Consider the following 72,089-nt stretch of genomic DNA (forward strand, 5'->3'; position numbering starts at 1 on the left):
TGAGTGCCCTTGATGAGTAGGCATTTTTCGTTAAGCCCTTATAAAACTCAACTCCATATCATCTATTGCACCATAGATCAATGAACGATCCATCTTCTTCTATCAAGTTTTCATATCCATATAGCTTCCACTTCCATCAAAGTTTTGAGTCACGGACAGCAATCATTACATCGAAAGAAAGCAATTTTTAAGAAAGCTCTAAATATACTCCAGACTCTGACCATGTGCTTCCAAGTTTAATAACAAGGAAAAAATAAAACTACCCACGTTCGCACTCTCACTTTTTGCTGGACTAGATACATACGGGAACCACTGCAACGGGCCCCATGTCTTACAACCAAGCAAAATGGGACAAAGAGGAGACAAATTTAAGAAACTTTCACTTTTAAGCACCCAAATTCACAGCCTCCACGGCATGGCATGACACCTGGAGACCACTAAGATAAAATTTGTGTTTGCTACGGTAATTGAGTGGATCCAGAAACAAGTAAGAAAGATCAGTAAATACCTTCTATTGCGGGATACTTTGGATATCGGAGAAAGAAGGCATCTTATTTTTTATGAGATATGTTTATCGTAAGACGAATAGAACTGCGTACACCTGATGTCAGTGGATGTTTTGAAATATTTTATTTTAAAAAAAAATTAATGTATTTGTATTAGGAAGATGTGGGAAAAAAAATGAAAATAAAAAGAAAGAAGGGAAGCCCAGGTCACAAGAGTGGCTGCTCACAAGGACAAGGAATAATAGCATAGTGGGACACCAACAGTGTGTGCGGGGTTCTGCCCGTGATCGCTGGCGGGCAGCCAAAACAATGCCTTAAAATTGAGGGCGGTCGGGACACGTGAGTAAGATCCGGTCCGCGTGAGCCGAAAGCAAGAGCTCGGACGTCTGAATGCCAATTACGTTGTTTGGACGGGCTATAATTGGGCTGGGCTCGATGGGGCCCACTTTGTTTAGAATAATGGAGAGGGGACGGAATGGACTGAGGCTTGTCCCATTCATATCTTGCCTTTTTCGCAGCTACGGATTATGTGGGTTCGAGTGTTATATGGTGCAATTCGGAGTACGTGGATAGAAAAATAAAATAACTAATTTAACATATATCTATTTTGAGTTTGCATTGGTGTGGAAAAGTCCACTAGAAGAGAATCTAGCATTGTGTATGAAAACTATACTTGTTGGGGAAGGACCAGCGTAACATATTGCAATGTAAAAATATAGAATCCAGACATGAGTTAAACTATCAAAAAGACTAGCTAGAAAGTACTATTTGATCTTCATGTCCATATATAAATACTTAAAATCTACCAGTTAGATAGTCGATGCATGACTAAATACATATCCGTACGGGTCTTCATAGAAATATTATGACTTAGATAGAAATACAATGCGAGGACTAGCATGGAAGCCAAGGACCCCAATTAACAAAGTTTTTACTAGTCTTATAGTTTTGGGGGACATCTTAGGCTGCTACACCAATTTGCGCTCAACATCTATTTATTTCTGATACACTTATTTCACCATATTAAATGCAAAGATTGAAGTCTATGAAAATCCATAGCACATTACAACTCTATTCATTTCACACCCCTCACATTGCAAATTTAGTTCCATTAGCCACTTGTTTCCACATATCATATTTGATTTATATAGTCTATGAACATTGATGGCTAGACGCTGTGAAACATCCTTTAACATGTATGTTCACCCTCATATATATTTTGATGCGTATCTTGCGTGTTGTTTCTTTTTCCATGTACCCTTTACGTCCGGCAAACTCATTGCCTTGTTGATGGGGAAGGGAAATATTGCATTCAACTCAAGCTGGAAATGGTCATGGCTGCAAAGAGGTATGAAGGATATCTCATCAAAACCTATGTCTATAATATATTCAAATGAAAGAAGAGATGAATACATGCAATCTTGTACAGCTAGTTTTTTTTTTTAGAGTAAGTTATGCCCTTTTTTTGGAAAAAAAATAAGTAATGCCATCGAAACATGCATTTCCTATTAAAAAGGCAAAAAAAAGCATCCTCTCCAACACAATTATGTTACTGTGCAACAATAAAGACATCAAAAAACAAAAAAAAAAAGTTTTCAGCCACCACATTGGCTAGATTGTGGTCCAATTTTTCTGAGCGACCTAGGATTGTCAAAATAGAAGAACCAATAAGAGAATGCTATAGTTGCATGGGGACTCAAACTGTTGGCTAGTTCCCATCAACAATTCACCAGAAACCCAAAAGGTGATGTTGATCTTCCCAGGGTTCCAAAGGGATATGCCACCCTAGCATGGTAATGGAGTGAAGCCACTTCTCCTTGATAGGAAGTCTGAGGGCCTTGCATGTGTGGTAGATTGGCACCATCTTGATGTTGAAGTATTTCAAAATTCTAAGCCTATCTTTTTTTTTTTCTCTCGTATATTTGTTTAGTCCCACATTGGGTTGTTCATTTGTCACTGTATCTGTAAGCGTACGCTGGAAGTGACTCAGTTATTATATTCTGAAGGATAGGCCGCCATTACTTGCTATACCGAAATTTATGGCAAGATCTATTCTTAAGGGCAGTGATAACACGCCTCAACTAATGATAACTTTTCTTACCATCTGTTCTTTTAATAACACTTGAACCAAACTAAGGATGGCAAACTGGACTGTCGAGATATGTTGCCATCAAGATCATATATCTTTAGATTCCTTTAATTGTTATTTTAATATCCCTAGTGCTGCAACTGCCACTAACATCGTGCTTGACATAAGACTTGATAGCTCGGGTGGCGCCTTTTTGCCTCCCTTTACATCAAAAAAAAAAGGAGACTTGATAGCTAACTTGGGGCTCCCTTCATATATATCTATCGAGCAAAATGACATGCAGATAATATTATTCCTTTTCATGGTTGTGATCATGATTTTTGTGCTGCAGATAACCACCTAAGCAACGGAACAATTTGCGTCACCATCCATACAATAAAGATGATACTGATGGATCAACGATCTTAGGTTTAATTGGACGTAGAAATGCTATCCTCCAAATGCACATTTAGACACTGATACACATGCAAGCTCCTAATTCACTGACCCTTTTCTGGTTCTTCTTTTTGTTGAAGGAAAGGTGGCTTCTTTAACGCTGTAGCAAATAAAATGCGATGCATGCATGAGATAAAGAAGTAATACTTGAACTTATGACTCCTTGTTTCCCTTTTTCCTCTCTAATTTGGTGGCTGGGGCATAGCAGTGGTCCAGTATGTAATCAGAAGATGATTGACACAATTGTAAGAACCCAAGATAAATATTAAAAGCCAGGAGGATAGGATTCTCTTTTTCAGAGTTTTGCGTGCTAAGTTAGCAGATGTGCAGAATTATAGTAGCACCAAAGAACTAATATATATTGTGGCATTAGTTCAGAGCGGAGTTGCGAGTGTGGCAGGTCTTCGCATGCGGCAGGTGGCGATCGGTAGTTATTGGGTGGTCTGGGAGGGTGTGAGAGCCAGAATCTGATCGGACATGATGGTGAGGAATGGCGCCTTTGAGCTAGCATGTATCAGAGGCAGGCGGCTGATGAGTGCTGCATACGGCCCACTAGGATGCATGTGGTCAGGAGGGAGCTGCATTAGCACTGGATTGTGTATTTTTTTTTGATGTTTTGGACAGCGTTGTTGAAACCTTAAACAAAAAAAAAAAAAAAATAATATATGTGGGGATGCAAGTGGGTCAAGTGGATCCAGATTCCAGACCTTATACTCATGACGGTGGCAATATACGAGGATGGCTTGAACCTGATAAAATTAAACCATATAGAAGAATCCAGGTCTTGCTTGTGACTGGATCTGAAACTGGACTTGGTTTCATCTGACTCAGTATCATGCCTCTCTCTCTCTCTCTCGCTCGTCTCTCTCTCTCTCACGGGCGCGCGCACATGCACACATTCGCACAGACACACGCACACGCACACGTGCATGCACACAAACAAAACTTCGAGCACTACATATGTTCATCCAAAACTCTTTGTGGGATGCAATGATTAAAGAGCAAAGGGGATCATTTGTGGTTGGTAGTTGTGGAAATGATCATTGGCAAAGCCATCTCACCTCACATGGGTCAAGTACCCACTCACCAACCAATCCACAAGCAACGCCCCATGGCCATTAAATCTCTACAAATGGCCGAAAATAAATGAATAATCATGATAAAAGCTTCCGTATATGCTGAGCTTTACCACCTAGAATTAGTCAATTGGGTGGAAAAGAAGCAGTCATGCGTAGCTCAAAACACATGAATCTCCAATTCTAACGATTTCCTGCAACTTAGGCGCATGGCATATTTATATCCATTGGCCGACTAGCTTTGCATGGTCTTAGGGAGAGAGAGAATCCTACGTAATATTTTTACCCTATTGAAGTCTGCCACGTACCCAAAATTTAGAAAAGCTTGCAGGGCACTTGGAATTAGCCACGTGGTGGTTGTGCATTGGCTTCAAATACTGAAAATTGCTGAGGTCCCAATAGCCAATAAACCTTGCCGTGTATGCTACTTGCGAGGATTATAGCCTTGGAGCAGGGGAAGCTTTAAATAAAAAGAGGAGGAGTAGGAGGAGCAGGTAAAGGTGAAATGGCTAATGGAGTATAGAGTGGAGAGTATGAGAAAAGCTACACAAATGGTAGGTAAGCTACTTTGTTGCCCTGCAAAAAAATAGAAGAAATAAATGGACATTGAGCACCGCAGTCCTCTGAAGAACCACTTGGGTGGGTTCTGTGGAGTGCAATTGAAGCCATTCGTCACCTTTCACATGACCACGCAAGGGAAATGAATGATTGGCTTCACTTAGCTGTTTCCCGAGGTTAGAGCTCAAGACAAGCAAAGAGAAGCACAAGGGGGGAAAAAAATTATAGCAGCAAGATTGTGAAACCGTTTTTTGCCCATATATATATCGACCTTGTTCCTTTATTTTCTCTTCTCTATTTCATTTTTTCTTTTGAAAAAAGGAGGGATGGGGATGGGGGTAAATGAAGTGGAACTGGCGTATAAGCTTGGTTCCCATTCCACACTCAAGTGGGAAGCTACGTTGCGTACGTGTTCCCTGGCTTCTGTGAAGGCAGTCAATGCTCAATACTGCTAGGACTCATGCAGGTGAAGCTTATCATATGCAGTGCTTGGATGGTCTTCCAAAAGGGAGTCAGCAACAGCCTAAGAGGTCAATTTAATTTAACCCATATATAAAGATTATTGCTGACACATGATTTGAAGTTCAGATTGCTGATGATATCTGTTTGAAATATTTTGCAATCATCCAAGATTTCATATGTTGTTTTTTTCTTCCTAATTTTCCTTCCTTATTCTTTGTTGAGAAAGAGTTGGTGAGGTAGCTTAGCATGAGTATAAAAGTATCGTCTAGCTAATGGTGACAAACAACAGCAGTGATGCTCACATGGGATTTCACGAGTCAAGAGGAATCATTTTGTTGGCTTACAAATTCACTTAATTTGTTTCATTTGTTGTCACTCCCTTTTTAAAGCGTGAATCTTTTTTTTTTTTTTTGTTATTAAACTAGCTGTATTGTTCAACTGACCATGCAGCAAAAAGGCAATACGATATTCTTTTGAAGACAACAAAATGTACCTACCAGCCATATATAAATCACAAAAATGCACGTCGTCTAATTCTTCATTATAAGGTATGAATCATGCATGTTGGAAAGGGATTTGGACAGCGATAGGAGCCCTTGGAGCCATGCATGCAATGGCAATAAGTGAATGTTTTGTGTCCGCGTAGAAGGCACTGTTTTCTCCTTTGGGTAGGCCCATATGTGTTTCAATAATTTCTAATGCTATGAATTAGTCTGACCATTGAATTGTTTTTACCTTTTGTTATTCTAATTAGTTTAGAAGTATCACAAACTTAATTCGAATGTTCTTTGACAAACATTAAGGTATGGTCAGTAGGTCCCAGATTGCATAGAGCTCAATCAGACCCCAATAATAGAGTGCTTGTCCATTACAATTTGGATGCCATAAGATAGGACTGCGTTATCCGAATCTTATGAGAACTCGGTACAGCCTAGAAGCTCAGTTTGTGGAGGTCCATGACCTGGAGCCCCTCCTCTAATATCAAGCAACACATTAGAAGACAAACCTTTTTCAATTTGGATGGATTAGGGCAGAATCAAAAAAGGTCATGGAACCTAGAAATACAGTGATAAATAGAGATGCGTAGATTAAAGGTGATGGGAAATTTAGAAACCACAACCACGGTGGTTGTGGTTTTCTAATCTAATAAATATATTCTAAAATTCAGAGAGATATTTCTTTCTGTATCTCTCCTTAAAAACTGAACTAAGTAGAGTTATTTATGTCAGGCTGAAGTAATAAAAGCGATGCGTAGATTGATGTCGACATGACAACAAGTCTCCTCAAGCGCCTACAAAATTTAGGTTTAATACTAAAATAGAAGATGGCAATACTGATGACAGGAAAAGTAGGAGAGACTAGAGGAAAGAAAACATAAAAGCAAACATGAACTAAAATTATGCTATAAGATGCTGGAGAAGAAATACCGTCTCTCAATATATCCTTTTTTGTGTGTGTTAGGAGCCTGATTTACCACCAAATCATTCTCTTCCTGGTGTCATCTTACCTGGCTCTCAACATCAAGTCCTCAAAAACTTTATGGTTGTTCTGGAAATAGAAAAATTTGGCGAGGACCTAGAATAGAATGGCTTTAGCAACAAGGTGGGGCATTTGGAACAATTGTGATTGAATAATTTTCTTAAGAAAACTGCCACTATCAGACTGGTCCTCATTATTGCCCTCGGTCTCTTTTCGGAGTGGTAAATTTTAGAAAATAACAATGCTTGTTCGAGGTTGGCAGAATTTTGCTATGACATAATATGAGAGTCAGCATGAACTTCAAGGAGCTTTATATATATATATATATATATATATATATATATATATATATATATATGCTAGTCCAAGTTAGCTCAAATTGCGCCCTAAGATCCATCATGCTCCAGATCTGAAATATGACATGGACGTACTACCAAGAGATACACCTGACAATCATACGAAGCTAACAATTTAACTTTCAAATCCATTTCAAATATAATAAATAAATAGGAATCTAATTTTATTATCCATTAAATGCAACCAATACTATTTTAAAGCATCTAAATCCAAACATAAATACCAAATCTATAATCCTCAATATTCAGAAAATTATTAACGACAAATTCATAGTCAATTTAAATTACTAAAATTTTTCTACAAGATCGTCAAGCTTGTTAGCGTGAACTCTAAGCCTAGACCATCTTTTGTTTCTATCAATCCTATTCGTCTAGAGAGAGAAAAAATAAAAATAAAGGTATATAAGCGACACAGCTCAGTATATAAACCTTTCACTGCCTTATTGAGTCAGGCATAAGTTTTATATGCATTAATTAATCATTTAGAGAATATAACTTCTATGAAAAAAATTATTTCATAATAACACTATAATCATAAATCAATCATGCTCATATGCATAAATCATACAAATTATATATATATATATATATATATATATATATATATATATATATATATATAGAAATATAAATAACCTCCCCGATCGGTACCTTCATTCCATTTATGCTGAGTGGTTGGGTTGGCTATATAAACACTTCTTTCTTTTTCAGATCCGCCGATGTGGACTAAAGTGAGGTGGTTTTTTGGCTTCGACGACGCTTAAAAGCGTCGTTATTAACAACGCTAAAAAGCGTCGTCAATTACGTATTAACTTTGCCGACCTTTTAAGCGTCGTCATTAGTCGACGCTTTTAATAAGCGTCGTCATTAGCCGACGCTTTTAATAAGCGTCGCAATGTTGACGGAGAAAATTTTGCCGACGCTTGAATAAGCGTCGGCAAATAAGAGTCGGAAATTTTCTTTTTTGTGTATGTGTGTATATATATATATATAGTTCCAGTGCATGAACAAAACCATAAATCGTACTAATTTTACAAAGTCATAAATCATTTATTATTTTGCCATATCATAATTTATAATAATTCTTTCAGATTAAATGCTAAGGTCACTTTATACTCATGATAATGTCGTAATCAATATCATACCAAGCTACTGTAATTCGTTGGCAGGGGTTATACGCCAAGCTACTGTAATCCGTTGGCAGGGTCGTATGCCAAAATACTGTAACCCACTGATGAGGGCCATATGCCAAGTTATTGTAACCCGCTGGCAAGGATCATATGCCAAGCTACTATAACTCATAAGGTATATAGGCATAACAACAATTACTTAGCTACATATCCGGTGAATCAACAAACATTAAAAATGGTCAACGAAAGCAAGGGTTTTGAGGGGTGTTTTTTTTCTTTTGTTTCGCTGCAAGAAACAATAATCCTGAGGACATTAAGATCAAAGATTGGTCTTTTTCTATGTTCAAAGATTTCAAAATCTACAGGGAAGATTAGTCTAATCCTAGCAACAAGAACAACATCAAGATTCCTTCACTCTTCTCAAGGAAGGAAGTATAGCCATGTCATCTCATGATCCACGGCGGAAGCAGCTCGGGATCTCTGGATGATAGAAGAGCCTCGGGATCTTTGGTTGATTGAAGTAGCTCATGATCTTCTTCATAATCTGCAGAACAATTCACCAACCACGAGATAGAGGTTAGGCCTTACACCAATCCCCATTGTTTTCCTAGATTTTCTAGAAAGTAGAAAAAATGTCACTATAACAAATTAACTTGAAGAGTAAGCTCGTCAAATATGTATAAACAAAAAAGAAATAAAAATCTGACACAAGAGATGCCATATGTTAGGCTAGTTTCTCCTATAGATCCATGAAGATTTAGTGTGTGTTTGGATTGGAATGAGCATCAGAAGGGCTATATTCCTCAGCATGGCTGAAATAAAGATAATTGAAATTACTAATTAAGAAAATTTTAGAAAATTAATGAAATAAAAAAATTCAAAGATTTAATTTTTTAAGTAAATTTGGTGGAATAGAATTTGAATACCAGAAAATAAGTTAGGATTGGATTTTTGGAGAATTTGAGCAATTCCTATTCTCCTCTGATATGGGAAATGCAAATGCAACTCCAACCAAGCTGCTGAATGGGAGTCACTCGTTTCTATATCTATTCCGAAGTTTAACTCCCCCAGCCGAACATGTTCTCGGCGCATTTTCTCCCTCTTAGACCTCAGCTAGGTGTGGTATAAAGAGAACAAGTTTATCCGATCATGCCGTAGATAAATCTATAGAACTAGGTCCGGGATATTTTACAGGCGTGCATTTATGCCTAAGCTTCGCGCAAAATAATAGTATGTGAGATAATTGTCAAGTAACAAGTGTCTCCGAGGCACAGGAACCTTGCAATCAAGATACTAGGTAGTTTTTATCCGCTATATAAATCTGATGATGTTCAAATGGTGTAATGTCTATTCCAAGCAAGCAAAAGAATACCTAACCTGAACCTGTCCCATTCAAGGACAAATCTGAACCCTTGAACCCAAACTGAATAACCTGGCTTGGGCTGGATTAACCCAAAGGCCGCCCATCATTTAGTTGGGGCATGGGCAACACCACCAAACTTGAACTCAACCTAATTCTTAATTACAGGACTCATAACCTAGTGCTCCCAGGCCAAATTTGACCCATGATGTATGGAATTTGGGATATGAACTAGGCCCAAACCATACTGCATTTAGAATAAAAACTTTCACATTTAGGGTTGGGCTCAGGTTGAAGTAGTTAGGTTGAGCTATCAACTTGGATTGGATTACAATTTGGATGGCAGAGTTTAAACCATTTTCTTGAACTGGTGTTGCCCTATGACCCAAAATTACCAAAGTTATACAGATAAAAATATTTAACCATGTCAACCGATGCAAATGTATTAGGTCACATATGTTTATGCAGGGATCCAGACAAAAGGTAGGGATGTGGCTTGTGGGCTAAATTTCATCGTTTTATTTGAGTTGGGATCAAGAGCATGTGTTCAAGCTTGGCTGGTTCTAATATGAGCTGACTTTTGAGAGTCTTTTAATTAATTATATGTATACATACACACGCATACATACACACGCATACATACGTACATATATAATTAATATATATATATATATATATATATTAATTGTCTATATATATATGTATGTATGTATGTGTGCGCGCTTGCGTGTGTGCATGTATTTATAAAGGCTTTGCTCATTTTTCTAGCCAAACTAAGTTCAAATGGTCCCACTACCAGGTCAAGCTAGCCCAAATTGTTCATGAGACAACTCGGTTGGGTTGCAGTCCAATGATTTAGTAGGGTTACTATAGAAATTTGAGTTGAAATTGTTCAATAGAAGTCCAATCGAAAGAACATACAAGGTAACTTACGGTGTGCGAGAGTCTGCAACTGCGACGGAGGCGTTGAAGGCGGTAATTGGCATGATGATGATGATCATCATCATCTTTTTTATGGCTGAGATGATATTGTTGCTGATCACCATGGAAGTTATCGCCATTTTCCACGTTGAACCGGGTGAAGCTGGCTTTGTTCCGTCTCCTGGCTTCTCGTACCTGGGAGAACTCGAACGAGTAACGTTGCCGGTTCTCCTTGTGCTCCCACTCCCCAAATGCCGGCACTGATACCCATTCCATGCTCTGACAAATTCAGATCATCACCGTCTATTCTAGATTATCAGATTTCTGAGAGCTCATCCATGCACCGGTTCGGATTGTTGGGGAAAGGATTTTCTAAATTATTAAATAAAGATCTCCAGTTTATATAAAAATTCGAACTGAACAATACATAAATAAATTGCATATAATTTATAGAAAAATTTATGTTGATGAGGTGAAAATTTATAGCAAGGTAGCGATCGGGATGATATCCGAATGGTCATACCTACCAGGGTTCGAGCCTTGAATTAATTACTTTGTCTCTATAAATTTTTGACCCTAATGTAAGAAAATCAAGAACACATGCACGTAAATCTTATCACATACATGCATTAATATGCAGCGGAATAATAAATAATAATGGATTCACTAATCTCCGGCCATTGCTGTTCAAGTACAAAGTGGTCTCACCAGAGAGAGAAGAGAAGAGACCCCACAAGAGAGAGGAGATCCGAATCTTCTAACCTATGCAGGACTTGAGTGCCTTAGGTGATGGATCCACGGGCTTATTTATACTGCTAGGTTAGGAACCCGGATTCTTATCTTTAAAGTTTATCTTTAATTAGTTTCCGTCCATCACGGAAACCACCTAATAAGATAAACTCTAAATAACCTCTAATCATATTGAATTAAATTACCATTTAAACGATGTGTTTATCCTGATGTGGGCAAACTTGATCAAGTGGGCCATATCAAGTCTTCTAAAATTAGAAGACATGCTAACATTCTCCCACTTGGCCCACGTAACATAAAGATGACAAAACTGTATTATAGCCATAAATTAAACCTATCCAATTTTGTAATCTTTATCAACAAATACCATTACATGAATCATAGTAGTTATATCTTATTATAAAGTCATTTCCTTCCATGTATTACAATGTAAGGTATTTATTGATGTGTACTTTATAAGATATATCCTTATTTTACCGAATGACTAAATAATAGTCCTTTAGGGTCCTTTCTTTATGTATCAAAAGATACCATACATGACAAAGATAAACTTTATGTGCACAACCATAGTTATGCATCAAAGCTGTAAGCATTATTTACAAAATGTGAATACAAAAATAAGAAAAGATCATACATGAAATGAGCTAATAAGTCCCATATGATCCATATGATTAGTGTAAATTTTAGCCGGCAATGCTTTAGTCATGGGATCAACAATCATCAGCTCAATACTGATATGTTCAATGAACACATCTTCAGATCTTACTTACTTTATCTCTCACAACAAAATACCTTATATCTATGTGATTATTATGGCTGCCACTTTTGTTATTCTTAAAAAGGAAAACTACAACCATATTATCACAATAGATCTTTATTGGTCTTAATATGGAATCAACGACCCTTAGTCCTGCTATGAAATTTCTTAGCTATACAGCCTGTGAAGTCGCTTCATAGCATGCAATAAATTCTGCTTCTATAATTGATGAAGTAGTTATAGACTTTCTTATATCCGAACATCCAGCAAAATCTAAATCTAGATATTCGACAACCTCCAAGGAATCTGTATATCTATAAGTAAGTTTGAAGTTCTTGGTTCCTTATAAATACCATAGCACTTTCTTGGCAGCTTTCTAATGTTCCTGTCCTGAATTGCTTTGGTTTCTTTCCAAGATTCCTACTGCAAATGCAATGTATGGACGAGTACATACTTGAGCATACATCAAGCTATCAATTGTAGAAGCATAAGGTATGCTTTTCATATGCTCCAGTTCCAAACTATTTTGGGGTGATTGTCTTAAACTGAATTTATCTTCTTTAATCATGGGTGCTATTGAAGGTGAACAAAACTTCATATTAAATCTTTCTAAAACTCTTTCAATGTAGGTCCTTTGAGACAATCCCAATATCCTTGGGGATCTATCTCTATAAATCTCTATGCCAATGATATATGAGGCTTCATCCAAATTCTTCATCTCAAAGTTTTTAGAAAGAAAAACTTTAGTTTCATGTAGCAAACCCAAATCACTGGTTGCAATTAAAATATCATCCACATGTAGGACTAGAAAGATATATTTACTCTCATTGACCTTCAGATATATACACTGATCAACAATGTTCTCCGTAAAACCATATGAAGTAACAATGTTATGAAACTTGATATATCATTGGCGGAAGGCCTGTTTAAGTCCATATATGGATTTTCTTAACTTGCAAACCAGATGACTATCTTTAGATGAAAATTCTTCAGGCAGATCCATGTATACTATTTTCTCAAGATCACTATTCAAGAAAGCCGTTTTCACATTCCCCTGATGTAACTTTAAGTCAAAATGAGCTACTAATGCCTGACTATCCTAAAAGAGTCTTTCTTAGAAACCGGAGAGAAGGTCTCATGGAAGTCAATTTCTTTCTTTTGAGTGAAATCTTTGGCTACAAGTTTAGCCTTATATCGCTCAACATTACCAGAGGAGTCTCTTTTGGTCTTAAGGACCTATTTACAGCCAATGGCCTTTGCTCCTTGTGGTAACTCAACGAGAACCCAGACTTGATTTTTAGCCATTGATTCCATCTTTTTCTTCATGGCATCATGCCATAGAGAGGAATGATCCTATGTCATGGCTTCTAAAAACGAATTAGGATCAACTTGAGATCCAATATCAAAGTCGGATTCTTGAAGGTATACAAGGTAGTCACCAGATATTGCTGGTCTCTTTATTCTTGAGGATCGTCTTGATTCAATGAGAGGTTTCGTATGAGTTTGTTCCTCAAAGCATAGTTGCTCTTGAATTGGTTGTTCTTCAATTATATTTGGAACTGAATTTTGAAAAACAACCATATTACCAATTGATTCCCCACTTGGTTCGCCAATTGGTTCCTTTATTTCCTCAAACGATATGGTTCGAGGAAAACCACTCCCACTAAACTCATGATCCTCAAGAAATTTAGCATTTCTAGCTTCAACGATTCTAGGTGTTTGTACGAGACAATAGAACTTGAATCCCTTGGAGTTTTCAGCATACCCAATAAAAAACCGCTAACAACCCTAGAGTCTAATTTCTTCAGGTGTGGATTATAAATCCTTACTTCAACTGGACAACCCCATATGTGTAAATATCCTAGACTTGGTTTCCATCCTTTCCACGACTCAAAAGAAGTTTTAGGAACAGCCTTAGATGAAACCCTATTTAGTACATATACATCAATTTTTAAAGCTTCACTCCATAGCTTGATAAGGATATTCGAATGACTAAGCATGTTCCTTACCATGTCCATCAGCGTATGATTCCTTCTTTCTGCCACACTATTTTGTTGTGGTGTCCCCGGCATTGAATATTGAGCAATTATGCCCTCTTCTTTAAGGAATCTAGCAAATGGCCCAGGTATCTGTCTAGATTATGTGTACCTTCCATAATCTCTCCATCCTTGTCTGACTTAACCATTTTAATTTCTTCTTGGTTTGTTTCTCTACCTCTGCTTTATATGTTTTGAAAGCATCAAGTGCCTCAGCCTTATCATATAAGAAATAGAGATACATATGCCGAGTATGGTCATCAATGAATGAGATAAAATATCTCTGACCAGTCAGACAAGATGGGATAAATGGTCCACAAAGATTTGTGTGTATTATCTGAAGAGTCTCAGAACTCCTTTTGGCTCCTTAAGTGGTCTTGTTGGTTTGTTTTTTCTTTATGCAATCCACACAAGTACCAAAGTTGGTAAAATCGAGAGTATCTAGTACTCCTTCATTTTACTAGCCTCTTTATTCTTGCTATTGAGATATGTCCCAATCACCTATGCCATAATAACGAGGAGTTCTTCTTAATAATATTCCTTTTTTATGCCAATCTTTAGGGAGAGAAAAGCCCTACATGATATTGGCAATGTGAATTGTAGTACCAGAATTAATCTACCATGTATTATTAGAAACATTAACAAAATTAGACTCATAACACACAAGAGATAGTAGATTACCTTTCTTCTCAAGCTACTTCCTGTTTTTAGTACTTCTTTTTCATGTGTCTCTTTTTCTTGCAAAAGAAGTATGCAACCTTATTGCCTTCATGTTTGAAAGACACTTTAGCATTCTTCCCTTTAAGGGCACCTTTTTCATTTATGAGCCTTTCCTTTACCTTGAGATGCCAAATTAGCAACTTCAAGAGTCTCATATTTTAATTTCTCTTCCTCTTGAACACATATGATCAAGAGTTCAATAATTGACCATTTTTTCTTATGTGTGTTATAGAAAATTTTAAAAGGACCATATTTCTTAAGAAGAGAGTTCAAAATGAAATGTACTAAAAATGACTCTGAAATCTCTATCTCTCAACCTTTAAGTCGAGCAACAATGTCACGCATCTCCATAATGTGCTCAAGCACACTTTTAGAACCGTTATGCCTCATGTCTGAAAGCCTTTTCATCAGGATGCTAGTCAATGCCTTATCAGAGCTGATAAACTGCTCTTCTATGGCCTTCATGAAATCCTTTGCCTTATGGCAATCAGGGATCAAATCCTTGATGCCCGAACTGATATGAGACTTAATGAGCATCAAATTTAAGCAATTAGATCGCTCCTACCGCTCATAAGAAGCACTATCAGTTGGAGAACTTGATTCCGTAGGGACGGATGGATCATCCACACGAAGCGCCAAGTCAAGGTCCACGTACCCCAAGTCCACAAAATTTTATCTTTTCGGTCAGAATAATTATCACCACTCGATAATGAAACTCGAGATGATTTAGTACTCAAAAACGTAATAGAAATAACTATAATAACTAAGAATATATTATGCTATAAAATATTTTCAAAATTAAAGTAAATTCAAACCTCCCTGTGGGCAAAAGTTGCAACATGCATTGAATTTACTTAAACTTTGTTAATAACACAAGTAAATATCACACACTAAAAATAAGAAATTTTCATTATCTGTGGACATAGAAAATTCTCATTTCAGTGATGAATCCACTATCTTATCCCAATTAAGACAATAAAATAATTATTTTTCTATGGGCATAATAATTATTTTATTAACTTAATTGCAATATTAGATACCATTTAATCTCTTAATTTTGTCTTACGACTCTGAATGTGATCCAAAATTATACATCATAATAATTTAAGATGATGTTGCTATTTCCAAATTATCAAGATGTTTTTTTTATAAACGGTATCAAAATAAAGCTTTAATAAGATAAATACTTTATATAAATTATTATAATTCATTTTAATTATCCCAAATAATAACTTTATATGATTTATCCCTTTATGATAAAACTAATGCATTAAGTAGGATAGTTAATAAACTTAGATGTTTAGTTAAAAAATCCAAAGAATAACAGCCAGATTAGCTCCAGTGGTGGTGGAGCATTAGGCTCACTTAAGTACCAATTTTTCTAAAGCGCATAGGCCTTTTTGACAAGCTTTTTTTAGACACCGTTATTTAATGGATAATTTAACTAGATATCGAAGAATGCAAGGCCTTTGGGCAACAAGATTTCATCATAAATATCATACTAATAACATTATTTTATCCCATCATTAACCTTGTATAATGACTTTTCTTTAGGGTCGGGTCATTATGTATGATGCAAGTGTTCAATTTCATGAGATGGTGATAAAAGACCTTTTATTGACTAAATTAAAGCATTCAAAAAATTTATGGGATGCTTTAGTTCATCACTACAAATATACAAAAAATTTAATCATCTTATACATATATCACCCTTGACCATAAAAATATGAACAATTTAAATAATCATGATTCATCATAAGAAATCATATAAATTGATTATTTATGCAATACAATTTATTACAGGGAGCAATACATAATTATCAGAATACTGTTCTGTATAGGGGTGGCAAAATATGATCCGACCCGCCAACCCGATTCGTGTTCGACCCGCCATAAACAGATTTGGGTTTGGCCTAAACAGGTTCGGGTCGTAAACAGGTCGACCCGTTTAACCTGTTTATTAATTGGGTCGGATACGGATTTTAAACCGTCTGACCCGTTTAAACCATTTAACCCGTTTAACTGTTGGGCAGGTTAAACAGGTCTAAACAGGTTAAACGGATTAAACAGGTTAAACAGGTCTAAACAGGTTAAACGGGTCTAAACAGGTCTAAACAGGTCGGGTTGGGCAGGTTAAACAGGTTGGGTTGGACAGGTTAAACAGGTCTAAACAGGTTAAACGGGTCAGGTTGGACAAACAGGTTAAACAGGTCGGGTCGGGTTGGGTAAACAGGTTAAACGGGTCGGGTCGGGTTACCTGTTTAATAAACAGATCAGGTTCAGGTTTGTAATTCCTGACCCGTTTAATAAACAGGTCGGGTTCAGATTTATAGTTTTCTGACCCGACCTGTATTTGACCCGATCTGTTTATGCCTGACCCGACCCAATTGCCACCCCTAGTTCTGTAATGAAACTTGAGTACAGGGACCAAATAAATATATTTAAGCATCTATTCTGTAATAAAACTTTCACCTGGAGATCACATGTAAGTTTCTAAAAACCCTTTTGTAAAATAACATGCTGTCAGAGGTCAATTAAATATATGTAACAGCCTTTATGTAATCCAATTTTCTTCTGGGGCCCATATATAAATTTCTGATGCACCTTTTCAGAAATAACATATAGTGAGGGGGTTAACTGCAAAGGAAACAATACAAGCCAAACGGATTCGGGTTTCGGGTCGCAAACCCAGTAACCCGAAACCTCTTAAACCCCCACCCTTTTTTGTAACCGGATCCGGGTTGCGGGTTGAGGGTTCCAAACCCGACAGCCCAACCCGGACTTCATCTTCTTCCCCAAATCTCCGATCGGAAGGAGGAGAAAAGGGAGCCAAACCGGCGACCTCTTCTCGCCAAACAGTGGAGGCGGCCGCCGGAATCCTCTGGACGGCGTCCCGCCGCCTTCTCCCCTCCTTGCCGACCGCCGCCATCCCGGCGATCGAGGGCAGAACCACCGGTAAGCAGCGGTTCTTCTTCATGGCCGTCGGGAAGAAGCTTCGGTCCCCCTTTTTTTTTTCGTTTTGGCATGGTGGCGCGGCCAGTCGGAGACCCACGGCCGGCGTGGCTCTCAGCCGGCTCACGCATGGCGTGGCCCACGCCGGCTCCAGTGGGTTTCCGGTTGCCATTAGGAAGGAGGAGGAGGGTGCGGCGGCGAGAACTTGAGCGCCGCCGTCCCTCTTCTTCCTTCTCGGGTTGCCACTGCCGGCGGCTCTACCGGATCCGGCGTCGCCGCGAGGCGGCGAGCCGGATGCCGGCGCAGGCAGGCCGGGCGACAGCCGCAGGGGGCGGCGGCGGCGGCGGCGGCCGTGGCTGCCTCCTCAGTTTTTTTTTTTTTTTTTTTTCGCTGCAGTTGTGCGCGATAACCGAATCACACGGTGACCGAAAATCACTTTCCAGTAAAACAATCGATTTTCAACGCAACAGGGGTAAAACCCATGGCAACAAAAGTGATAAGAAGTTTTGATCTTAAGTCTTAAATGAAAACTCAATCTACCAGACTATTCCTTCAAGCGTATTACATGCCGGCAACAATTATTATATAACCAAAACATTAAATGCCACTCAAACCTTAGAATGCAGAGTTTGACCCATTAGGATTCTCATGATTCCAATGCAATAGCAGATCGCAATAAGAAAACTAGAACTTCTGATTGGGTATCTCAGTGACGGCAAAAACTTGATTTCACAGAGAACTCTTGTATTGAATATCAACAGGAAGGTATGGTCGATTTCCAAAATTAAAACCAACTACCATGCATGCAAATCGGTGTTGAATATTTTATTATATTCATAAATACCGAACAACATGAGCCATCAATATAAGAAAATCAAGAACACATGCACGTAAATCTTATCACATACATGCATTCATATGCAGCGGAATAATAAATAATCATAGATTCACTAACCTCCGGCCATCGCTGTTCAAGTACAAAATGGTCTCGCGAGAGAGAGAAGATAAGAGACCCCACGAGAGAGAGGAGATCTGGATCTTCTAACCTATGCAGTACTTGAGTGCCTTAGGTGATGGATCCACAGGTTTATTTATACTGCTAGGTTAGGAATCTGAATCCTTATCTTTAAGGTTTATCTCTAATTAGTTTCCATCCATCACGGAAACCACCTGATAAGATAAACTCTGAATAACATCTAATCAGATTGAATTAAGTCACCATTTAAATGAGGTTGTATTTATCCTGATGCAGATAAACTTGATCGAGTGAGCCACATCAAGTTTTCTAAAATTAGAAGACATGCTAACACCTAATTGATTCAGACTAAAGGTACTTCAGGATTAACTTGGTATTAAAAAAAATAAATTTCAAGATCACACTAACCATATTGCTGGATGTGTTGCATCAGAGCCATAAACTTTTTTAAAAAATAAATGATTATATTAATATACAATTAATTTTATTTATCTTCTACTTAATAATATTTTTGATTATACGATCATAAAGTTTAATCATCCAACTTAAATCTATATTTATATCTATAATTCCACTATTCAATTTGTATATGTATTTATATAAATTAAATATAGATACAAATTTTTAAATCCGACTAATATCATCATCCATATTTATATTCATCAAACAAAAAAAATATAGATATAGATACACTGGTATCGGATCCGCATGCACTCCGATTTCTACCCTAATACTACGAATAAAAAAAATGTTTTTGTAATAAGGCCACTCCCATAGAGCCCACTTTTCATGAAATAAATAAATAAATAAAATAGGTGAGTCTCCTTTTCCTTGAAAGAAATAAACAAAGAAATAAATAAATAATAGGTGGAAATTTAAAAATTAAATCTAAAAATGCACTTCTACAATTCCATCAAAGAAAAAAAATACATAAAATAAATAATGGAAAAACAACAAATCAGAGAACTTCTCGAACAATGTTTAGCTAGCATTTTTCTTTGTCTTCAATAGGATTTAGCTAACATATATTATCTAAACCGAAAGTATGACGGAAATGAAATAAGAATGACAAGGAGCAGCTTGTGATGTGAACGTTGGTCGTTTAGAATATAAGCTCACCTCCTCTTAGATCTTCCATGAATTCCACCAAGTTTCCAAGACTGATCGGAGTTTTTTTTTTGGATCAAAGACTGACTGGAGTTAGAAATGAAGAACAAGCGTTCTATAGAGGGAGATTTGGAAGGGGACATGAAGATAGAAGAAGAGAGAGAGTGTGTGTCAGGATTTATTACGTTTTATTTGGAAGGAAACATCAGCATATCTTAATAGGATTTCTCGCATGAGATAATATTTTTGCGGAGCACGGGGAGCGAAACTTTGTGTCATGCTCTGGCTGCATTAATTATTATTAAATAAGCAAGAACGACTTCAAAGAGCCGAGGCTTTTGAAGCTAAATTTGATAGCCGCAAAAGAGCCCCAAAATTTACCTGCTAAGCATATATATATATATATATATATATATATATATATATATATATAGCCAGTTAGAGGGTTATTTTAGTCATGGGCTGAGAGAGGCTCTTAGATTCATTGAGGGTGTTTTAAGCCATTTCTCTTTTTTTTTTTTCTAGAAATCTATTGTTTTAGGGTTGGTTTGGCTGTCAAATTTATATTAAGGACAACTTAAGTAGTAATTCTGCCTTTTGATTACTATTATATTTTTAGTCCATGGCCTGTCTAGAAGCTTCTAAAAATAAATCATAAGCGTGTGATAGAATAGGGATAAATGTGCAAAGGAGAACAAGATAGAGCGAAAAATGGTGATGGATTAAATGCGAAATTAATAGTTGAATTGATGACCATAAATCAATTTGGCACATATGGTTGTACTTAGTTTGATTATTAAATTTTAGTAGGAGAGAGGCCTGCCATGATTGTGTAGGCAATTCATTAGACGGAAAATCTAGATCTAACATGGATACTGGATGTAATATTCTGCAAGTATTTTATAAAATAGTCGGAAGATGTTTTTGTACTCGACAAATTGTGTAGGCAATTTATATTTATAAAACATGCATATACTTATATATTTTATGTATAAAATACTTTAAAGTACTGTTGTATCCTTGCAATATTTTTAGGTTTGCCTGTATTTAAGAGCACGATGCAAGACATAACTCCTGTTTCTGATCGATGTTATGTAGCTAAAAAGTAGTGGTGCAACTCAAACAAATCAAGTCAGGTTAGAGGTCAATCCAAGACCAACATTAGTCAAAAAAACTCTGACCCTAGAACCCTACTCAGCTAGATCTTTCTTATCCAAAGTCCTCAACATAAGACCAAATTGAGCTCAAGATCAAAATCAAGTTGAATCAAGATTAGTTGAGTTAGATTGGCTTGGTGGTCGAGTTGCTAGGGTCAATAGGAACATTTCTTACTCTTCTCTCCTTGCCTTCCCAAAACCTTGATCCGGTCAGTATTTTGGGGCTTTGTATTCACAAACAAAGAAGAAGTGACATAAAAATATCTAGGATCAGGATAGACATACCTGGAAAGAGGCTTGGTGGCAGTTTGTTTGGTTGCGCAAAGAGGATCCCCAAAAGGAGGCCAGCCATATTTGATCTGCGTTGCTCTCCTCATCTCCCATCTATGTTGTTGTTGTTGTTGTTGTTGTTGTTGTTAACGGTCATGTATGATAACTTAAATCCTTTTCAAAGATAAGAATAATAAAAATAGAAATGAAGAACTGTGATAAATGAGAAGTTGCTTTAGATTCAATTTCATTGATTATATAAAATTAATTATAATATAAATGTTGCTACACATAAGTATTGGTTGGCCTAGGTTGGATAAGGAGTCATCTAGCTAACCTCAATTAATTCAGGATTAAGATTTAATTGAGTTGAGTCATTTAATTTGAGATTGGATTGGCCTCCCCTAGTTGCACACTATGTTGCAGTTAATTTTGAAACTCATGACTATTCCTTCAATACGTAAAATATAGAAAAAAATTAACTTTGGAAACATTGCTCCACACTCGGTTTTTAATGTGGAAGCTAAATATGATGGTGGACTCTTTGGATGACCCAACCTCGTGATGCGGACCCCCTCTCTCTCATACACACACACACTCTCTCTCTCTCTCTCTCTCAGGTGATACACCAAATACCAATGGCCAAATTGTCACATTAGGGCAGGGAATTAAGCAAGGGATTCACATTTAAAGTCAATCCATGGGTTTGCTCTATTGGTTTCATGCAAAGCAGGTTGAGCCAATATTACTATGCATTAGATTAAGCTTAATCTGAAATTTCTAGCCTGACTTAAAATTGGGTTGGACTTAATGCAACAGTCTGCGAGTTTGAGAGCCCGATGTGGCTCGTCCATTTATCCTTGCGCCCGCGCACACCACATGTATTTGTATTCCATAAAGTAGTACTAAATCCTGGCTATAAGATAAACAATATTGGTTATTATTTAAGAAATTATCCCCGCAATCACACCCTACGCATAACGTAACCAAGCAATTTTGGTATTACACTATTGATTGAAGTGGAGCCTGGAGGAAAAGAAGATTTCGAACACATCTTTGATTTAAATAATAAAAAAAAGAACAAGAAAAGATATCTGAAATCCAACTTAGTCCAGCCCACTTTCAAGCCTAATTCAGTGTTGGATTTTGAGTGGGCCAATTTGGGCTTGGGCCGAACATCTAGTTCTGCAGATTTAGCCTAGCCAAGCCTGCCTAACATGTACTCTGTAGAGTTGCAGATGGGTTGAGTCAACCCATGATCTAACTTGATCCTAACCCACATAGACCCAACCGGATCTCTATTAGAAGACCCGTCGGTTGGGTCAGGGTTCCAAAATTGAACCCAATTTAAGTTCTGGGTTTAGACCTTGGTCTTGTATTTTCCAACGCGACCTGGTTTCTATATCATCTGGGTTTAATTTGGCTTATTAAAAAATAGACCTGACTCAACTTGAACTCGATCTGGCTCAACCAGAAATACAAATCATAAAAACTTCCTTCTCCTTGATTCTTAATATCTTTCCCATTTAATTGAATGTACTCCCATTTAAATTAGTTCTTCTTTTTCATCTCAACAGCTACATATTCTCTTGAATATTTTACTTAATTATATTTAAACATTCTTATTGCCATGTTTGTTTTCATGGATTCTTATTTATAATATTCTCAAATACTTATATATATTAAAAATCGAAGTTTATAAACTTTTATTTGGAAAGAAAATTCATGTTGAGTTTACTCTTCTTAGTTTTATTTATTTTTATAATAATTTTATATTTAATTATTAATTATTATATTTTAGCCAGGATACTTAACTCAAACTACAAATCTGATCTAATCCAGTCCAGACCTAAAGCTGACTATTCTGGGTTAGATTTAGATTATGCTTGGTCCTAACCCGACCAAATGATCTATTAGGTCTATAGTCCAACCCAACACAACCCAACCCTATCACTTAATTACTGGGTTGGGTCCAGATCGTAAATCATGCCGGGTCAAGCATGCCCAGCCGAACTCAACTCACTTGATGCCCTAGTATTTTGCCATAGGAAATGGTGCACCAATCAATAGCAGTACTTATTATCAGATTCAATTATAGTCTGTTTTTCTACCTCCTAGTTGACTCGTTTTATCATTGTAGCATCAGATAAGAATCCAAAAGCAAACACGTGCAACTAATTACATTCCATCAAAGTCTCTCGCAAAGAAATGACTATACTGGATAGCAATGGTTGATAACCACATGGAATTAGGTGCTCCATGACACTTCTAAGGCCCTGTTTGGATTAATCCCACACAATGTAGCCGGACAGGCCACAAGGGAGTGCAATGGAAGGAGGTAAAGGAGTGTGGGAAAGAGAGAAAGAGAGGCGATCCTCGGGGTAAGAAAAGAAAATTATCTTCTGAGGGCATATTTAGGTATTCCTGCAAGGACTGGGGAGAGGAAGGCAGCATGGGAGCAAGGCAAAAAGGGGTTTTTTTTTTTTTGCCAGATACGGACCATGCACAAATGGGCTACCTAATCTATCAGGAAGATTTTTTTTTTTATATCCCACAGAATTTGAGCTTAGGGGTGTTAGGTTGATACAGGCTAAATCCTCATGGGCTGCCCAATCGGAATCCAATCAAATCCTTTTAGACTGGTAAACAGGCTTCAAGTTTTCTTTCCTTCTTGTGTGTGTGTGTGTGTTTCCACAAGGATCCGGCCATCCCACCGGACCAAGATCCAGCAACATTATTGCCCTAAGTGGTTTCGATTGGGCCTATCAGAATGTAACGCAGTGTAATTCGATGCGACGACACATGTAAAAGAGGAGGATTAAAAAGAAATTTCAAGAATAAACTTCATTTTTTTCCCTAATTGTCCAAGAAAATATCCACATAGGTCCTTCATCCCAATAACCCTTGCAAAACTGATAATCCATAAGCCTTTCATCGACGGCAGTTTATCTAGTTCTTATTAAACCTGAAAGTCTGAAACCCGGCTGCCAACACCATTAATTCCCGTTGGAACACAACAGACCAAAAATTGGCTGCTGGTTGGAAGTCGAAATTCCCAGAAAGATAGAAGGCAAGTCCCACCAATACCTTTGGCTCCGTTGAGGCTTTTAACAATTCCCTAACGATGACTGAATCTTACAAATCTTAGAACCCTAGACCCCTGAAATTTTCTTGTTTGGCCGCACTTCAGTAAGTTGTCAGTAATGTCGTTGCTCTTTCTTTCTCGAAGCTTGGAGCTGCGAACTGCCATGCTGCCCTCGAATTACCATTTTGCAATCCAAATGATCAGTGATCATTGCATTGACACAACAAACACATGCGCAGAGAGAGAAAGAGAGAGGGAGAGAGGGCGAGGCCTAAGAAATTCAAAGAATAAACCTATTCGTAATGGATATTTAACCGAAGAGAGATAATTACGGATATAGATAATTGTAAGCCCAAAAATTAGGAAAAACAGAGAGGGACTTACATTTTTAGGGAAGGAATCTCCATCTTTACTGTTGTGGAGAGAATAGCCCTACTAAATATTACAAAGATGATTTCACTACGTTAATTACCGAAGCCAAATGGTGATTGTCTCCTGCTACCACCCTCCCCATATTGTTCATTCCATTTTCTTAGCTCGTTCATACTAGTGGCATCATATGCTACAGACGCACCCACCTAATGGGAAAGAAAGGAAAATTAGAAAAAATATTACGGCTTGAACGCCAGCTGAAATAACAAACAAAAACTCAAGCATCACAATTGCTGTTAATAAGAAAGATATAATTGATACCTTTGATTTTGCTTGGATAAAATCATCCAACTTAAGGGGCCTAAGTGAAGCTGCCGTGCCCGTTGCACCTTTCTGATCCACAGAAACATTCTTGCATTAGGAAATTGGAACTCAGCAGGATAGAACTTTGTCATCAAGAAAGATATCTTAAAACTGATACAACCAGCTAAATTTGAGAATGTTCTAGTGACAGCCAAGTCAAATTTAACAGAGAAATTTTTGAAGTATAGATCAGATTACAAAGACCAGAAAGGTCATTACCTTCTTTTCTTCTTCCAGAAGTTCTTGAACAGGCCTATATGCAGCTGCAATACACAGGTTCTGCATGCCAACAGAGTAAGAAATGCAACCATGCAATTCACAGAACTGGAATAATACCAGCACGTATCTTACCTTCAAATCACTTCCTGAATATCCTTCAGTTGCATTGGCGAGTTCATCATGTCTAAAGCCAGGTTCAAGGTTTTCTTGAGAAAGAAATATTCTTAGGATTTTCATCCGATTCTCGGCATCGGGAAGATCCACATATATCCTACAGATTCAAACATACATCAACTTAGGACTTTAAATGACAGAAAATGAAAACGAAAGTAGATTCTTAAAGGTGCTCTCTATGGTCTTACCTTCTTGGCAGGCGGCGTACTACAGCATCATCTAGGTCAAATGGACGATTTGTCGCAGCAAGGATAAGAATCCTTTGACTGTCCTTGGTCCTCAGTCCATCCCAAGCAGCCATAAATTCATTCCGCATTCTTCTTGTTGCTTCATGCTCAAAAGCACCACCTCGAGCACCAAGAAGACTGTCAACCTACCAACATGACAACCAAACACTCACAATCAGAGAATTAATCAGAAACATAACATGCTAATTAAAAGGTAAACTGTCCTTGCCTTGACATTAGCAGCAAAGGGGAAAATATCACATTGTGAAGATAATGCCTACCTCATCAACAAATATAATGACAGGGGATAGCCGGCTAGCAAAGGAGAATAGGGCTTTTGTGAGCTTCTCAGCATCTCCAAACCACTGTTCACAGGAACAGAAAACAAAATTAAGAAATCCATAAAGAAAACTAAACACTTGCAAACTCTCCACACATACAACAGCTCAAATTGGGTAGTTTCTCCATAGCGTCAAGCAAGGTTCGCCGTACCGGTACCGAACCCTGTACCGGTGCCGCACTTGCATAAGCGTACCGCATGTCGGTACGGTACGGTACGCGGTAAGTCAGGCGTACCGATACCGGTATCCATCGGTACGGGTACAGTACGCCCGGTACCGACCTGTACCGATCGGTACAGCATACCATGGCGTCAAGTTCAGTACTATTGGAGCTTCTGATTTCTCCAAGAAAGAGAACACGAACATCCATCAGAATATATTTAGAATTGGGCATAACTCAACACAGCAGCCCACACCAGAAAATACATGCAAAACCTGATCTGTGAGCCATGTTTTCCTAGAACAAATCTGACATTTGATTATTTCCCCCAGCGAGTCTCATGGTAATTGGTAGAAAACATGGGTAACAGGCAAAGTTTGTCGTACCAAATATACAGTACCGTACCGGTACCAAACCGATACGCAGCCTCATACTATACTGATACTCAATATGCCTCGTCGTCGTACCATACCACATACCGACATTGTAATAGGTAGGTCTCTTGCCCATGATAAATATTTCTATACTTGCTAAAAAAGGATGTCCCGAAATACGAGGCTCCCGCCATTACATGCTCTGGGGACAGTCAGATATATGCATCCTAATCTCCCTATGCAAAGAGGCTATTTCCATATTTTGAATCCATAATACCTAGGTCATAATGGTGCAATCTTATCATTGCACCATGGCCTGCCCTCATATTTCTGTACTCACTCCAGTATGTATATTTTATCCTAACCAATTTATGCTATGCACAACACAAAATGCTGATCCTAACATCTGAGGCATATTTAATCTTACCTATGCAGGGGATCAATCTAATCCAGAAAACCTATAGTACTTAAAATATGCTGGAAAGAAAATTTACTATAAACTACCTTTGAGGTAAGTGTTGATCCCGTAATGCTGATAAAATTTGCTCCAGCTTCTGTTGCAAGTGCTTTTGCAAGAAGAGTTTTCCCTGTTCCAGGAGGCCCAAAAAGCAATATCCCTTTGCAAGGCTGATAGAGGTGTAACATAATCACAAGTCAGCTGAAAGTGCTTCTCACATCAATCCAAAAAAAATGCATAAGAATCCAACAGGTACAGATCAAGCACCATAAAAATTTGGCATTCCGTGTCATCATAAGAATTTCTCAATTTAAATAATGTACATAGTCCTATTCAGTGACACCCTTAGTAAACTAATTTCATGAACCGCTCCATCTTCCCACTTGCCTTCTGAAGGCTTGGCAACATTTCAAGTCACACGCTGAGACTTCTGGAACTCATCATTAACTGTATCTCACAATTATTATGAATAGTACTCTTTAAAGTCCAAAAGAGAATACCAAAGAGAAAATTTCTGAAAGAAGGAAAAAAGAAAATACCTAAATTGATTTAGTCATTGTTAAAGAAATGTGAGATAAGGGTGATGCGTTGATTGCCGGCACCAAGAGATAATCAAATCAAAACTATGCTTCTTTTTGAATGATATGAAGTTAAAACACTAGGAGCAAATAGGAGGACCCCCCCTAACAAGAAAAAGTGACAAAGTCCTACTCCTAGCAAAAACATCCACCATTTCTAAGCATACACAAAAAAGTAGGCACACCCACCAATAACACTATCTCCAATCATTATCAATCACAGAAGAAACCATTCAATTTCTGTGACTTGATATCTTTCTGATGAGACAATTTATTGTACCTTTGGCAAAATACTAGTTAATGGTTGGTTGATGGATGTGACCGCGCAATTTCTATAGTGCTTCTTAAAATTGGAAATCAAAATGCTAAAAAGTAAATCTTGAAAGTCGGAATCATTGTTGGTAGCCAAATCACTGTTGATGAATTAAAGAGACAAATTCAGCAGGAGAGTTTACCCTGACCGCTTCTCTGATAAGAAAAAATAGATTTACTACCTAACAGATTCTTATTTAGAAAAAGCGTAGAAACAATATTACCTCAAAAAAATTTGCTCCTCTGGATGCAATTGCTAAAATAATGGTCTTTTCTAAGATATTCATTTACAGTATAAAGCTGTATAAATTTAGGAATGCACGTATATGATCTACCTGAAGAAGGCATGAAACCAAGCATAGGTTTGAACAATGACGAAGGGGAACATTTTGCCAAGCAATAACTTACTCGTAATAGATTTCCATGTGAAAAAAGTTCTGGTCTCCTCATAGGAAGGGAGACAAGCTCATTCAGTGTCCTCTTCACATCTTCAAGAGCACCAATATCATCAAACTTCACTCCAATTTCATCTGGGGGAACCACTGCTGAAATGAAATTGCTCTCATACTCATCCTTGGCAAGACTCTGCAGCAAGAAACATGCATTATGATAACATAAAATAACAGCATTTAAATATGTTGCAAACTAGCAATATAAGGTTTACACATACTTTATCAGTTATCAAACTTTAAAGCTACACAATGGATGAGAAAAGTGCAATGTGCAGACCTTTAGACTTTGCAAGGGTTTCCTGGAAATTGTTTCCTGTTCCCTTAGCCTTGCAATCGCAATATCCAGACTTCACATAAAGAAAACAGTAGTTTTCATTTTCCCAAACTCACTGAAATAGTTTGACAAGCAGAATGCCATTGTTGAGAATCATTACCTTTCACGGGGAATCAGTAGCCTATCACCCTTTATAGAGGGAAGAATGACAGAGGACAGGTAGTGATTTCTAGCCCATCCTACAACTTTCTCAGCTTCTGCATATATGGATCAGAAAACAAAAGCACAAGGTACGCTTATACATCAGAATAAGAAATGAACCATGCAATATTTAATCAAATACTAAAGATAAGTCATAATTACAAAGCAGACACTTTGTACAAATCATAATTGGGGTAATGAAACAAGTCGGGCGCACTTAAGAATCAAACATGAATACAGGAACAACATACCATTTGCATCCATCAAAAATATAATAAATGCTGGAAGGACTTGAACCTTTGATCTTGTGCTTAATAACATGCTCAATTTACCTATCTGGGTTTGATGGGGCATGTCTTCCACTATATAACACCAACTCCTTTAATGTATCCATTCATGAGGCATGTCTGGCCATTTGCATTTCTCATTCTGCCTTTTCCCCACTCCACATCCTTCCGTATCCCCTTTTCAAGTCCTTCCAGCATTTATTATTTATTTAATATTTTTTATTTTATTAAAATTTTAAAAAAACAAGTGGATGCACATGCCACATTCTAGCGACAAATCAGTGGAAACTCATTAAAAAAAATCAGCCTCTTAAGAAGGTACAATCACTGGAAACTAAAGACAAGGGGTTCACAGCAAGGAGAAATTGCCAATTTGACTCAAAAGATAAGAGGAAAAGGAGTAGGAAAAGAATAGAAGAAAATAAAGAATCTTACAAGACATTGGTGCATTAATCTCCTGCATTACAATAAGCCGATAAAATAGGAAATTATGCCACCCTCGTAAGATTGATGTGCAGTCACAGACCATGACTTTCACAACAATAATATAAGAGACTGGGGTCTATACAAAAACTGTTGTCCAAAGTAAGGTTACTTAAGAACAAAAGCATACCAGATACTCCTCCAGAAAGCCCAGTTCTCTCAGTCCAATAAGAGATCATAAAAATATAAAACATAGAATAATTTTACAGGCTCCCACCATGGTATCCATATTTTCACGTCCTCAATTGCACTGCCCAACTTAACCACTTTCAAAAGAAGACAAAAGAGTGCCACAATCTCCCCCTCTCAGTTCTTCGTCAATAATTATTTTAACCCTCTCTTTAACAGAAAGGTATCTGCACCCCATTCCAATCAGCCTAATAGTCAATCACCTTAGTGTCTGGACTTTGAAGAAGCAACAAACAAGGTGAAGATGCTGAAGGAAACCATATTCACCACATAAATTGATTCGTATAGAATACCATCCTAATTATTAGGTCAGAACTTATGCTAATCAGCTGCTCAGCTATATGTCCTCACATAAAGTCTGTGATTGTTTATTAAGTTCAATAATGTAATTTCAAAGAATGTGTTTTCAACTTTCATATTCAATCATGGCACTTCAATTTAAGTCGATCCATCTTGCAAGTTATCAGACTCAGTCATGATAACAATTGACATAACTGATTGAGTTTCATGCTTAAGACCAAAATAAAAAATAACAATTATAACCAGAACATGTTATATAGAAAGATAAAAAAGAACAAACCAAATGTTGGCTCATTATATGACAATCACAAAGTACATCATGAATACAAAGAGAACATCAGCCAACAACTTGTTATTTAAGATGGTTAGGCACCTTGCCTCCTTGTGATATGATTCTCTGTTTGAATCACCCAAATGTAGGGCCGGAACTACGCCCAAGCCAGCTTTGGGCTAGGCCTTGGGCCTAGACCAATTGGGATTGAGCTTGGGTTGTAGGGCCTAAATCGATATCAAGCCCATGAACAAAGCCTGTGTCAGATCCCAAACTAGCTCGGCCCGCTGCCTACCAATTCCACACCCCCCCCCCCCCCTCCACCGGCTCATCCGCATTCCCACATCCTTACTCTCCGCCTTCCATCTCCTCTCTTCCCCCTAGGCCTAGCCAGGAGACTGAAAAGAACCGTTAAGGCTGATCTTTCACTACAATGGGAACCCGATCCAACCCAGCCCAGTTTCAGCCTTACTCAGATGTCACTTTAGAAACTTCCATATGTAATTCCTTGTGGATGTGGGCACATGTCACAAGCTGGAACAAGCCTAAGCAGCATGGATATTATGGCGTGACTTCAATTGGGGAGGAGGTATAGGAAATTAGTTCCTCAGGTATTTCTTTTGGTATCTTTCTAATTAATGTTCTTTCTTCGAATTATCCTTTAATGATCCAATATAAAAATGCGCATCAGAACCAAAATGACAAAAAATAATTTGTCCAGACAGTATTCAAAATAGCGTTAAATATCAAATAAGACACTAATGGGAAAAGATCAAATCTATAAAATTGTTCCTTACTTTGCTTTGTCAAGATCACACCATCAGTCTTTACATGCAAAAGCTCTATGCATGATAGCTCATGCTCTTCTAGCACCTACAATATGAGGAAATAAATATATATGCTGAAGGTGATCCAAATGCATAAAGGAAAAAAAAAAAGTCCCCATAAAAGTCACATATTATTCAGAAAAGTTCCATAAATTAGTCCTTAGAATTAAAATAACAGCTTCCACACCTTATGCAGTTCAATAAGATTGCTCCTTGATATGATAATTTTTCTATCCTCTTCAATTTGTTTATGGAATGTTCTAAGTTGCTCCTCTTCCTGTAAGGAAAAAAAAAACAAGTCACAAAAGTACAAATGGCAAAAGGTCCACATATGAGCTTATTGAGATAGTTAGACACCAAGTCACTCCATCCTCTCTTTTTCATACATGGTTTCCTATATACACATAAGCCTTGAACATCTTAGCATGCTTAAGAAGTAGCACATAGTTTCCTATGTACACACCTCACTTGATGCATTATTTTCTAGTGATTTAGAAAATATATCTAATTTGGATTAAGTTTTCTTATTTGATTGTAATTATGCATCTTCCTAAAGGCATAAACTAAAAGACGCCAACAAGATGTAGGTGAAAACATATTTACAATAAACTTTTGTAACTTGGTTCCTCTCTTTTGATACATTTTTCACTGTTCTGTTGCTTACCGATGATAAATTAAAAAAAAATAAAAAAAAATACCAAATACATGACAATTTGACATCTTCTCCTCCTTTGCGTACAAAAGGAAACATTTTTCAGTTCAAAGAAGTTAAGAATGGTGGCAAACAGCATCAAGGACAGGGATTGCAGACATGGAAGGAGGAAGAGGTGGAAGAAAAGCTTGCTTGAGAGGATGCGCATTGAGCAAAATATTTGTTGGAAATTCAGAATGAAAAAGTTAACGAATTGATAAGAGACAAGACTGTGGGACCTTAATGCATTATATACTTCAAATTTCATATTCTTCCTTGGATGCTGCTTATATGTAGGTACTTTGTTTTTATGGAAACAGGAACTAAGATAGTTTTAAGAAACCATATGAGGAACCAAAAAAAATATGCTCCAATAACTTCAAACTTCTATGCCGTACATCCAGCTTAACATATTTTTGCTCTTTTATTCGTTGTAGCATGTTTGTCCCTATGCGTGTGTTGGAAGAACCAGCTAACAGCTTATTCAGACCGAATTCAGTAAAAACATCGAGTAATCTTCAAAATAAGGTTTCAATGGGCATATGACAGGATAAGGAAGCCACCTTCTCCAAGTTTTCATCAAAATAAGCAGAAAGTCATAGACCTCTCTCAATATTAACGATTGCAACGAGGTATAAGCATGATTGCATCTGATAAATCTATGCTGATTCATCAGATGGCACATCAACAATATGAGATGCATGGTGATAATGTCACATGATCAGGTATTCAAAACCAATCAACGAACTAAATTAAATTACTTACAAAGAAATAGCAGTAAGTTGTATGAAATCATTTTCTAATCATAAGCTCACAAAGCTATTATGATATCAGGCAGTTGTTTCTGGAAGTTATTAATTATTACAAAACTAGTTATTTAAATTACAGAAACCAGCATAATGTGCAACAAGTGTGCATCCTAATTTATCACATACAGCATACTGCATTCAATTTTCTAAGTTATTCCAGGAGTAAATAGAACCATATTACATGTTATACATTAAAAGAATTATAGAATGATATCACATGGTTATATACCTTTGGAGGATGAATAAACAGAGCATTTGGGAAGAGTTTACTTATGCCATCATCTTTTGTAGTTTTAGTTGCTTTCAGTCCCTCAGTTAGTCGCTTCAATGGCACAGGCTGCAAATATAGTTAACATTCCAGGTCAATAATCAATATTATAATTAGAAAAAACATAGAAATGATCATTATAAAGAATATTGTTCCATACAATAGTCATCAACATATCTATACAACATGTCAAATCTAACATTAGAGGTGTCCATGGATGCAATCCAAAGACAAGCCCAAGAAGAACAATTTTACAGAGCTCATGGGCCCAGTCCCATGAACCATACTCGAAAATGACCTTTCGCTTCTCAAGTTTAATAGCATTTGCATTAGATTTTATGTTTTGATGTTATAACTACTCCAAACAATAAGTAGCTGAAGCAAGGCCCGTTGTACTGATCATACCGACGTACCGGTGAGCACCGGTACCATACCGAACCGAACCGGTATACCATACCGGTTCAGCTAGTTCGGGCCAAAAGCCAAAAAAAATTTGAGGTCGGTACGGGGCCGGTACGGGACAGTACGGGCCAATACGGGTTGCAAATAGTCGGAACCGAAAAATATAGCTGTACCGTACCGGTTCCGTCCGGTACCGGTACGTACCAGCCCATACTGATCCGTACCGATCGGTACGGCAGACCATGAGCTGAAGTTTATAAGTATATTGTAGTCATTATGTTGGAAAGATGGATAAAGTCAACTAAAATGGACAGAAAGACTGTTATCTATACTTTTGCATTCATATATTGTAGGAGGATCTTTCCACAATATGCCTAGTTTCCTATACATGGCTTAACAATGTAAGAAAAAAGGTGTTTGGAGTTTTGACGGGAAACATGGTTCCACAAAGATCTCATCTGTGACTTCTTGCTCCATCCTTGGTGGATTCCAATAAAGCTGTGAGTTACTTACACCAGTATGTCCACTTGTACTTTATTATCCCTTCTCCCACTCTGACATCAAAATCAAACTGGTACGTCATGTAATATAGCTTATTCAGCAGTATAGCAAACAAACACTTTAGGTCTAGCAAAGTTACAATGAGTAAGGCAAAATAACTCCAGTACTTATTCAATTAGAACAAAGAATCACAAATACGAGAAAATTACTGATGAATATGTATGAAGACTGCTGTCAATTAGAACAAAGAATACCAAGCAAAAAAGGGAAATATACTATGAAGATGTACAAACTCTATTCTCAATAAATAATTTAAAGGACTAATCAAGAAGCAGGTCTTAGGGAAGCCCAGTAACCAAAAAATAATAAAGAAATCAATCCCCATGGCAATATGAACATGAGCTAGATTTGCCCTCAGATCTGGCTTAAGGCAGTTTATACAATGTCCACTGTTGAACACCCATATTCACAGAGTTTTCTCCAAAACTAACTTTGAGCATGCAGGCATATGCAGCCAGTCTCCCCAGCTTCTTTGATGTGCTATATGTTCTCTGCAGGAACCATATTCCATTTCGATTTATTATTCTTTAAAAACAAGCTTTGAATACCTACACATTGAATTTCCCAACCTATCCCTGCTATTTCTATGAGTTTTACATTAAGAATCCATGCCAATAAAAGAGATATTTCAAGATCAAGAAAGTAAAGATAGATTTGTGAGAAGTCTAGGAAGGATAGCTGTCATAAACTACATCAATGGATGAATTTTACAACTTGCACGGTTACTACTGACTGGAAACAGATTAAAATGGCAAAGGCACATCCTAAATAGGAGGTCATGCTAAGCATTTTGCTTCCATTTGGGAAATAAACAAGGAGACAGAAATTTAGTCTCCAATAGAAAGGATCACAGTACATGGAGACTTGCCGGTTATGGCTTTATTGTTTAACAGTGCTGAGAAAGAAATTGGCAATTAACAAAGTATTAACTACAAGAAAAGAAAGAAGAAAAAAAGGTACCAGCCGAGCCAGGCGACCAAGCCGAGGAAGCACCATAGTCTGCAACACTCCATAGATCAGAAAAAATCTACTTGAAAATTGCATAAGTTTATGGAAAGACAAATATCTACAAGTATCGCTATAAAGAACAAATCTTTTCAATATGCATCTTAAAAATAAAGTGAATCTTACATATTTCTCTTTCTCCTTGGACCCTGTCTCTATTATGTTTTGTCCACATATCAAAACAACAGGTCCAGGAAGTTGGTCGAACATTTCCTCCACCTTATGGATGAACTCCCTACGATTTGACTTGGGAACTGCCCTTAACAACCACCGGGCAGAGTCAGGCAAATACACAATAACGGGTTGTAAAGATGGTAAAATCTGCGATCCATCAGAAACCAGAAAAAATAATGTAAGAAAAGGTACAAAAGAAATCAATAGAAAACCACAGTGGTAATATAAAAAGGAGAACAAAAAACTATAAAAATGGATCATTTCCTGAAAGTCACACTAAAATAGAATATAAAGGTATCCTAAGTAAACATATATGATGAGAAATAATCTCTTGGAATGTAAAGTGAGTAAAAAATCGATTAATATAATCACCTCACAAAGTGCCTCCATTGCTATGCACCAATCTTCTGCCTGAGTATCAGAATCATGCACGATATCCTGAACTAGAAAGGAACAGAAAATAAGATTTGCATTCCTTGTCTGCCACTTACATAATTAAGATGTTGCGATAAACTGGATGTCATGTATATTGAGTCAAGATGAAAAATGGAAGCATTATAATAGATTTCCTTGAAGAATACTAAACATAGCTACACCATCAATAGATCTTTCATATGATATGTCCACAAGCAATTATGTCCTGACTCATCTTCTTATCTTCTACAATAATATAATGGAAACTCTTGTAGCAGGCCACGTGAATCCAGAGTCCAAGAGCGAAGTCTCTATTGTGAACAAATAATTAAGGGCTCACGTCATTATGAGGAGTCCTGCAACAACTATGCCCTTTTTCTTTCCTTTTCCATTACTCTCACCTAGCCTCTCCCACCCCTCACCCCCCCAAACCCCAAAGCACCCCTTTTTCTTAATAAAAAAACATATGAATACTAGTGAAACATAATTTCAGAACCACTAAGTGCCTTGCTTGTCAACCATTTTATCATGTTCACCACTATTATGGGGGTCATGATACATCATACATGAAATCATTCTAAAGCTTGAACAGCTCAACAAGCAGGGATAATAGGAAATAATAGCAGACAAAAAAATTACCTCTGACACCAGCTCTTGCAGATATCATACTTGGCCCGAAGGCAAGTAGAGAAAAAATATTTTTTTTATTTTTTTTACAAAAAACACAATTCAGGGGAAAATTGCCCTATGTTTATATGTATGACAAAAATAAATGTTTGTGTAGAAAGAAAGAAAGGGAGGAACTTGTAATTCTGCAAAAGCCAAGTAGAACTGACAATCCATCCATTATGTGTAAATTATGTAATTCAGCACACAGACCCAAGAAGACTGATACTCCACTAAGAAGCACAAATAACTCAATTTGCTTGTCATGCTTGTCAGATACATATTAGATACTGATACTTATATAGTACTAGAATATGTACTCAATATTTAAGTAACCTATTTTTCAAAATTAAAAAAGAGCTGCAAATACTTCTTTGATACTCTCAAGATACTTCCCCAATGACTTGGCAGATGAGGGTTTCTTCTTTCCTTTTTTTTAATGAATGTTAAGCTTTAATTGTACCCAGTTAATATTGGAATATGTGACGTTCACATTATTGTATGGAACATGGGCTGTGGGCTATGGATTTGAATGACAGCATGTGATGTTTGCATGATCTTATAAAGTATGTACTGTGCTATTTTAATTGTGCAAAAGATTTGCAAATGCTTTTTATACATATTTGCAAAAAACAAGTCTATATATATATATATATATATATATATATATATATATATAAAGTGCGCACACAGACATGCACACACAGAGATGCACACAAATAGCACAGATACATATTCGCATCATAGCCATATCATATCCGGCTCTTTCAGATTTTGTTGAATCAGAGTATCTCTATTGTAATTTTCCTACCCATGTGTGTCCAGCTTCATGGGTACCTGATGACCCTTCCTCCGAAAGCTTTCAGCACTTACAATTGCATTAACATTGCAGAGATGCAAATTTCAACATTGAGAAATTTATGAAGTCTCATAAAGTCTCCTCTTTTTTCTGAGAAAACAATTGGGCAATTTATGAAGTTTCATCATCTACAGCAGTGGTCACTGGTCAGAGGCAAGTCAGCTTAGGCAATGCGACAATGCCAGAAGGCTGAAGCATGATATAATGGTTTAAATTTGTGCAAAAATGTGGTTGAAATGGAAGAGGGGAGAAAAAGAGGAGGTGTCCGTGGAGAGGGGCTAGGTCTACAGTATTATTGCTTCAGTGGAAGTATTAGTAGAAGGGCCTAGTATGAAGACCCGGCGGACCCATCTATCTTCTGCGCGAGTAGACACGACTCCTTATGGCGAGAGATATGCTCCCGCACTCATTTGGTGATACTAGAGATTAGATAGAAGATTGGTGATGGGCGAGCAGTGGATGTTTTAGAGGATTGCTGGCTGGCTAGCGTACCGTTAAGCAGGTGGCCCACCTATTTCGACCTCGGGGGGCTAGAGGGGCGCAGGGTCTGTGACCCACTGGTTTCAGGTGAGCGAGCATGGGATGTGGACCTTGTGCGGCGGGTGTTTGGCAAGCAGTTGGCTGAGCGGGTGTTAACGGTGCCAATCCCGGCAGATGTGATGGAGGATCGGCGAGTGTGGGGCCAGACTGGCAGGTCAGAGGTGCAGACCTGGGACCATCTTGGGCTAGTCAGGAGGTCTACGGCACAGCAGATTGAGGGGGTGCATCTGGCGGCTGTGTATCCATCCCCAGGTGGCATTGTTTATTTGGAAGGGGGCCTGGGGCACCCCAGGAGAGTGCTGGCTCGGAGGGGGGTAAGCATCACCCCAAGCTACGAGGCTTGTTAGGAGGCAAAGGAGTCCATATCCCACATCCTTTTCGGCTACCACCGGGCTGCTCTGATTTGGGAGTGTGCCTCGGCCTATTTTGATTTATGTCGGAGGTGGGCATCGATCGAGGATTTTTTGTCCTTCCTGACAGAGTCCTCTTGGAGGCTCGACCGACTGGAGCAGGGGATTAGAGTGACCTATCTGGCTTATCACTGTTGGCTGGACAAGAATGCCCGAGTCTTTGAGGATAGAGGTGCGCACCCAAGATTGGTAGCGGATAAGGCCCTACTTCATGTGGCGAAGGTCCTTCATATCATTGTGTCGTCGTCCCTTGGGTTGGCTAGAAAAATCTGAGGCTCTCACTCCGCTCTTGTAACGTCCAGAATTATGCTCGTCTCCTGAGAGCCCCCACCTCCTATTTTTTCAAGGTGAACTTCGACGGCAGTGTCATGGCGGGTGGATATAGCGGTGTCGGATTTGTCATCAGAGATCAGCAGGCTAAATTGGTGGCGGTCGAGGATAGGCGCATCTTTGACCAGACCGTTGCCGAGGTCAGAGTCGCTTGGGAGGGTGTCTTCCATGCGAGACGGGTGCTAGGTGCGGCCTGCATTATCCTTGAGGGAATGTCGCCACGGTGATCGAGGAAATCCAATCCCGAAAGGTCTGCCGAGGGGATGCGGCTGCTCCACGACATTCACCGTCCTTTAGGTGAATGCATTGCCTTCCGGGCTTCTCATGTGTACAAGGAGGCCAACAGTGCTGCAGACTAGGTGGCATCTTATGCGGCCCAGCACTCCGAAGGTGTTATCTAGGAGAGACGCGACTCTGTCCCATCTCTTTTGCATTTTCTGCTTCTTTCTAACCTTATGGGCTACACTCACACTCGTTGTATATGAGTCACCAATGTACCCAAAAAAAAAAAGTATTAGTCAAGGATTTACCGAATGTTGTTGTTGATAATATAAGGGACAACCTTGGCACAATGGTAAGACTACTCCATTATGACCAGGAGGTAATAGGTTCGAAATACAAAAACAGCTTGTCCACACATAGGGATAAGGCTGCGTATGTCTAACCTTCCCTAGACCCTATAATGGCAGCAACCTCGTGAACTAGGCCACCCTTATGTTGTTGATAATATATAGCTATCAAGGAAACGAAGATTTTTGTGGTGGGGGGGGGGGGGGACGCGAATCAAGGCCTCATGTAGTAAGCAATGTTCTAAGTACACTCTAATTGAAGTCATTTCTTTCATAGTGGTTTTCCTTTTAAATAAGGCCCCTCAATTTAAGTAGAAATTTTTATCAAAATTGTCTACAGATACCTTGAGTTGACTGAATGAGTTCACATGGAACAATCCACCTTGCCCACAAGAATGTTTTTATATTTGCTAAACCTAGAATAACAAATTATTGAGCAATAGAAACCAAACAATACAACTGCAAGAGAAATGGTGTTGATTATTAATTTTCAATGTTACAATATCTTATCCTTAAATATATATATATATATGTAGCAAAAAAGACATAAAATATACTGTATTATACATTGTATTAGCAACACATCCATCAATAACATAGTAATGTCATTAAGCGAAAAATGACTTATAACATGTTAGTGGGATTCAATAAAAATTTAAACCCATAATGAGAACAATGGAAGAGCTCGGTGATTTATGTTAATGGTTAACATAAAGGCTGCACTTGCATGAGATAAGCATTCAGGATGGTAGACACGGACGTTTTTAGCTTGGTGAGATAAACTAATAAGAATGGAGCTAACAATCAAGCACCTGCAATGAAATCGAGAACTTGCTTGAGATAAGATTGGTAGATACTAGAAGGAGAAAATACAGAGCTGAAAACTGTAACAACCCAGGCCCTCACCCAAAATGGCTAGCCAGAAGATATTATTTAGGTTTCTTGATTCTGTATAAGTACCCAAGATCTACCCAGCAAATAACCGATATGGGACTAAACACACGCCCGCACAGGTCCTCACATACTCCCCCCGTTCAAGCCCTGACGTCCTCGTCAGGCTAAGGGTTCAAATCCATTCAAATCTAATTACAAGCACCACGATCAATCCGTGGTCAGCCCCAATAGATCCGTGCTGCAGTGTCCCCTAGTCCACATAAGTTATAGGCCGGATCCACTCTGATACCATTTGTAACAACCCAGGACCTCACCCAAAATGGCTAACCGGAAAGTATTATTTAGGTTCCTTGATCCTGTATAAGTACCCAAGATCTACCCAGCAAATAACCGATATGGGACTAAACACACGCCCGTACGGGTCCTCACAAAAACAGTAGCACAGTACATTACAGCTTTTGAAGCATTAGTTTCTTTTGCATTCTTGATAATCAGCGTCATAGAACATTACGAATGTATGTTTTCTACACCACACAGATACTTTTCTACACTTAACAGACAAAATTCAGGGACAACAAAATAGCTAAAACTCAAGGCCTGTTTGTCACGTCTTTTCATGTTTCTGTTCTAAAACAAAAACATGAAAACCAAGACAAAACATGTTTAGTGCTCCTGTTCTATTTTCTGTTTTTGGAAAATCATTTACATTGTTCTTAGGAAAAATGTAAGCAAGAATATCTTGTTTTTCACATTGTTCAAAAATAAGAAACTCAGGTTTTTCAAGTGGAAGCCCCAATCTCCTTATATCCTTTCCACCGCAATCACCACTGTCTAACCACCATCAGTGGTGGCAGGCAGAACTGCCAACCTCCTTCATATCCTTTCCACCACCATTGCTGCTGCTGCCGCCGCATCCAAAGGTTAGAAGAGAGGTCAATTTTTTTAGTTCATTTGTGTTTACAAAAATAAAAGTAGTTGACTACACTAGATATGTTTAAGTTTCTGAAAATATAAGAAAATAGTAGAAACAGATTTTTTTTACTTTTATAAATAGAAAAGGTGAAAGTGATGCCAAACACAACCTTAGCTTCTAAATAACTCGCTAAAAATTTAAAAAAAAATAAAAATAAAGCATACAGATGTAAACATGACAAGTACATAGCCAGAGAAATGTTCATTCAATCCAATCATTAGTGTGCAATAGAAGCATACTGTCAATCCAATAAATAGATGGTTTTGCATCTTGCTCATTGATACTTTCAGCCTTATTTTCTTCCTCCATTTTATTTCCCATTCTGTCAAGAATAACAGCTACTTGATCCCCATTGACCTCATAGACTTCTCCCCGCTGTCCATTTGACAGGGTCCTGCACGATTTGATGGTTTGAGAGAAGATTAAACCAAGCAAAACATCTAAAATAGAAGGCTGGAAAGGATAAAACATGCATATGGCACATCTAAAAAATACACATACTTTATAAACAAAATAGAAGGATCCAGAACCAAAGACAACATTGACAATTAAAAAAAGAAAAGACAGCATATTGTATTAATATGAATGTTAAGTTATTGGGAAAAAATTAATATCTCAAAAATAAAAATACTGTGAAGTTGTATTCCATGTAGAGCACAGCATGTGGGTTGTTGCATGGTGTACAGGCAGCATATCCACAATAGAGAAACACTAGAAGAACTTTTAATTATGTTTATGATATTCTAAATGTGCTCAAGGTAGTGCTTGTGGCAATGCCCAATTAGCATTTCCCATCTCAGTCTCTCAAACATCCCCTTCATCCTGACGCCACCTATAGTTACTTATAAACTTCAAAAAGGCAACCTTTTGCTCCATGAATATAATATCATGTATTATATATATGTATCGACTTCATATATCAAGTATGAACCACTAGGGTTCCCAAACATCTTACCACTAACTTCAAATCCGAAGCCAGCTCTCCAAACTAGTGTCCCATATCTAGTCAAGGTAAAATTGGGCAATGGAGGGACAAGTTGATAATCCCAAGAGCCAGTTGGCAGGAAACATGCCTTATTGACTATTCATTTTAAGAATATGCAGCTAAAGAGCCATTCCCTATGGATGGGAAAGGGCATTGACTTTTGATATTTATGAATTCCATCCATCGCTGCTAAGGCACCATTATAAGCACAAGCCCAAAATAGATAAGATTTCTAGATACTGAAATTGTACATATCATTAGTCCCAAAGAGCCGTAACATTCTTGGCACTAATATATTCCTAATGCAGATCCTGAGTACAAAGTTACACTTGTGACCATTATCTTTAGAGCTTAGACAGACCATCATTTTCCAAATTCACTCCAGCAAAAAACTCATTTTCAAATTCCAGGAGAATCATGCTAGTTTCAGCTGGTAATATGTTTCTGGAATTTTCTCAGGACAAATACACGTTAAGTTTGCAGCTGATTTCCCTGCATTTCTTCTCTTTTGAAGCAAATAACATGCAGTCAAGCCCAACAATGACCAATATGGAGCAGATGAGCCTTCAAGGCACAGATCCTCAATCAAAATAATAAACAAAACCAACCTACTAACTTGGTAAAGCTTCTTCTTGCCCTCAATTCTTCCCTCTCAAAGTCACAAAGCTGAACCCAGTTAAAGGATGATAGCAACCACTTACCCTCCAACGCTCCTGCTTTCATTGAGAACTTTTCCACAATCGCTACAGCTTGTTAAGAACATTTCTTTTAGGAAATTCAACAAGCATACCTAGCATGGAACATTTGGCCAGTAGGTCCAGGACCGACCAGGCTGGGACCCCTATACCTATCAGATACACCCTTTTGCCACAGCAAGTCTCTTTCCAAGCTTCTCAATCATAGGATCCTGGTTATGCTAGCCTACCAATCAATGCGAGTATGGTATAGCTACTTATAAAATTCACTCCCTTAAACACTGGCTGCAGAGACAAGTTACCGAATAATAGCCCTCTTACTCTGATTAATTAGTAGACAAGTAATCAATTGAGCCTCCAAAGAGGAAATTCAATTTTTTTTAAAAAAAGAATGCCAGTATTCTGCCCACAGAACCCCAGGGCAAAACCTACACTACCTTGACTCCAGTATGTGTGTCGGTAGTGGGTCTGTTTCCATGTCCAGTTGTCTACCAATGCCATGTTCAAGTGCTGGGGTACCAAGTACTTTAGGTTACACCAAATGGTCTAGGTAGCATAGGACAACTAGCATTACATGCTAGGATAGTCAAAGGGTACCAGTAAAAAACTGACAATTTTGTTCTGATGTTAACAGCAAAGACATATCTGGCACAATTCCAGGAATATACGATAGATAAAAGCATGCATTTCACTATATAAAATTTAAGGTGACATTCACAATGGGTTAAAAAACAATCAGCAATCCCTAATGAACCACATTAAAATGGAAGATTCAGTAATGATGTCTGCAAAACTACCAGACATATACCGACAGAATTTAGGACCAAAACAAGAAAAAGAGAAGATTTGTAAAAGAAGAGAAGGAAACCTCTACCAACTATTGAACCAAACAGACAATCAATCATCAGAGATCATTTTCAAAGAACTGGTAGTAAGGCCTACACCACCCACCAGCACAGCCCTTAAGCACAAATTTCTCAATGATTCATGTCCCCTAAACAATGCAATAATATGACATTCCCTTTGATTTCTCATTGGCAAGATGATATGGTCAAATGAGATCAATATATAGAATAAAGTCTGATTTTAATGCTTGTCATAAGGTTTAAGAAAACATTCTTCATTTCCTGAAAGGCGTTGTTGTGGGCAATTATTCTTCTGCAACCAATTGAAATGAAACCATTACAATGTAAAAGCAGTATGCCAGAAGATAAACAAAGCAACGGGAAAAGGGTCATCCTGCTCTCCAGCTGAAAACATGATCAAGCTGTTAAACACTGTGGCACAAAGGTTGCCACAATTCTAAAGAATATGCCTAATTTAGAAGGCTAAACACTTGATCCAACAGTTATCCTATGCTATATAGGGAAGACTTACCCACCCACCTGCCTCTAATAAATGTATATGCATTTGTTGAGCCATCAGAAGTTGGTATTTTCCCCAATATGATCCTGTGATACAATATATATGCTATCAATCAGGCTTCATAAATATGCAGCTCAATTAGGGGGGTCGAAGAATACAAGGATGTGGGAGTGAGCCGATTAAACCAGTTTCATGTGATAGAATGTCAACCAGTTTCATGATTTTGACCAGGTGAAGCTTCTTACACTCTTGAAGTTACCAAAGACATAACATTTGAACTTCAAATTTATCAAATAACTGAGAAATCGATAGCAAAGTCAAGCAAAAATCTGCATTAACTTTGTTACAATATCAGAAAAAGACTAATGCAAGTATGCAACCATTTATGCTTTATATTTTTAAAAAGTTTGCCATGAAAAAGTAGTTTAACTGACTACAGAAATAAGTAAATTTCTAGCTGCAGGTGCATCTCACTTTTCCTCTTCCATTATCATATTTTGCCTTGTTGATTGAATAATGGAAGAACCTCTGCTTTGCTAAAATCAACTCTAAAAATAACAATTCCAACATCAAGTAACAAATATCATCCACTTCCTATTGTGGAAAATACAGTGAGCTAAAACTGGTGGAAGATGTTTCTGGTCACTCCCCCAAACTATAAAATCACACCAATCCAATCACATGGATCGCAATCTCTCTCAGAAATGACCCTTTATAGTCAGTTCCAGTATAAATTGGATCAAAGTTTGAATGGCAACTCATGCAGAGTTTGCTGCAGCTTCCAGTAACGAGTAAAAATAAGGAAAGATCATCTTCAATCATCATATGGTGATGATGCAATGATGAATACTCAAGGGTTTAAACTCTAGTGCTGGCCACGTGTTATGAGCATGAAGTAAAGCATGGGTGTGATCCCTAACCTAATAAATGCACTCTTAAGCTAGCAACACATATCTTTTTCCTCTCCCTTGAGCAAAGATTAAACTGACTGAGGTGTATTTCTACTAAATTCGGTTATTTTTAAAGCAGTTAGAGATAAAAAGTTGGCAGTATTTCACCTTAAATGGAGACTCGAAGACCATGGGTGGAGGCTCAAGGTACTTTTCATTATAATAGTACAGATTTTTTCAGAGTTTAACCATTTTTTCCTAAAAAATATGGTCAAATAAGGAGTAAAATTCCAACTCAAGAATGCTTCATGAAAGAATTGAGCAAGTTCTTAAGACCAGTTCCCAACATGATGTCAACCCTCCAAGTATAGGAGTCCAATTTCTGGCCAAGGCAACTTTCGGCAAGAGATTGTTCTACTATGGGACCTAGAAGACCAATAAGCAAGCAGAGAGACTTGTCATATAGATCACCGCAAAAACTCATGCAACTAGGGAACGACACTTCATCTCTGGAGCACAACTTATAGGCCCAAAAGTCATAGTGGAAAACTAACAAATTAAAATATCCTTCTTATGGATAAAATTAATTAACCAGTTTCTCATAAGAAGTTAACAGCTCTCATCAGATAGCCTCAAGTAGGAAAGACTATACCTCCCAAATCAATATTCAAGGAATGCAAATGGCCTGCCCCTCTTGAATGATAATTTTTTTATAAAGATGTAGGGATACAGCAACAAAATTAAACATATCAAAGGGGTCTCTCCAACGGTGCACGTGTAGTCATGCAAAAGAACATAAAAACTGTGTTCTAGTTCTCGATATATATATATATATATAGACACACACACATTAGCACAGTGTAAGGTTGTGGTTTTAAGTGGCCTGCAGTAAGGTATTATCTTTAGCCTTAACCAGCAAGCCTTTATCACCCATACATGTTGAATTTGAACATGGCAGTAAGTGATCCGACAAAAATTGAGCATTTTTTATGATCAGACCATTAAGCTGTTGCTTACACTCAGAAATTATGGCAAATTCTTGGCCAAGGCAACCTCAAGCAAAAGAGGAACTGTAAGCAATGATCCAAAAGAAGAATCTTTGTTCCTTACACATTAACCCTGCGTTAGGCAGGACAGCCACCACCTACCACTCGAGTTCCAATAGAAGTTTTGACAAAGTTGAAAAGATTATTGTAGAAAAACACATACATAGCTATTTGTATAATCTTCTATATACTCCAATCAACAGTAGACATTTATGCTTTCCTATTTTTATCGAGACACAATAAGACACGGCCTAGACAGATGTAAGGATGGGGACGTGATCAACTTCTAAAGTGCACTACTTTCCCTGAATAGCAATTATTCATAGTGAACTAATAAGGTCTAGTCACAATACATGCTCATGACAAATTTGTTAACTTATCAGTGATTGTTATTATAGAACCAAGGCATACTTCACATATCAAAATGACATTACATAGATTTCAGGTTCATGACATTACACAGATTTCAGGTTCAGGTGTAAATATAATGATTGATGGTTGAAAATTAGAATATCCACATAGAATCAAGATTTTTAACACAAAAATATTTCACATAGCCCAGATCAAGAAACAAAATGTCGCATTTCACTATAAATTGGAGGTAAGATTAAGAGAAGATAAACCAAATTACCTGTGATCAGCTTCAACATGCACTGAGGCCCCAACATACTTCACCCGGTCCCCTGAAAAATGGATAGAATGGTTTGAGAACACATAGAAAATGATAAGGAAAAATTTTTCTTCCAGCTCAAAGAAAGGAATTGAAGGCAGGAGATCATTCTGGTCGACATCCCCCAAAACATAATTATCAAATGAGGCATGCAACCTGATCGTAATGAAGATGATGCACATATGCAATCTTCATGACACTAACAAAGGATCCCGGCACCATCCCCACCAAGAATCAGAACATTTCGTGCATTTATTTACCAGGACATCTAAAGGATAGGTGCCAGCTAACCCTCTCTAATCGAAATATTAACTTGTATGCAACCATCATATATCCTATTGTTCACATGAAATAAGTAAAAGCATGTTAAATCACATACATGATATATACATAAAACATGTTATGTAAAATATATGCTACCATAATGTGCTCGATTTGTTTAATCCACCTCAATAAGTAGAATCATGAACCAGCAAATGATAAGTGCACTGAATATTAATATAATATCAATAAAAAAACTGCATTAGTATCCATTCGCTAAATATCACCAAAAAACTTCAGTTTGAGGTATAATCACCATCATGGAGACTAACTAGAAACCACCCACAGATACTTCAATAAATTGGAACTTTGTCATATAGAAACAGCATAAGATCAGTTGAGCTTATAAATAATTGTAAACTGGGGCACACTATCATATGTTAAACCAAGAACAAGATTCCTCCGTGATAGCATATTGGAACTTCAAGGCATTACATCTTTAGAGAGATCAACAGTTCTATCTAATGAGGATAATGTCTTTCCTGCTGGGCAGGAGTCAGATGCACTACTAATTCGTGACTTGACAACTTGCAGAAAGAACATAATCCATAAAAAGGACACTGCTTTTCTTTCTTGAATGTCTACTACCAAGTAGAAACTACACCAAGCGGAAACAACGAGCCCTAATCCAGCAATTTGGGTTCGTATGAATTCTACTTTGCTTTTACTTCCTATCTAAGCCTATGTCTTCTATGAAAGAACACCCTCCAACATTAGGGGTGGCAAAACCTTTCTCGAGCCCACCAACCTGCATGAAGCCAACCAAAATAAACAGGCTCTGGCTGGCCATTTTCAAATCCAAGTTGGAAGTGAGTCAACCTGAGACCATCCCGTTCATAAATGGATGGGTTCGGGTTTAACTCCCAAATCTGGTGGGTCCCCTAAGTCAATATATATCAGAAATATATCAGATTTTTTTAAGTTTAGCAAAGATAACTATATCACTTGCATGAAGATACACTAGCCACGATAGCAACTATGAAGCTAGTGGCCCACAAAACAAGTAAATTATTATGACCTAATTTATTCTTATTATTGCATTTTTTTGTTAGTCCATTGTTAATTTATTTTTTATTGTAATATATCCTAAATTTCTAATTTGTGCTTATGATGATAAAAATATGATATTTTCTGTTTGTGATATTTGCATGCTATGTTTTGCTTCAACTTCAGTTTTATATATATATATATATATATATATATATATATATATATATATATATATATATATATATATATATATATATATACACACACATATATATATATATATATTTGACAAACAAAAATTTAAACGGGTTGGTGGTTGGGACGGGTCTATGTACAATAAATAGATCAGGTATGGTTTTACATTTTCCAACCCAATTAACAATTGGTCGGATTTGGGTTGCAAGTTTTTTGACCCGACGCTTAAAGAAAAAATTAAAATGGTTTGGTAGCTGCATCCGGGTTCATGGAAAACAAATGGGTCGAGTATGGGTTTACATCTTCCAACCGATTATAAATGGGTTGGATTTGGGTTGGGAATTTTTTGACCTAAACTTGCTTCGTCCCGACCCAAACCTAAACCGACTTGATCCATCACCACCCCTATCCAACAAAGATATATTTAATTGCATGCGATGTTAAATAATACTACAAACTTTAACAACATTCTCCTGAGGGTGCTATATTTTCAATAAGAAAGAAATCATTCAGCAAAAAGTATACAATTTCAAGTTCTAAACCATGCAAAACCAGGAGTGATATGGCTTTTTTGTTCATCCCCACTCTTACATGGCAAAGCAATTCATAGCTCAGGCCATGTTCCTTTTTCTGGCACATAACCATAAAGGAAACGCCAACAGAAAAGGCATATATACATCAAAAAGAGAACCAAATCTTAAGTCATAGTTAAGTTACAATTAGATGAATGCAACAAAAGCAAACCATGAAACAGGATTAATTTCCACATGAATTACTGAAATAGCATAACCAAGGTCGGAGGAATCAGTATCGGGCACCGTTCCGAGAGAGGGCACGCTGCCAGAGCTGGAGAAGGAGAAGAGAAAGAGAGAGCGAGCGGGGGAAGGAGGGAGGGAGAAGGAGAGGCGGCGGACGCCGGCCCCCCGCAGCCCTCTGCCGACATATGCTGCCTCTCCTTCTCCCTCCCTCTCCCACTCGCTCTCTCTCTTCTCCTTCTCCGGTGCCGGCAGAGTACCGTTTTTACAGCCCAAACCGTACTGGTAAGCCACCGCTGCAGCTCAGAACGGGCGGAGCCGTCCGGTTCGGGACGGTTCCACCGACCATGAGCATAACAGATTCATCTAAAACTAGGTAAGCAAGCATGTTACCCTTTTTGAGAGGCCTTTTTGGTTGTTGTGATGACTCAGCAGTCTCTGTCTGAGTCGATGATGAGGTACCCTCAACTTCTCCAGAAACTCTCTGCAATATATCACAGCCAAAAATATAAAGCTAAATCAATAGCGGACAACAATAAAATATAGACAATTCAAACAACATGAAGCAAAAAACATATTCTCACTTAACCTAATAAAATTAGGTATTTTTACATGTGTATCCCTGTAAATATAGCTTAGAACATATTTGCCCTTCAAAAATTCCTATTTACATGTGTACCCTTTAATTCACCCTACTTTTGCAACGGTGCCCCTTCTATTAGATTTTTTGATTGATGGTGTTCCCATATTGAGTATAAAATGACTTTGTTAACCTTTTGCATCAATATCCCAAATGGAAGGGGCATTATTGCAAAAATAGGGTGAATTGAGGAGTATATATGCAAATAGTGATTTTTGAGGGGATAAACATGCAATAAGGCATATTTGCAAGGGTATATATGCAAAAACCCTTCAACTTATGAAAGGTGAAATGGTACTATAAAGACCAATGATGGTTGAAGAGTTCGATTGAACTCCAAGTCTTGATTCCCACACAAAGTTAAGTAAGAATCCAAATCATAACCAGATATTTCAACAAGTTGTATCATGAATTTATTCTTAAATGGCCAATATATTTTATTAATAGTGCAAAAAGGATACAGAAGTTGGGGGTCCCATGTTCAATTGCGATATGAATGAAGAGCTTAAAAAATACACATGATAACATGATAGAACAGCCCACCAGTACACAACCACCCCTAGCCCCATTGCCTAATTTAATTTCCTCTAATAGGTTCCTTGGAGCCCCTAACTTACAGATTATGCAATTGCATCCCCCAAAGTCCACTCAGCAAAAAGCATAAAGGAGTCCCTTTAAAGATAACCCCACTATTAACTTTAATCCGTTTCCAAATCAAAATAAATCAATAAGACTGAAGTCACATTGATAAGTCAATTTGCCTGATGTTCTATTTTACTATTGCTCGTAAACTTGTGGTTCTTAGTAAATATCTTAAATAATATAGTTTGATCGAAATCCATGGTTCACCGCACCATCCAGTACATGGCATACCAAGATCTGCAATCTCGGTGCCGGATACCATATCGATACCTTATTAGTACGGCACGCCTCTATACGGAAATAGTTCTCTAACCATTTTTCTCAATTTTTATCTTGGTATGCCTCGATATGGGTCAATACGCTTCGGTACGAGACGGTACGCTTCGGTACGGGATGGTACGCACCTCAGTATACCTCGATATAGCCATACAGGTCGGTATGGGGCGGTACGGGCTTGTACCAACTCGAAGCTAAGTTTCGTACCGGTTTTCTTCCGATACGGTACAATACGCCCCGTACCAAGCGGTACGATATGCCCCGTACCGAACAGTACGATAGACCATTGGGGCATACCATGCCATTATCACAAAGATATGGGTACACTAGTGAGGTTCAATATGGCGCAGGAGCCAAATCGGCTTACACTGGGTACATAGTTGGGCAAAAGGAAAGGGTCTCCAACACTACCTCGGTATAGGAGGCATGCAATATAGTACCAATAAGGTAACGGCACAATACCCAACATCAGTACAACAAACCAGGTCAACATCAATATAAAAATAGCAAAGAAAATATTGCACCAATCAACATATCATACCCTCATGGTTCTCAAGTTCAAGTCTGGCCTTTGTCCACGATTCACTGAACATTAATCAAACTACCTACTAAAATAAACAAATAAATTACATGCAGGTTCATCAAATTGACAATGACAACAACCAACAACCTTTGTCCTCGCTTTGGGCTGCAAGTGGGTTGGATCAGGTCCAGATCCTATTTGACAAGATCCAAGCCATACAGGCAGTAGTTTTCAGTTCTGAACTCAAATCCAATGCATTTGCTTGGACGGTCAGATTGGATCAAGATCTCATTTAAGGTTGAGCCTAGGCGCAAGGCGCAGGCAAAGCCCACCCCAAGGCCCCACGTGTATTGAGGCGAAGCCCCTTTAGAGAGCACACAAAAAGGTATGCTCTATGATGAAACCACATAAAAGACCACCTTATGTTACCAAAAACCATGCTTCTAGCATTTAAACGGCATGTGTTTCCCTACAAACATTATAGAATGTATCCTGTTGATCAAGGAAAATTATAAATGTAATAGAAACAGTAAAGTTCAATATTTTAGAATTAACAAACATGTCAGGTCAGTGTTGGCCTAACTTCATAAAAGAATGAAAATATGGTACAGTAGTCATGTCTTTTATTTCACATGAGAGTGGTGCTTGACCATTCCATTTCTCTTCCATGTTCTTTCAACTATGTATTACAATAACACCCATTCTTGAAGCATCATTCTATCCCTCCCTCTGCAAAACCATGTCATCCTTTGTTTCCCTCTCCACAAAGATACCATTAGTCCAGAATAATTAAACCATGCTTAGTTTGAAATTCTCGCGTAAAAGAAACAATCTTGATGAGTATGAATAGAAGAAACTAAACTGTTAGGTGAGAACAGGCTACACAATACGCAGTTACATAGATTCATTCATACACATAAACACATGCATACATATAGACACACAGAGTTAATGCACAAACTTTCAAAAGAAATCATCACTGAAGCACCTGCTCCAGCAAAGGAATTATAATGATAATAATTCTATCGTTTTTACCTTTGCAAACTCTTCTAGACTGTATGGTACAAGCTTCTTGATGGCCTCAGCAGATGCTTGCACATCATCAACATCATCCTCGCTTTCACCAGATTTGGCTTCATTGCTGCTTGCCCATTCTTCTTCATTGTTTCCATCATCTTCAACATCTGACTCTGATGTACATTCTTCTCCTGATTCCACATTCTCATCATCCGTTTCACTTTCTGATGCACATTCTCGACCAAAATCCTGCAGCAGATAATTAACAATAACAAGCAAATGCCTTTAATAAGTTAATGAAAGAGATCATAACCAGGTCAAATATCAAACATGGAAACCAAGGGGTAATATGTGCTGCACTTACGTAGGGAGCAAGAACACTGCTGTCTAGAACCAGCAAGGGGACTTGTAATTCCTGAGCCAAAGCTCTCACCAATCTTTCCCGGTAAAGCTCGGTTCCTATGAATAGCAAGAAATAGAGTATTTACCCAACTTGAATGACATATTTTAGCGAAAGGAATTGACAAGTAATAAAGGAACCACAAACGACCTGAGATACTCTGAAGCAAAATTCTCCCAGTTGAAGAGGTAAGCCGAGCACCATAAGATGATGTGAAACTCTTGTGCTTCAAATGGGAGGAAGCACATTCCACCAACAAATTTTTTGTGTGTTCACTAGAAGCAAGAAAGAAGGGAATAAGTTACAGCAAAGAACATTATAGTCTAGCTATAAGAAAAGAGAGAATAAAATGAACTTACTGGATATAATAAGGAAAGGTCCTCCATGAAACTGTGATCTTCTCCCATGGAATCACCCTTCGCAAGAATTCATTTTTGAACCTCTCTCGCTTGGTTAGAAAAGGGGATTCTCTCTTTTTACTATCAATGGACGATCTCTCGCTATTCAGCCACTCCTGCTGATCGTGTTCCCCAAGCCGAGCATGCTCATTGCAGTGCTTTGAATCAGCTAAAACCTCTTCTTTCCTAGTCTTCCCTTTATCAAAGTTGGTGGCATCTTTAACCGGCACATGTTTGTCCCCACTGGCATTACTCCCATCACCTTTGGAGCTATAAAATCGACACAATCCATATGAAAAGGATGCAGGGCACCTCCTACAAATGCCTAAATCACTACCAACCGGCAGGGAAAGTGGAACTGAGCTGAACTTCCTAATAACACTATCTTTTAGTGATTGGCCTGTATGGTAGATACTTCTACTAGAAGAGGATTGTGAAATATCCCTTCTGATCAACCTAAATAAAGATCCTGCCTGTTGGGATAAAGAATACCAGTTCTGGCCCCTAAACTTTACTCTCCTTGCATACATTGCAACCTTCTCTAATCTTCAGGAAATTTATTGCATCACCGGTGGTGTTATAACAGTTATTGGTATTAAGCTACAGTTTGTAGAGATAACTCTGCACATTAAGAATAACAGAAAATAAAAAAATTAATGCACATTTTCTCCGAGTATATAGAACAAGAATCGGTGGCAGCAAAGAACGGAATTTTATCTTGCATCACAGATTCCAAACATATGACTTTTATCAACACCGAGCTATCAATACAAATACTCGCAATGAAAGGCAGGAAATTTAACCGGCGCCATCAAAACAACAAATTGGAGGCCCAGGAAAATTAATTATGAACCTTTCATCGCATCAACGACGCATAACTTCAGTTTCAGCCATGAATGAAAGAAATTACAACTAATAGATAATAGAATCGAAAGAAAAAACAATCAAAAGATATGCCCAGTCCTCTAGAATAGAGGACTGCAGCTAAAAACCAAAAAAGGGAGGGGGGGATCCCCAGATACCGAGCAAGAAACGAGTTGATCTTCCGAAAAGGAATTATAATAACAAACAAGATGCTCCAAACCCTAAAATCATCCCTAGGAGAGGAATCAAAACGCTAACTTGGTATAGATTCTAGGGAGAAGGGCAAACCTTGTTAGGGTTTTTTGGGGTCCCTCGCTCCGTTGGCTTTGTTATTGTGAACAGGGGCGAGAGAGTCGGAGAGGGAACCGGGAGTTAAATCGTTCGCCCTGTCCTGGCTTCGCAAGGCGCCGCAGCTGTATCTGGCTCTCAAGGTTCCAGTTCGTTCATATATGTGGAAGCCGCGCGTGCCCTCCGATCTCGTGCTATTGGACCGCCTGATTTTATGGACGGCTCGCGATTGATGATCGAAACGGTTATGATAAGGATCATCGTGCGTCTGATTAGATTTCTGAGAATCGCAGGGCGGGGTGATCCCGTGGTACGCTGGGCACTCGGGATCTCATCATATTGATGGTTGGGATCGAGTGTATGAATAAGTTCTATATTTTTAATTACTCATGAAACGTGATGTGTATTTGGCCTTGTAGATGGACGCATCGTTCAATCATGACCGTATTTTAAACGAGCATGGTCTCTTAAGAGGAGGTAGGGTGGCAGCCGATCGGGTTGGCTTAGGTCCAGGCCATAGCCAGCTAAAGATAGCAATAGATAAAACCTTGGCCCATGCTTGACCCAATGTTAGGTCGGGATCCTTTTTACAATACCCATCTATAAATTGACCTTTATGATACAATTTGACCCCTTTAACCCACAGCATCATCTAATTTGTAAAGGTTGATCCTTGAGTGAGCGCATCTAATATGTCAAATTCAATCTCGATAACTTGGTGACTTGTTTCCAAGATCAAATGAACAACCAGCAGTAATTAAAAAGATCAACCACTTGTAAGATTCTTGCTTAAGGTGTGGCACGATCCTTTTCTAAGCTGTATTAATCCAAATAGAAACACTATCCCTATAACTAGTTCAATCATTTCCGGCCCATCTAAAATCTGGAGTTGAAAAAGCCCTAACTTCCACTTGATCTAAATAAGGTTGGATTGGGCTAGATTTTTTAGTCGAGTCAATTTTTGTTAGCCCTACCTGAAAAATTATCATCAAGTTTAATGTTTCAATGTACATTGACTCAACACAAAGAAAATTATCATGTTTGGTCAATGGAATAGAGGTTGAATAAAGAACTTATTCCATCATATTCCTTCCAAATGCCCTTTTAGTGTCTTCTGTTGCACTTTCCTCCATCATCAAGTTAACAAGTCGGTATTATCTATGTTTTATTTTTTTTTTTTATGGTGAAACTGAGGCATATTTTGGATGATTTGACCATTGTATTCAGAAATTATTAGATTTGTTGGAGGATGGCTCTCTATGTGTGATTTGCTTGCTTTCTTTTCTTCGGTCAGTTGAAGAAGACACTGAAGAGAAACAGAGCCACCCAATGTAGGCATGATGCAAAAAGTTTACGTACAACAAAATATTTATGAGCTTATGGCTACTGATCAATGTTGTTTGAATTCACCTTGCAATAAATTTACACCCCTCTCCTAAAAGCCCACATTTTTTTCTTGACATAGCAACATTTTAGAATACTAATAGGATGAGATCGAGTTTTAATTTCATAATTTTACCTTCATTTTAAAAATGATTCCCTCACTCCATAGTGAGAAATCTGGCAGCAGCTGAGACAACCATTATCTAGGATGATTTAAGTTTTATGTGTAGCTCATCGTCAACCACCTATATCGTAGTTGTACCTTCGATTTTAGCTAGTAGGCAATGCTTGTAATGTCTAGTCAAGAGATTGATGTTATCGAACATCTAATATCGCTACCTGATGATGTATAGCCATACATGGTCTTTGCTCTTATAATATGTCTTCAAATATGAAATGTTTGTTCTCTTGTAATAACAAACTTTCGAAGTTCAAAATAACAAAGTTTCAGTTTAATGTTGAATACTCTTCACCTCCCTTTTGTTCTAATTTTTCTTTTTCGCAATTTGTTTTTCCATCTTTCGTTTTGGTAAATCTAGCTGGAATGGTAACTAAGATGTCATCCCATGATTGTGGGTCACCTTGGAAAGGGAAATTTTATACGAATCCAAGCTGAGGATTAAATGTTAGGATTTAGTTTGGTTCTTTCCTGGCCTGCATGGGAGGTGACGAGCAACAAGATAGGCCCAGTTTCTTTTGATGGAATAGAGTTTTTGATAGCCATATTTTACAGATCTAAAGAGACTCCAAATGTTTGCTAGATCCCTATACTATGACACCAGACTACTTTTACCTGCGATTGGTTGAAAAAATAAGTAGTTTTCAAGAGCACTGGAGTGGAGAGAGGAGCAGGAAATTCTGTATGGTGTTCGAAATCTCGAAAGCCTGAATCTCTGGGACTCCCAACAATCTGATTATATATAGTGGCATGAACGAGTTAATTTACAAGTAGTTGCAGAATACAAAAATATATTCAAGTAGAAAATTTTAGTAGTAAACAATTGAAATTTAAGTATTATATCAATAGATATAAAGATAGCTAAACAAAGTGTGTTTGCAAAGAAGGAAAAGTAAATAACTATATAGATACAGATGATATACATTTGAGGATTCTTCCTGTGGGGTGGGTTCAGAAACCTGGTTGGATCACCAATATTACACCAAGAAACTTGTCCTAGCTTTTGATTCGGTTCGCCGAAGTTCTCAGCTGAATTGTCGACACCGAAAAATGTAGTGACCCAGAATTGTTCATACCAGTAATGTAAATCATCTGATTCTGACCAACTGATCCTCATGTTGGACCATCAAGTTAATATGGCAGATTCATATAATTAGTTAGTGGGGTGATCTTTCTTTTTGGGATAAGCAAAGGGTGCAATTGGTGCATAAAGTTTTAGGCCCAAAATGTTGTCATCCTCCACTATTTTCTTCTCCTAAGAGCTATGAGCTGATAACTTTCATACTTCTTAAATCACTGAAAGATCATTTACTGAATCTGAGGCTTCATAAAATAATGATATAACGAAAAGGAACCTTTTCTTCCACCTTTGCATGAAGAAGAAATCCTCACCTGCCACCAGCCTTAAGAACTGCTCAAAAAATAATCTAAAAGCGCTGAAGTCACTTGAAGGCAGTAGCCCAGACAAGTCCCTGTCCCATGACCTTTTCTCCCCCTTGGTTCTCTACATCTGAGTAATGTAATGCTAAAGGCAAGACCTGAGGCCAAGTTGATTAACTGGTTCTAATTTAATGATACTTTGAGGAGCCCACTAAATTATACATCGAAGACTTCGTCATGCTACGAATAGAACAAACTTTAGATTGAGATTGTTTTTTATGCTATTGCGGTAGGTAACATCACTTTAGAGTCGCATGATGGAATTTCAAGTAGAAGCATGAAATGAATGGGTAAATTGAAAGCTACTTAATTGTTTAAATAAGTAACAAGTTCATTCAACTTCAGTCTCTGTATGTTAAGAATATTTATGCCTCCCATGTTTCTGAAGTCCAAACCTCCATTGACAGAGTATGAATTCTTTTTATTTATATATATGAAAACCGATGCTTGGTTTCTTTGATGCTGTATTGCTAACTAAAAATATAGGGTGCACAACCCACAAATGCCCACCTACACTTGATGGCAACGTTTCATTAATTTTAAAATGCCAAGTTGCCTCGGAATGTCAAACTTTAGCAATGATTAGATCCCACTTATTGGTTTGAAGCCTTGGAAATATCTAAATATAAAAACTGGGTGGACTTGGAGTTAGCTTTGTAGGGACACGACAGCGGCTATTGCTCTGTATTTACTTGTTCCTCCTAGATCCTCTGATGAAAGGACGAAAGCAGCCATGAATCTCGGCAACATGATTTATTTTTGCAAGGAGAAGCCACAGCCATGCTCTTAGGTGTCCATTATATAGAATAATTCAAACTTTAGTCTGATATGGTGAAAGAAAACAAGCTTTATCTTATTGACTAACTGCCAAATTGTGCTGTTAAATGAAGAGGGGAACATAATCACCCCATGGATGAGCAGCAAATTTTGTATCATTCATTCATTTGTCCACTGTGACATAGGTGAGATTTGTCGACGCACACACGTACACGCACAAGCACAAGCACGCACGTGCACACACACCCGTGCGCATATATATATATATATATAAAGAAAGAGAAAAAAAATGAAGCTCACTTATAATCAAAGGAAGCCATGGAGCGTATAAATTTCACATCGAAAAAAGTCGCCTCTCGTGCTCAAGCCTCTCTCTGACGGATACCCGATCCGTAATAATCGCCGAAAATATGAAGGACACAGCCGTCACATGTTAAATCAGTCAAGGGCGTTTTCGTCATCGGACAACTTGTTCGCGGGTAGTTCTATATACACCCCCCCTATTGCTCAGGACACCCCCCAAAAACCAAAAAAAAAATACCCAAACTAACCTTTAGTGTAATTACCATATTGCCCTTGAAATTTTCTCATACACCCTCCTTCCTCCTCCTCCGTTTCGTTTTGAAAAGAAAAAAAAAAAAAAACACCCCTCAAACCCCCCTTAAACCCCTCCTCCCCCGTTCCCCCTTCTCCCTCTCGTCGCCGGCATTCTCCCGATCTCCGACCACCTCGCCGGCTTCTCCCGGAACCACCTCGCCGGCTTCTTCCGAATTTTTTTTTTTCACGGTTCGTGCTCCGTTCGGCACTGGATCGCCGAACAAAAGGCTTCTGTTCGGCTGAACAGTGCCGAACAGAAGCCTTCTGCTCGGCAACCCTCAACCGAACAGATCTGTTCGGCTGCACAGTGCCGAACAGAAGGCTTCTGTCCGGCACTGTTCAGCCGAACAGAAGCCTTTTGTTCGGCGATCCAGTGCCGAACGGAGCACGAACCGTGAAAAAAAAAATTTCGGGAGAAGCCGGCGAGGTGGTTCCGGAAGAAGCCGGCGAGGTGGTCGGAGATCGGGAGAATGCCGGCGACGAGAGGGAGAAGGGGGAACGGGGGGGTTTTGGGCGTTGGCGAGGTGTTTTGGAGGGGAAGAGCGGGGTGGGGGGGGGTTTTGGGGGTGTAGAGAGCAATTTAGGTGAGGGGGTGGGGAGGGTGGGGGGTAATTTAGGAATTTTAAATTTTTTAGGGGTGTCCTTAGCAATTTGGGTGGGGGGGGGGGGGGGGGGGGGGTGTAGAGAGTATTTAATTTTTTTTAATTTTTGGGGGGTGTCCTGAGCAATAGGGGGGGTGTATATAGAACCACCCCTTGTTCGCCTTCGTCGCTTCTGACGCCGACGACCCGCGGCCTTGACGTCGCGCGCACTCCATGTACTTATTTCAATGCAAAAGCTAAATTAACCGTCCAAATTCCTATCCTCACATCTCAACCGTTCAAAAATGCCGCACACGAATGGACAGGATGAGCCCACGTCATAGAAACTTTTAGTGGCGTCGCGTTAAGATAGGGTTACTCGTTTCAGCCGATCAAAAGGCGACACGTGTGCCGCCCTACCATTCCACGCCCTCGTTTGTCGCGTTACGGGTCGCCGTGGCGGAGACGCGGACGCAAACGCTTCCGCTCGGAAGTCCGGATCGCCACGTCGGATAGTCGGCGAATCTGTTCCCGCCACGTCTCCCGGAGCGAGGCAATAACCGATCGACACGCGTACGTCGTAGCGAGAGGGGTACGGGCGCGCGCACGCCGGGGATCGAAGACGGCGTCAGGAATATGCCGTTAGGCTGGGTTCCAGCCGACATCCAGCCGAGTGGTCGAGTGGAGCCGAACCGTGGATGGAGTTTGAGCTCCTGACGTAATCCTGAAGGGACCGCTCATTGGCTGGCGTCAAGGGGGAAATGACACCTTAGCATGCAAGCAATTAAGGTGGCGAAAAGTGTAACTCTGTAGATGAAGTCAAGATCAATAAAATTGAGATGAAATTAGAGTTGGGCAACGGGCGTGCCGGGCCGGGCCGGCCCGGCCCAGGCCCCCCGGGCCCAAATTCTAAGCGGGCCGTGCACGGCCCGCTTATGAAACGGGCCGTGCCTGGCACGGCCCGTGAGGCACGGAAGGCCAGCCCGGCCCGGCCCCCGGCCCCTCTATTGGTGGGCCGGGCCGGGCACGGCACGGCACGGGCCGTGCCAGGCACGGCCCGTAACGGGCGCAAACGGGCCGTGCCTGGCACGGCCCGTAACGGCTCCAGACGGGCCGTGCCTGGCACGGCCCGTCTGGAGAGGGGGAGGGAAAATAGCCGTTTCCAACGGCTATTTTCGGGAAAAAGTCGATTTTACCCCTCCCAACAGTCCAATAACGGCTGAATGGAGGGGTATTTTGGGGAAAAAAAATTTTTGGGCTTCTATAAATAGCCCATTCCTCCCTCATTCTCACCACACCAAACCTCTCATTCTCTCCTTCTCTACTGCTATTATTTCTCTCCTCTAAAGTGCTCTTCTAGCAATTTAATTTTTAGTTTGTTCAAGTGCTACACAAGAGGAGGTTCCTGTTGAGAAGAGAAGGTCGCTTCTGTTGAGAGCACAAGAGGAAGCTCGGAATCTCGGCTCTGCCTCTGCCCTCCGACCCTCTACTCAATTCCTCCTTGCGGTTAGTTTTTATTTTTTGAATTAATCATAGATATGTCATCTTTTGAGGAAAGTCAGTTTGGCATTCCTGTTTCTGAGGGAGAAGAAACTAATGCCCAACCCCCTGTTCCTAGTTCCTCTAGAACTGGTGAACCGAGTGAAGGTCAAACCTCTTCTCGTAAGAGGACTAGTACTGTATGGAATGAATTTGATAGAGTTATGGTTGAGGGAGTCTGGAAAGCTAAATGTAAAAAATGTGCCAAACTTTATAGTTGTAGTAGTAGTGGGGGAACAGGGCATTTAAAAAGACATCAAGAGAGTCATAGGATGCATGATTCTCATGCTCAAACTCAAAGTAGCCTTAATATACAAGGGGGATTACTTGTAGGTAATTTTGCATATAATCATGAAAATCAAAGAAAAGCACTTGTAAAATGGATAGTTAAGGATGAATTACCTTTTAGTTTATGTGAATCTTTTAATTTTGAAGAATATGTTCAATTAAACCTACGGCCTGCTTACAAAAGAACTAGTAGGCGTACATTTAGAAGAGTAGCTATGACCAATTTTTTAGCAATAAAACAAAATTTAATTGAAACACTTTCTACTTTAAATGTAAAAATTTCATTAACTTCTGATATTTGGTCAGCATCTGTAGGTAGTAATTGTTTTATTGCCATTACTGCTCATTATATTGATAATGATTGGCAATTAAATAAACGTATTCTTGCTTTTCGTGCTTTTGATTTTCCACATTCTGGGCAACAAATTTCAAATATAATTTATCAAACTGCATGTTCATATAATATTAATGATAAAATTATGTCTATTACTTTTGATAATGCATCTAATAATAATTCTGCTGTTGTATTATTAAAAGACTCATTGCATCCCATATTAGATGGAAATTTACTGCATATTAGATGTGCATGTCATATCTTAAATCTTTCTGTTCAAGCTGGCATGGGCATGATTCAAGATGTGATTTCAAAAATTAGAAATGCAGTTTCTTTTATTCATGCTTCTAGATCAAGACTTCAAGAATTTAAGGAATTATGCATAAATCATGGTAAACGTTTTAAAAAATTTAAACTTGATGTAATTACTCGTTGGAACTCCACATATAGCATGATACATGATGCATACCCATATAAAAATTTATTAAGTGCATATATTAATAATCGTGGATTAGGATTTACATTGACTGAAACTGATTGGAATAAAGGAAAAATTTTGGAAGATTTTTTGCTTAGTTTTTATAATGCTACCAATGTTCTTTCTGGTATTTATTACCCTACTTCATGTTCATTTTTACAACAAGCATATATAATTAGTCAAAAATTTGCAGAACATAGATATGATGATGTTTTAATGCCTATTATTCACCTAATGGAATCTAAATGGAATGAGTATTGGGACAGGATATGTCCTATGCATAACTTAGCTGCTGTATTTGATCCTAGAGTTAAATTAAATGGCGTGCTAATTTTACTTGATGCATACGCTGAAAATATGAATCAAGATGCTGAATCTGCTAAAGATGAGGTAAGACAACTTCTTTATGATATTTATGCTATATATGATGAAAAAATTCGTGGATCTAGAACACAAATACAAACCTCTATTCCTCCTTCTAGTAGTTCTCGTTCGTCATCTATTTTTTCATTCATTGCACAGAGAAGACACACACATGCTTCAAGTTCCTCTTCATCTTCTTCATCTTTAAGTAGTGAACTAGAATTTTATTTACGAAATGATCTTCAGTCTGCATATGATGAAAATCAAATAGAGAATCTAGATGTATTATCTTGGTGGAAGAGTGTTAGAAATCAATATCCTGTTATGTCTGCAATTGCACGCGATATTTTAGCTGTGCCGATGTCCACGGTAGCATCGGAATCCGCTTTTAGTGCAGGTCGGCGTGTTCTTGACGAAAAGAGAAGTAGGATGACGGGCGAAACGGTGGAGATGCTTCTCTGCTTCAAGGATTGGCTGGATGCTGAGGCAAGACTTCAAGATAAAGGTGGACATAATACAACATCCTCTGATGATGATGATACAAACACTACTGAAGACTGAAGACTGAAGACTGAAGACTGAAGAGTGAAGACTGAAGAGTGAATACTGATTCACTGAATCACTGATGATTAGTAAGATTTCTTAATTTTTTATAATTGTACATTTTTATTGTATTCTGGAGGTCAGACCAAGGTCCAAACCTCGGCCCTTTCTTAGTTTCTTATTGTATTCTAGAATCTAGAGGTCAGACCAAGGTCCAAACCTCCCTTCATGTACCATTTTGATTTAAATTAATAAACTGGTAGGGGTCTATGCCAAACCCCCCACCATTAAGGTGGCTTTATATTCATAAATCAAGATTTCTTAGTGTTCAATATTTATTAATTTATTAAAAAAATTTTATCGGGCCGAGCCGGGCCCAGGCCCGGACCGTGCCAGGCTCGCGTGCCAGCCCGGCCCAGGCCCTTATGGGCCGTGCCGTGCTGGCCCGCGGGCCGTGCCGTGCTTGGCCCGCGGGCCTAGACCGGGCTGTGCCGGCCCAGGCCCGAAGCGGGCCGTGCCTGGCACGGCCCGCTGGCCAGGAACCTCTAGCCCAGCACGGCCCTATCAAAGGGGCCGTGCCAGGCACGGCCCGGCACGGCCCGGCACTGTAGCTGGCGGGCCGTGCCAGGCACGGCCCGCTTCGTGCCGTGCCGTGCCGGGCCGTGGGCGGCCCGGCCCAGTGCCCATCTCTAGATGAAATCAGGCTTGGAATGTTTTGCAGTGATTAGTTGTGATCTAGGCCAGTTCCTTATATGCTGCACATTTGGCAAGAACATGTGATTGGATTAATTGTGAACTATCTTTTAAGACATGGTTTTTAAGTGTAAGTGGTAACACTTATATTGTGAGCATGCAGTGCTGCCCTGATGTCCTTGTGCAGGGTAACATATATTTACATTTGATTTTATTGTGGTTTATGTTTTAGAGATATGGTACTCCATTAACCTATATGATCAACAAGATAGATGCTAGCTCATGGTTCTTGTATCATTATATCATTAAAAGCATGCTAAACACGAACTTGTACTCTAACCTCTTTGTCAATCCTCAGTCCAAAGGAAGAAAAACGTCATTTGATCCAATTCCCACCATTATCCATATCCTCTGCGATCATTACCTCCTTTTCTTGAATTTTATGCATTCATTCTTTTCTTAAGAAATCACCTTCTTCTTTCTAATAATTCTAGTGTCATAAGATATTGCCCCAGGTTACACTCACCCTTAATTCCGTGGTTGTTGGTAAGTGCTACTCCTTTGAATGTTCCACCCTTTCTAGAGAAGTAGACAGTAGCTTTAAAACCAGTGGCCCCAAGCCTTGTCCTCCATTGCTCACCCTCTCTGCTTGCCATCTCCATCAATGATCTAATTACGATCACTTTCCAACGAAAGGTGGTCATGGCGCGCAGCCCAGCACTAAAATCAAATTCATATGGGGTAGGAAACTGTTTACGTGAATCAGATAGCCGGGATTGGGAAGGGAGCTTTCAATCAGTGATTGGCGGTAGTGATCTCGAAGTCTTCAATGGTAGGTGGAGTGAGTCCGAAATTACGACTCTTTTATATCGTACTCACAGCATATGTGTTGTTTTTTTTTTTAATCTGTAGGCAGCCATAAATTAAAAAGAAATTATTGTCCATGAATGCATTAAAAAAAGGTATCAACAGCCTAATCATCCAAAGTGAATGTAAGATATTTAGACCCCATTTAATATAGCTGTTAGTAGCAAAGCTTAAAGTATAATTGTTTAAAGTAAAATTTTTATAAAAAAATATTTACTGTTTGGTAAAAAATTCTCTAAAAGTTGAGCGCTAGTTTCTCGAAGGACCAAAATACTCGCTAAACATGGTTTAGTATTCTCTGACCCAAGTCTTATTTAAACGTATTTAGGGGAAGCAAGCAAATTGAGTGCCTAACTTTAGCTATTTTATTTATAAAACAACAAAGCATCACATTAGAAAACATTATATGAGTGTTAACGATTCTGCGGTCAGTCTTCTCAGTTTAGTCAATATCACTAGGTTATATGTCGCAATCACTCCATCACTAAATGCAGGAGGCCCAAAATGAAGTGACGTGGTTTATAACTTTTTAAATAATTGGTAGATCAACCACGTCAATCATATATTTATCTTGCTGGGGTCCAAACCGAGAACGATTGGCACAGCGGTGTGAACGGGGTTCCCTTTGAATTGCTTTGGTTGCGCTCCGCCCTCCGCCGGAAAACCTGCAAGCAAGCCTCGCACCACCACCAGGGTAGTGGGGGCCCTCCGACAATCAAGTCAGGGGAAATCGAAGGAGAAGGAGAAGGAGAAGGAGAAGGAGAGGTAGCAGGTAAGATGATACTCTGGAAAATCTTTCTTACCCTCCCCCTTCCCCCCCAGCCTCATATATATCAGGCTGGGGGGTTTTTCTGGGGATTGGTCATCGTGTGGCACGATGGGGTTGCCACCGACGTGGCCGTTACAGGGCGTCGTGGGGCAGCGCTGGGTACGGCCATGGCAGGGCGTAGTGGAGCTCCGCTTTGTACGGCTGTTACAGGGGATCGTGGGGCAGCGCCGGATTCGGCCGTTGCAGGGAGTAGTGGAGCAGGGGGCCGCGGCGTGCCTCAGGGGAACAGTCTGTTGTTGTCAAGAGATTGCCGACCCGAGGTCGGATTGCTGGATCAAGGGGCAACCGACTCGGGGTCGGACTGCGGAGCCGAAGATATCCGACCCGAGGTCGGATTGCTGGATCAAGGGGCAGCCGACTCGGGGTCGGACTGCGGAGCCGAAGATATCCGACCCGAGGTCGGATTGCTGAATCAAGGGGCAGCCGACTCGGGGTCGGACTGCGGAGCCGAAGATATCCGACCCGAGGTCGGATTGCTGGATCAAGGGGCAGCCGACTCGGGGTCGGGCTGCGAAGCCGAAGATATCCGACCCGAGGTCGGATTGCTGGATCAAGGGGCAGCCGTAGTCTTCCTGGGCGCGCGTGCCGGTCACGTGGGGCATGGTGGCTAAGTTCCCCCGTAACAGTAGCCCCCCACTTCCGAGCCTGGAACCAGGAGGGGAACGGGTGAAGGGAGTGACGCTTCGAGATTGCCGCCATCCCTCGGAAAGGCGCGCGCGCTCCGAGCTCCCCGCCTTCTTTATGGCGTATGGCGGTTGTCGCTGATCTGGCAGTCTGCGGATTTCGGCGGACATTCTTCCTTAATGGCGTCGATTCGCCTTTGGGGCGCGAACGATCCTTCGGCAGCCAGGCGTCCTCTGGCGTCACCGAGGCATCACCCGCCTTTCCGCCTATTTAACCGGGGGCCCTCCCCGTCCGCCTTTCTCTCCACAGGCATCCTCGAGTTTCTCCCTTGTGCTGCTGCCGTTGCTGTCGGACTGTTCGTTCGCTCCTCTTTTGACGCTCTCGGAGTCGTTCTTCCTTCCCTTCCGGTGAGTTGCCCCATTCTTCAATTTAGGGCTCTCCGTACTTTCTCCTTTCGTATTAGTGTACCCCAGTCGTTCCGGTCCCTTCTCCCCTCTTGACCCCGTCCTGACCGTAGATTCTCTGGCCGTTAGGGATGGACGAAGTAAGAGCGGACCGCATTCAGTCGGAGCTGGTCCCCGAAGACCTAGATAGGTTCGTGGCCCGGTACCACCTTCACGAAGCCTGCAACGTTACGCTCCCGGGGCCTGAGGAGAGGATGTCCCATCCTCCTCCAGGGAAGGTCGCCATCAATGAGGACATCCTTCGGGCTGGGTTCCGCTTTCCCCCCTCGGACTTAGTCGTGCAGGTGCTTCGAGGTTTAAGAGTGGCGCCGACGCAACTGGTGCCGAACTCATGGCGTACCCTGACGGCCTTCCAGGTTCTCTGCCGCATGCACGAGGTTCCCGCCACCCTGAATGTCTTTTGGGAATGCTACGGCCTGAACGGCCACCCCCGGGACAGAGGGTGGTGGTGCTTTGCGGCGCGGCGAGGGTGCGGCCTCGTCAAGGAGGCTCCTTCCTCCATTCATGGCTGGAAGGAGCGTTTCTTTTTCATCGACGTAGATCCCTCTTGGGGAATCGGGACAACCTGGGAGACGCCGATGAAGTCCCCGATCGGCCTATCGAGGTTGTCAAGGGAGGAGTCCGATGGCGTCGCCGTTTTGAGGGGGTTGGTTGCCGAGGGCCGGCTCCCCCCGGTGGCTCGCCTTATTTCCGAGGATGCCTTGGTGAACGTCGGTCTGAGCTCGGTCCCCGCCGACCGTGAGCCCACCATCACTTCTTCTTTTTTAGCTCTTTTCTCCTCTTTCGTTTCTTCTTTCCATCAGTTTCTCAGTTTCTAACCATCTCGTTCTTTTTGCAGAAATCGACGACGTCATGCAGTCGGACAGGGCAATGGCTGTTAGTAGGGCGTCCCTACTGGAAGCGGTCCGGAGGAAGAAACGGACTCCTCCGAGCGGGGTCCCACCGGCGAAGAAGCCCCGCCAGCAGGCGACTCCGACGCCGACAGACGGGTCCGGGCCCACCGATCAGGGGGACGCTGCGGGCTCGGACCGACAGTTGACGCCGTATCAGCCCTCCGGTGATGAGACTACCGCTTTTCCGGAGGTGTCATCCGGGCGCGCCCGAGACGGCCGGGTCGGACGCGGTCGGTCCCCAGCCCGGCCTTCGACTCGGTCGGCCTCGGATGATACGAGAAGGAGGGGCGCGCCGAGGCCCCGGCCGAGCGGGACCCTGTCGATTTCTGGCGCGGCCCCCGCCCCGAGCACGGTCGGCATGACTCTCCCTCAAGCAATGGGTAAGGGTAAGGCCGAATGATGGGGGACAGCTGATTAAAAAAAAGAAATTTAGAAGGGGAAGGAGGAGGGAGGAGTCTGGAGTCCACCAGATGCCAGAACAAAGTCCATTCTTTAATCCAAATATTCTAACCACAACAATAGACATGAGGGTCTCATATATAGCCCTCTTTGTAACTGCCCATGATTCCCACAAAACATCATATAACTACCCATGATCCCCACAACATAGCTAAATACAGTCATAACAAGTCAACAACTAACAAGGACGAAAATACATAATAAATAAACCAAAATACATAAGAAATAAAACTATGGCAGCCAAAGTGCTATGCACGCCGGCGACGCCTATACACATGCTGGAAACGGTGGTCTGTGTCCCCACCAACTCCCCTCAGCTGAGAGGAGTTCGCCTCTGGCGAAACGGAGGTCTGGTAATGCTCCAACAGGTCTGAAGCTAGTCGCTGAAGCTCATCTCTGCTAATCCAAGTATCATCTGACGGAGGTCGACCATGCCACCTGACCAGATATCGCTGATATCCACCATTCTGTGTACTGACAATCTGATCGTCCAAAATCTGTTCCACTGTGTCTGTGATCTGCGGAGAAATAGGTACAGGAGGCAAGGCAGGAGCAGGAAATAGGGTCTCAAAGTTGGATGTGAGGTCAGTGTCAGGCTCATTGAATGGGTCAGTAGGAATAGTTGTCGGACCTCGGTAGGCAACTAAGTCTTCTACATTAAAAACTGGATTAATCCCAAAATCACTTGGAATTTCCACCACATATGCATTAGATCCAACCCGTTTCAGAATTTTGTATGGACCCATACTTCGGGCGTGCAATTTCCTAACGGCTCCTGGTGGAAACCGTTCAGGTCTGATTCTGATCATTACATCATCACCCGCTCGAAATTCTTGATAACGTCGACGTAAGTCAACGGCCGTTTTATATCTCGCATTGTTGATTTCAATTTTCTTCTTAATCTCTTTATGTAAATTTTGCATGTGTTGCGCAAAGGATTCAGCGGTCTCAGAGATTCTATTGTTAGGGGCTACAGGGATAAGATCAACAGGTTTTCGCGGTACATAACCTAAGACAATTTCAAAAGGGCTCAAGCCAGTGGTCCTGTTTACAGAGCTATTGTAGGCGAATTCAGCTATGGATAGAAGAAGATCCCAATTACCTGGGTGGTCACCTACTAAACATCGTAGAAGGGTTCCTAGACTGCGGTTGACCACCTCAGTTTGCCCGTCTGTCTGAGGGTGATAGGCTGTGGAATATTTAAGCTTAGTACCCATAAAGTTCCATAGGGTCTTCCAAAAATAACTAACAAATTTGACATCTCTATCAGTCACTATCGAGGCTGGAAGCCCGTGGAGCCTAACGACCTCATCAAAGATAATTCTCGCAACTTTGGAGGCATCAGAAGTCTTGGAAGTGGGTAGAAAATGTGCCATCTTAGAGAACCGATCCACTACCACGAGAATGGAATCATGCTTACTTCTAGTCTTTGGCAATCCTAGCACAAAATCCATACTAATATCCTGCCAAGGACGATCTGGGACAGGAAGGGGTGTATATAAGCCAGTGTTTTGTTTGCGCTGTTTGGATAGATGACAGGTACGACACTGACTAACAATTTTTGCAACATCCCGTTTTAAGCTAGGCCAATAAAATCTTTGTTCGACCATATCAATGGTCTTATTTCTACCAAAATGGCCAGCTATTCCTCCCGCATGAAGTTCCCAAACAAGAAAATCTCTAAGGGATGTTTGAGGGATACATAGCTTGTTTCCTCGGAACAGAAATGCATCAACCACAAGGTAATCACTATTGTCCCTGGTGTGACTTTCTAACACACTAGCATAGATCTCAGCGAAGTCTGGACAAGTTGCATAATCGGCAATCATACGATCAAATCCAGTAACCTTGATGCTTACTGACAAAAGTAGTGCGACACGTCGGCTTAGGGCATCAGCTGCCTTGTTGTCAATTCCTGCTTTATGACATAACACGAAGGTGTATTCTTGAAGAAATTCAGCCCACTTTCCGTGTCGTGAACTCAATCGTTTCTGAGAATTCAAGTACCTCAAAGCTTCATGATCAGAATATAATACGAACTCTTGAGGTAATAGATAGTGACGCCAGTGACGCAGCGCTTGTACAACTGCATAAAATTCTTTGTCATAGGTGGAATATTTTCGTTTGGCATCATTTAGCTTCTCACTGAAGTATGCAATAGGATGTCTGTCTTGGCTTAAGACTCCACCTATACCTAGACCAGATGCGTCACAAGAGACTTCAAAAACTTTGGTAAAATCTGGAAGACGCATTACCGGAGCTTCAGTCATTCTAGTCTTGATCTCTTGGAATGCCCTTGAGGCCGCAACGGTCCAATGAAATTCACCTTTCCGGATACAATTCGTAATCGGTGCAGTGATCGTACTAAAATTCTTGATGAACCTTCTATAAAAGGTGGCTAGGCCGTGGAAGCTTCGCACCTCAAATAATGTAGTGGGTTCGGGCCATTCAAGAATAGCTTGGACCTTCTGCGGGTCTGCTGAAACACCCTCAGAAGAAACAACGAATCCTAAGAAGATTACACGATCAGTCATAAATGAACACTTCTTAAGATTCGCATATAGGCTTTCTTTTCTTAGTGAATTGCAAACCAAACGTAGGTGCTCAAGGTGTTGTTCCTTGTTTTTGCTATAAATTAAGATATCGTCAAAGTAGACTACAAGGAATTTACCCATGAAAGGTCTTAGCACTTGGGTCATAATTCGCATAAATGTACTAGGTGCATTTGTTAATCCAAAGGGCATGACTAGCCATTCGTATAACCCATCCTTGGTTTTGAAAGCTGTTTTCCATTCATCACCTGGGCGGATACGGATTTGGTGGTAACCACTCTTAAGGTCAATTTTGGAAAAGATAGTGGCACCTGCCATCATATCAAGCATGTCATCCAATCGTGGTATTGGAAACCGATATTTAACCGTTATCTTATTAATTGCCCGGCTATCCACACACATTCTCCAAGTGCCGTCTTTTTTGGACGTTAGAAGCGCCGGCACCGCACACGGGCTAAGACTTTCTCGGATGAACCCTTTTTGGAGTAGTTCATCAACTTGCCGTTTCAATTCAGCGTGCTCAATCGGATTTAATCTATAATGAGGCAAGTTCGGGAGAGTCACCCCTGGAACCAAGTCTATGGCGTGCTGAATGTCACGCATAGGGGGAAGCTCATCAGGAAGGTCCTCAGGAAAGAGATCCCTAAATTCTTCCAGAACATGATGAACTTCCTTCGGAAAATCTACTTGAAAATCAGGAACAACTTCTTTGGACACTAACACAATGACTATGGATCCTTGGGCTGCTGCTTTCTTAAATTCCTTAGGACTAATGATTTGAAGGCGCTTTTCAACCTTCACATCCTTCTTTCCAGCAATAGAAGGTCTAGGCGGTAGAGGGTTTAGTCGAATTTTCTTTCCTTGGTGAACAAAAGAACAGGAATTGGATTTGCCATAATTGGTCACATCCAAATCATAAAGCCACGGCCTACCAAGGATGATGTGTCCGACGTCCATGGGAATAACATCACACCAGACCTTATCATTATATTCAGAAAAGTTGATTGGGACTAGACAACGCTCAGTGACTGGTATAGCGGTTTTATCCACCCAAGACACATTATAAGGATTAGGGTGAGGCACTGTCTTTAACTGTAGCTTCTTGACAGTTCTTGTGGATACAACATTGACACAACTCCCACTGTCAATGATAACCTTACAGCTATGTTCGCCACATTTGATATAGGTGTGAAATATGGAGCGACGCCTCCAGTCATCATCTTCTCGCATTGGTTGTGTAAGGACACACCTGACTACACCTAAAGGAGTGGAACCCTCAAGTGAGTCCGGGTCCTCACCTTCATCCGACTCTTCAGGGTCTATTTCTGGTTCATGGACCAACTCATTCTCTTCATCATTTCTATCTCCTTCGATGACCAATGTTTTCTTAGTAGGACATTGACTAGCTCTATGCCCAAAACCAAAACATCTGTAACACTGATCTCGAGAAATTTTGGGTGGTTCACTTAAAATTCCCTTACTCTTTTGATCATTAATTTTTGGGGACTCAGTCGCTTGATTTCTAATATTAGGCTTACTCCAAGTATTAGTTTGACTACCGTGGGTGTTCTTATAATTGGTCTCCTTAAGATCAAATCGCCTAAAGGTTGTCTTATTAGTATAACGCTCAATGTCTTGGACAAGTTGATAAGCATGTTCTAATGAATTGACCTCACGCAGAATAAGCTCTTTTTGTAAATCATCTCGCAATCCGGACCTAAACCTAGAAAGGGTCAATTCCACACTCTCGCGTGCATCACATCGCATGAAGAACTCATCAAAGCGAGCGATGTACTCAGACACAGGTTTGTTTCCTTGAATCAGTCGTTGCCACTGATCTAACAGGCGACTCTTATAGGATGTTGGGAGATATTTTTCCTTTAACTTCTCCTTCATTTCATCCCATTGTACCACAGGGGGTTGCCTAGCTCTAGCAAGCATATTTTCTATTGTGTTCCAATGCAACTTTGCGGGACCAGTGAGCTTCATTTTCGCAAAGCAAACTCTGCGATCTTCTGATAGATTATACCATTCAAAGTAATGGTCCATATCAGCGAGCCAGTCAATGAAAACTTTTGGGTCGAGACGACCATCATAACTTGGTGCATCGATCTTAATACTGCGCATTACGTGCTCATCTGGTGTCTCACGCGATCTTAGATAGTCCCTTTGGTGTTGTTGCCCAAGGCCTCTGGCACGGAGCGGTTCAAACTCACCAAGTTCAGACTCTCCATCGTTGTGGGTAACTTGGAGGTTGGTGATTGAATTTTCAGCCATAGTCAAGCGAGTGTTCAGTCTAGTTTCAAGGTCAGTGATTCTTGCTCCTAATCTGGTTTCTAATGCTGCTATGGCATCTAACACCTGTTGGTTTGGGTTGGTCGACATCTCATGTGAGTAAGATGTACCGCTGCGAGTTGTCATACTCTAGAATTCAAAAATCCTAGAGATATAATTAACATTCAAATAAAATCAACAATGTTGAATAAAAGACGACTTTTGACGTAGTCTTGGTTACCTTCGAATTAGCACAGGTGATAACTAAATATCAGGACCTTAGGTACTGCTAACCTTGGTCTGGATCATGCAAAATCTTTACAGGTTAATCTAATGAAAGTGGGGTTCTTCAAATTGAGTTGGGT

General features: G+C 39.7%; 1 protein-coding gene across 2 annotated transcripts; it reads right to left on the reverse strand.

Moving 5' to 3' along the window:
• Positions 1 to 24,461: 24,461 nt before the first annotated feature.
• LOC120111017 lies at positions 24,462 to 53,719 on the reverse strand. Of its 2 annotated transcripts, XM_039127290.1 has the most exons (25): positions 53,569 to 53,719; positions 52,378 to 53,037; positions 52,169 to 52,293; positions 51,983 to 52,077; positions 51,637 to 51,867; positions 48,914 to 49,004; positions 46,221 to 46,272; positions 43,674 to 43,739; positions 40,848 to 41,002; positions 35,326 to 35,396; positions 34,906 to 35,100; positions 34,735 to 34,773; positions 32,773 to 32,880; positions 31,231 to 31,320; positions 31,014 to 31,089; positions 28,646 to 28,742; positions 28,489 to 28,558; positions 28,168 to 28,344; positions 26,917 to 27,039; positions 25,819 to 25,902; positions 25,499 to 25,683; positions 25,269 to 25,407; positions 25,137 to 25,196; positions 24,876 to 24,947; positions 24,462 to 24,760 (listed from the first exon to the last, which is right to left on the reverse strand). In XM_039127290.1, the coding sequence occupies exons 2-25, from the start codon at positions 52,944 to 52,946 to the stop codon at positions 24,647 to 24,649; spliced, it is 3,084 nt and encodes a 1,027-aa protein (XP_038983218.1). In that variant the 5' UTR covers positions 52,947 to 53,037; positions 53,569 to 53,719; the 3' UTR covers positions 24,462 to 24,646. The 2 variants fall into 2 exon arrangements, with proteins under 2 accessions (XP_038983218.1, XP_038983219.1); XM_039127291.1 differs by lacking the exon at positions 43,674 to 43,739.
• Positions 53,720 to 72,089: the final 18,370 nt, after the last annotated feature.

The sequence above is a fragment of the Phoenix dactylifera genome, chromosome 6 (assembly GCF_009389715.1).
Source record: "Phoenix dactylifera cultivar Barhee BC4 chromosome 6, palm_55x_up_171113_PBpolish2nd_filt_p, whole genome shotgun sequence".
NCBI lineage: Eukaryota > Viridiplantae > Streptophyta > Magnoliopsida > Arecales > Arecaceae > Phoenix > Phoenix dactylifera.

Coding starts and splice junctions, on each gene's coding strand:
- LOC120111017 (XM_039127290.1), bottom strand. CDS start 52,946: ATGTATGCAAGGAGAGTAAAGTTTAGGGGCCAGAACTGGTATTCTTTA. Junction 51,868..51,982: donor GCAGTGTTCTTGCTCCCTAC/GTAAGTGCAGCA, acceptor TATCTGCTGCAG/GATTTTGGTCGAGAATGTGC. Junction 32,881..34,734: donor TTGGTCGCCTGGCTCGGCTG/GTACCTTTTTTT, acceptor CTATATTTGCAG/CCTGTGCCATTGAAGCGACT.